This window comes from Hypanus sabinus, chromosome 20, assembly GCF_030144855.1.
Source record: "Hypanus sabinus isolate sHypSab1 chromosome 20, sHypSab1.hap1, whole genome shotgun sequence".
Classification (NCBI taxonomy): Eukaryota; Metazoa; Chordata; class Chondrichthyes; order Myliobatiformes; family Dasyatidae; genus Hypanus; species Hypanus sabinus.
Window position 1 is genome coordinate 31,745,471 of NC_082725.1, and position 72,089 is coordinate 31,817,559.

The window sequence follows — 72,089 nt, forward strand, 5'->3', positions numbered from 1 at the left end:
AATTACAGGGGAGCTACTAGCGTGGGTGAAGCATTGGTTGATCGGCAGAAAACAGAGAGTGGGAATAAAGGGATCCTGTTCTGGCTGGCTGCCGGTTACCAGTGAAGTTCCACGGGTGTCAGTGTTGGGACTGCTGCTTTTTACAATGTATGTTGATGATTTAGAATATGGGATCAATGGATTTGTGGTTAAATTTGCAAATGATACAAAGATAGGTGGAGGAGCAGGTAGTGTTGAGGAAACAGAGAGCCTGCAGAGAGACTTAGATAGTTTAAAGGAATGGGCAAGGAAGTGGCAAATGAACTACAATGTTGGAAAGTGTATGGTCATGCACTTTGGTGGAAGAAATAAATGGGCAGACTATTATTTAGATGGAGAGAGAATTCAAAATGCAGAGATGCAAAGGAAATTGGGAGTCCTTGTACAGGATACCCTAAAGTTTAATCTCCAGGTTGAGTCAGTTGTAAAAAAGGTGAATGCAATGTTGGCATTTCTTTCTAGAGGTATAGAATATAAGAGCAGGGATGTTGAGGCTCTATTATGCACTTGTGAGACCACACTTGGAGTATTCTGTGCAGTTTTGGCTCCTTATTTTAGGAAGGATATACTGATATTGGAGTGGGTTCAGAGAAGATTCAGGAGAATGATTCCAGGAATGAAAGAGTTACTGTATGAGGAACATCTGGCAGCTCTTGGGCTGTATTCCCTGGGGTTCAGGAGAATGAGGAGGGATCACATAGAAACATTCTGAATGTTTAAAGGCCTGAGCAGATTAGATATGGCAAGGTTATCTCCTGTGGTAGTGGAGTCTAGGACAAGAGGACATGACTTCAGGACATCCATTTAGAACGGAGATGAGGAGAAATTACTTTAGTCACAGGGTGGTAAATCTGTGGAATTTGTTGCCACGAGCAGCTGTCATTGGGTGCATTTAGGGCAGAGCTAGATAGGTTCTTGATTAGTCAAGGCATCAAAGGGTATGGGGAGAAGGCAGGGGAGTGGGGATGACTGCAAAAATTGGATCAACCATCAATTGAATGGTGCAGCAGACTCAGTGGGCTGAATGGCCTACTTCTGCTCCTATATCTTATGTTTTATGGTCTTATATTTAATGCTCTTTTACATTTATCAATTATTTTACTAATATGGTGCTTGCATGTCAGCTTATTCTCCAGCCACATGCCAAGAAATCTTATCATTGACACTTCAAGAGTTTAACCATATAATTTCAAATCAAGTGCAGGGTCTATTGATTCTCATTGTAAAGTAGATAACTTGTGTTTTAGCTACTGAAAGCTTAAAACCCTATCTGTTTACACACTCTTCAGCCTTATTAATTGCATCCTATTTCTACCTCTAATCCGTAAAGCTCCATCATCTGCAAAAAGTGATTTACCCACCCCAGTATCTATCTCAGAGAAAATATCATTAATCATATTAACCAATAAAGGGCTACAAATACTTCCTTGTGGGGTCTCATTCTCTATCTCATAGAAGCCCAAATATACCTTCCCCACCCTTACCTGTCTAGATTGTCTAAATAAAAAACTCACAAAAATTATATTGCCTTTCTCTCATTCCTAATGTCCATAATTTAATCAAAAGACCTTCTTCGATAATATATCATGTGTTTTTTCAATATCAAAAGTTACTGCCATTACTTCTTTATTTACCTGTGCTTTCCTAGTAATCACCTTTCAAATATAAAATTGAATCCTATGTTGTTCTACTCTTCTGCAATCTGCTGATAAACACATCTCTTTTACAAAACATAATTCAATTGCTCTACTACCATACATTCTCTAAGTTTAAGCCGGCTGGTGGCGTAGTGGCATCAGCGCTGGACTTCGGGGCGAGAGGTCCCGAGTTTGAATCCGGCCAGCTCCCCTTGCATGCTCTTTATCCGAGTGTCGAGCTAGCAACTCGACCTCATAAAAAAAGATCATGGAGAGGGATGGGCTCTGCCAGGTTTCAGATGCTCAAGACACGCCGCTCGATGAGCAATCACCAAGAAGATCGGTGCAAAAAGCTTGTCATGATGGCACACTGACGACTCCACCAGGAGTTAAGGGCATACACACACACACCATAACTTTACACAAATAACATGCTCTAACTTGAAGCATCCTACCTGACTTGCTAAGTAATGCAATTACTTTGAACAATAACTACTCTACTTGAACATAACTTCTTTCATTGTCTGCTGTAACAGACAATGAAAGAAGTTATGCTGTAAACAGAGTAACTTCTGCTTAAAATTTCACTGTAAACTTTGGTTTTAACATAACACAACATGTAGATAAGCCTACAAAAGGAGAGGCTGTACTTGATCTGGTATTGGGAAATGAAACTGGTCAGGTGTCAGATCTCTCAGTGGGAGAGCATTTTGGAGATAGTAATCACAATTCTATCTGCTTTACTATAGCATTGGAGAGGGATAGGAACAGAGAAGTTCGTGAAATGTTTAATTGGAGTAAGGGGAAATATGAGGCCATCAGGCAGGAACTTGGAAGCATAAATTGGAAACAGAAGTTCTCAAGGAAACACACGGAAGAAATGTGGCAAATGTTCAGGGGATATTTGCGTGGGGTTTGAGTAGGTATGTTCCAATGAGACATGGAAAGGATGGTAGGGTACAAAATCCATGGTGTACAAAGGCTGTTGTAAATCTAGTCAAGAAGAAAAGAAGAGCTTATGAGAGGTTCAAAAATCTATGTAATGATAGAGATCTAGAAGATTATAAGGCTAGCAGGAAGGAGCTCAAGAATGAAATTAGGAGAGCCAGAAGGGGCCATGAGAAGGCCTTGATGGACAGGATTAAGAAAAAACCCCAAGGCATTCTACAGGTATGTGAAGAGCAAGAGGATAAGACATGAGAGAATAGGACCAATTAAGTGTGACAGTTGAAAAGTGTGTATGGAACTAAAGGAGATAGCAGAAGTGCTTCAGTATTCACTTCGGAAAAGGATCTTGGCAATTGTAGGGATGACTTGCAATGGACTGAAAAGCTTGAGAATGTAGATATTAAGGAAGAAGATGTGCTGGAGCTTTTGGAAATCATCAAGTTGGATAAGTCAAAAGGACTGGATGGGATGTACCCCAGGCTACTGTGGGAAGTGAGGGAGGAGATTGCTGAGCCTCTGGCAATGACCTTTGCATCACCCATGAGGATGGGAGAGGTTCTGGAGGTTTGGAGGGTTGCGGATATCATTCCTTTGTTCAAGGAAGGGAGTAGGGATAGCCAGGAACTTACAGGCCAGAGAGTCTTACTTCAGTGGTTGGTAAATTGATGAACATTTATGAATTTATGAACATTTGGAGTGGCACAATATGATTAGGAATAGTCAGCATGGCTTTGTCAAAGGCAGGTCATGCCTTACGAACCTGATTTAATTTTTTGAGGATGTGACTAAACACATTGGTGAAGATAGAGTCGTAGGTGTAGTAAATATAGATTTTAGCCAGGCATTTGATGAGGTACCCTATGTAAAGCTTATTGAGGAAGTAAGGAGGCATGGGATCCAAGGGGATATTGCTTTGTGGATCCAGAATTGGTTTGCACACAGAAGGCAGAGTGGTTGTGGACTAATGAGAAGGGGTAGGAGGGGAACCAGAATGGGGAAATGAAAAAGAGAGAAGGAGTGGGGGAAGAAATTACTGGAAGCAGAGAAAGCAATGTTCATGCCATCAGGCTGGAGGCTATCCAGACATATTGCCAGTCTGTGGAGGTAGTTCTAATATCAACAAGTTCCTCTTAAAATTTTAATTTTCTTATACTTGTGGCATTATCTCCACTTTCTCCAATGAAAGAGGAATGTCTGATTGACAAACCAACCAACACATTAATCTGGTTTAAAAGAAGCTTAGAACTTCCAGCAAAAACTATTTTTTTGCAGTACAAGGTGCTTGATGGCTTTTATTGACAATGGTTAGAAATTCAAATACAGCTCATTTTGAGAGATATAAACAATTATTTCAGTAGCAAGCTAAAGTAGATAATTGTGGTTAATAAAAATTACAGCTAATCAAAAAGCAATGCCCACAGCAGAAAGGCTTTGACATTAAAATCATCACCATAGCTGGATCCTCTACCATCCATCAACCCTTCCACAATGTATTTAGTTGATGTTATGTTAGAATGATTAACATACTCTGGATAATGATTTTAGCAAATTTAAACCTAGAAACACAGTGTCAAAAAAAATCACCATTTAGATAACAGAATAGAAATTATTATTGTAAATTTTAAGCTTTAAGCAGAAAGGATGAGAGGAAAGGATATAAACTGGTAGACAAAAATCAAATTTTAATCTGAGATTTATCAGCAAACTGCTCAAAATCTGGGATAAACCTTTGGATACACAAGTGAAAATTTCAACAAGAATGCAAAGGGCTATATTGGAGGAGGAGGAAGGTCTGTCTCCAAATGGCCAAATTAAAATTTGTAAAGAGTCCTGATGAACGAGATGCAAAGGTCATTAAAAGTTTGAAGTTCCATTATCCAACATCTTATTACAGTTGTCACCTTCTATCATTCTTTAGGAATATCAAAAAATAACTTATGGCCTAAAGTAATGGTGGTAAATTTTTTACATGAGACAAACTCCCCTCTCTTACATGTGCCTCTTGTTTTACTAAAGGACTTGAAGCACATAATTTCCATTCTCTCCACTCCTGTTAAAAATGTATTTCATCATTCAATTTATTTTACTTGACAGATCATCAATATAGGATCACTATGATTTATATATAGTGCATTTTGTGCTATCTTATTTTGATTTATAATAAGTATCCTTATGAACTCTGTATTTGTGTATATGAAATTCAACAAAAATATCAGAAAAAGAAAGAAAACGACAATGCAAAAATATAACGTAAAAGTATAATGAATATTTATAATAATCAGGGCATAATTATACTAAGTTCCACACCATTTTTTCAACCACCAATAAATTCTATTCTAGTAAATCCCCTGGGAAACCCTTAGGTTATTTTGAAAAAAGGTTTCATGATTACACTGTCAAACTTGCTATTGTAGACATTAGCCAATTGATTTGAAGATATGTGGGTTACAAGGCACTTTATTTAGGGATCATTGAGCCTCCCATAAAACAAGATGCTCTGTGTCTTTTTGTGACGTATAAAGAACAGGAATGGATGGTCAGCCATAAATTCTTCTAAGGTTGCCATTGAACATCCCACCATGCAAATTGCTGTGGCAGCAGCTGCTTCTGTGCCTTCCTCATTAACTTCTACAAAGGATTGATGAAAGACTTTTGACAAAGAGAGATCATTACTGTTACTCATTCCAGAGAAATTAGCTTTCCCTATATCAAAAGCATCTTCCATCCCCATTTGGGAGAGGATTGATGTAAGATCATACTTTTCCTCCAGCCTGAATTTGGGTAGAGTGACCCAGACGTTTGTGTTGTACATGATTTTTGGGTTGGTCCAATTTCTCAGGCAATCCAGAGTGAAACTACGTTGAAGCTAAAAATAAACAGAAAATGAAGTTAGCATTAAGTTGTTGAAGTTATTAAGTTATCTAAATTGTCAAAGAATTTTAAATCAATTACAGTAATTCTGAGTGATGCAAAGTCAGTACCACAGTAGCGTAACATTTAGCACAACGCTATTTGATGCACCATCAATAACTCACACTGAGACGTAAGGCGAGATATCGGCTTTTATTGACTGGAAGAAGGAACCAGGAGTGAGTGTCTATCATACAATGTCTTGGAGACTGAGGCCGAGTGTCAGGCCGCAGATCTCCTTTATACAGGGGCCTGTGGGAGGAGCCACAGGAGCAGTCAGCAGGGGCGTGTCCCGACAGGCACATAGTTCACCACACTATTACAGCATTGGGTTTCAGAGTTTCGAGTTCAGTCTTGACGTCTTCTGTAAGAAGTCTCTGTATGTCAACCCCATGGAGTGCGTGGATTTTCTCCAGGTCCTCTAGATTCCTTCCACGGCCCAAAGATGTAACGGGTAGGTTAACTGGTCATTGTAAGTCATCTCGTGATTAGATCAGGGTTAGATAGGTAATGCCGGGGGCTCCTGGGCCAAAAGGGCCTATTGTGCGCTGTATCTCAAGATAAATAAATAACATCAGGATATTATGTCTGTAATTCTGTGACTTTAAAAGATATAGTCAGCCTATGAAGTACATTCATAAAGCAAGTGGTAAAGCAGGAAAAATATGAAAATCTATGGACTCAGTAGGTCATATATCGACAGCAGATTACGTATCCAGTCAGCTTGCTGAAACTTTAGAGATAATTTGCTTAAGTGCGCACATGACCACCAGATAGTGTGGCAGTTGAATCAGCATTAGCAACAGCATAGCTAAGACTTTACCTTTCCCCAGGGAGTAGATTTCAAACAAGATTGTAGAAATACATAAACAGAAGGAAATTATTAATTAAATATATTACAAAATTCTTGTACCTAATAAAGTGACCACTGAGTTTATGTTTGTGGTTTTCTGCTGATGTAGCCCATCCATGCCAAGGTTTGACATGTTGTGTGTTCAGAGATGTTCTTCTACACACCACTGTTGTAACCTGTAGCTATTTGAATTAGTGTTGCCTTCCTGTCAGCTTGAACCAGTCTGGCCATTCTCCTCTGAATCTCTCGCTACCAAGGTATTTTTGACCAGTTGCTTGCTGGATTCTTATTTTTTGGGGTTTTTTTTTGCATCATTCTCTTTAAACTCTAGAGACTATCATACATGAAAATCCCAGGAGATCAGCAGCTTTTGAAATAATCAAACAACCTCAACCGGTCGCGAACAATCAGTCTATGGTCAAAGTCACTTAGATCTCATTTCTTTCCTATTCTGATATTTGGTCTGAGCACAACTGGCCCTCTTGACCATGTCTGCATTCTTTGATACATTGAGTTGCTGCTATATGATTGGCTGAGTAGATATATACATTAATGTGCAGCTGTAAAGTGTACCTAATAAAGTGGCCACTGAGTGTATAATTTATATGCATTTTCAATGATATTATTTATCCATCTGTATTTACAATCTATAGTATCCTATTGTTCCATTTGTGTTTTATTTCGATTTATTTGGCAAGAAGGCTGAAGTACAGGTGTTAATGCATTAATTCAGATTAGGTAGCCCCAAAAGATAACAGTTTGAAAATTTAGCTCGGAAGGAGTGAACTCCATTGAATCAAGACACTTTCACATTGGCAACATTCATCCTGAAAATAGAAAGAAGCTTCATTTGTGCTTCAGGAGTATAAGTGGATCAGCAACTGTAAAAATAGATCAGCCATCATGAAGTGGCAGAGCACACGCGATGGGCCAAATATCCTAATTCTGCTCCTATATCTTATGGTATATAGAAACAGGTGTGACTAGTTGAGGCTGTTGCAGCAGTCCATAGGACTATATCTAACCTAGCAGACCCATGCCCTGGAACTTGAATGAGTGTAAATTGAGGACAAATTGTATTTTATGTGCATTTTGTTGTGTTGAAATTCTTGCCACTGGAAAAACTGAATGGACACAATTCACCCTAACAATAAAGTCCTTTCCCTGTCACATCTCCTGCAATACGATGATGTTGTTAGCATCAGCAGATCTTATTAATTAGTTAAAAAACTACAAACTGGACTGAAATGTCACAGTCCAGATAAATAATTTATAATATATTAAGGAGTGCATCACACTGAAGATTTGTGAATAATACATGAATTAAAGTATTCATCAGGAATACTGTTTTTTTTAAAAGTAATGAAGCTCCCACTCTCATCCGTATTACAAATAATTCATTGCAGTAGTCCTTTGTAAAGATCAGCTACTCATCAAATGAGCCTGGGATCAATCACAGCAACAGGGCATGGACAGCCTGCTCCATTCACACAGTTCCAAGCAACAACACAATTCCTATGCATAAGGAAATGAATGGCACAGCAGCTGCTTATCTGACTGTAAGACCATGTATTTGAAATGCACAAGCTAAGCTTCTACCCTCCTAAAGGGAATTAAACTGTCAAAATTGAGCTCTTAAGATATCCAAATTTTGAGGTTGTATTTTGGTGTTAGAACAGCACAGTACAACCTCTTCAGCTCACAATGTCGAGTTGATCTTTCAACCTACTCTAAGATCAATCTAACCTTTCCCTAATACATAGTCCTCCATTTTCTATCATACATGCACCTATCTAAGAGTTTCTTAAATGACCCTAGTGTATCTACTTCTACCACTGCTCCTGGCAAAGTGTTTAATGCACATATCACTCTCTGTCAGAAGAACATCCCCCCTATACTTTCCTCCAATCACCTTAAAATTATGCCCCATTATGTTAGTCATTCCACTCTGAAAAAAAATGTCTCTGGCTACTTATCCAAACCTCGTACATTGTACACCTCTATCAAGTACCTCTCATCCTCCTTCACTCCAAAGAAGGAAAACCTTAGCTTGTTCAAACTATTTTCATAAAATATGTCCTTTAATCCAGGCAGCATCCTGGTAAATCACCTCTGCACCTTCTCTGAAGCTTCCTATAATGAGATGACTAAAACTGAATACAATATCCAAAGAGTGAATTAATCAAAGGATTTATAGAAATGCAACATTACTTTGCAGCTCTTGAACTGAATACCCAACTAATAAATACCAAAATACCATATGCCTTCGTAACAACCATATCAACTTGCGTGGCAATGCTGAGGGATCTATGGACATGGATCCCAAGATATTTCTGCTTCTCCACGCTGCTAAGAATTCTGCCATTAATGCTTTATTTTGCCTTCAAATTCAACCTTCTAAAATGAATCACTTTACACTTTTCTAGGTTGAACTTCATATGCTACTTCTCAGCCCAGCTCTGCATCCTGTCAATGTCCCGCTATGTCAATCTACAACAAACCTGCATACTACCCACAATTCCATCAACCTTCTTGTTGCCTACAGTCCTACTAATCAATGCTTCCTCTTTCTCAACCATTTATAAAAATTACAAGGTGCAGGTGTCCCAGAAGAGATCTGGTCACTAATCACTGACTCCAGAAAGAATACGCTCCATCTATTACCACCCTTTGTCTTCTTTGGGCAAGCCAGTTCTAAATCCACACAGCAAAGTTTCCCTGGATCTCATGCCTTCTGACTTTTTGAATGAACCTTCCATGGGGAACTTTATCAAATGCCTTATTAAAATCCCTATAAACTACATCCACTTCATCAGCATGTTTCATCATATCCTCAAAGAATTCAATCAGGGTTGTGAGGCATGATCAGCCTCTTAAAGCTATACTGAATATCCCTAATCAGAAAATGCTTCTCCAAGTGCTTATGAATGCTGTCTCTAAGAAGCTTCTCCAATAATTTGCTCATCACCGAATTAAGATACACTGGCCAATAATTCCAAGGGTTAATTCCCTTTCTTGAACAAAGGAATAAGATTTGCCATTCTCCAATCATCTGGGACAATTTCTGCAGTGAGGACATAAAAATTATTTCCAAAGGCACAACAATCTCTTCCCTCGCTTCCTGTAGTAACCTGGGGTATATTCCATTTGGCCCCAGAGACTTATCTAACCTAATATCATTTTAAAGTTTCAGCACATCCTCTTTCTGAATGTCGACACATTCAAGCATATCAGCCTGCTTTACATTGTCTTCACAAACATCAAGGTCCACCTCACTGATGAATACTAAAGCAAATTAGCCATTAAGGACTTGTCATACCTCCTCTGATTCCAGGTTCGTATTTCCTCTACTATCCCTGATTGGCCTGCCTCAATAAGGCCATCCTCCTGTTCATCATAAATATGTAGAACATCTTGGGGTTTTCCTTAATTCTATTTGCCATGGTCTTCTCATGCCACCTTCTCGCTTTCCTAAGTCTATTCTTCAGCTCCTATCTTGTAACCCTTTAGAGCTCTGTATGATCTTTGCTTCCTAAACCTGCAGTAAGTATATACTAGCACAACATGCAGCAGATATTCAGCCCTACAAATGTGCCCATAGTCCAACCTCCAGTCACAACTTCCCTCACATGCCTCTGCTTATCCATTATTGTAGAGAGAAATTTATGTAATAATTTTAAGCTTGAAATATTCTAATAATTCTGCTGGCACACATCTTCACCATCCTCCGTATGAAAAAAATCTTCCTATTTCATTTCTAAGGAATAAGCATCCTTATTCTATACAAATGATTATACAAACTTTGTAGCTTCAGTTTCATCAGCATTTCTAGTATAACTGCAATTTCAGACATCAATTTTAGAGCTGTTAATCCCAATACACGTGGGCAACCAACTATCGTTGTTTCTAGTTGTACCCGGTCTCTCCCATTGAGGAAATAAGCTACACACACAAAATACTGGAGGAAGTCAGCAGACCAGGCAGCATCTATGGAAAAGAGTAAACAGTCGCTATTTCGAGTTGAGACCCTTCATAAGGATGAAATGTCATGAGTCCATTGACATCATCAGGATGAAGGGTCCTGATAATGTCATTTTGTGTGTGTTGCAAGGATTTCCAGCATGTTTGTGGAAGGAAGTAAAATGTGGAAGGAAATAAGATGATTAGTTTGCTCTGATCTTGAATGGAGGTCCTTACTGCACACATATAGTTTCCACTTGCTTAAATATTGTCTATTTGGCATTTGCTAGAACATAACTGATTAAAGCTGCAAAGCAAACTTCTCCATCCCAAGTGCATGTTGTTGGCTCGTGCTGAATGTATTCATAAAAACGGCTCAAGCTAGCAACTTTGCTTCATTTTTCCATGTGGAGAACTTAGCCAAACCGAACTTTAGCTTGATCATACAATACAAAATAAGGCTTCTTACATTAATTGTGTGAATCTATTTTTGTAAGAGTGCTGAATTCATTTTTGAACTGCTAATTTGACATAATATTTTACATTATAACATCCAACTTACATTTTCCAGTCCATTGACATCATCTGGCAATAGAATGACCATACTAAGCTCATCCTGAAGATAGGGGAGTTCAATTATCTTGACTCCAGATTTATAGATGTAACGGTAATTAAAATACGTGGTCTGAGACATCATTTCCACATCTTTGACTTGATTCTACATGTAAAATTAGATATTATTAGCAAAGTCAGGGACACCTGTGGTCAGGTAAACAAGAAATACTGTCCGAATTTTCCACGCACACATTTCAGGATGTTACTACCTTTCACACAATTATGTGCACACGAATAAGTTCCAAAATCTGACAAGTATTGGTTCATGATTGTTATTCTTGCATATTTTATATAGATCAAATCAATACACAATACATTGAGAAAGAATAAGGTAAAGCAACGACAACATAGAATAAAGTGCAAAAGCGCAGTACAGGTAAACATAGAAACATAGAAAACCTACAGCACAATACAGGCCCTTCGGCCCACAGCGCTGTGCAGAATATGTCCTTACCTTAGAAATTACCTAGGGTTACCCATAGCCCTCTACTTCTCTAAGCTCTGTGTATCTATCCAGGAGTCTCTTAAAATACCCTATCGTATTCTCCTCCACCACCACCGCCGGCAGCCCATTCCATGCACTCACCACTCTTTGTGTACAAACATTTGTAAAAAACTTACCCCGATATCTTCTCTGTACCTATTTCCAAGCACCTTAAAATTGTGCCCTCTCGTGCTAGCCATTTCAGCCCTGGGAAGAAACCTGACTATCCACACGATCAATGCCTTTCATCATCTTATATACACCAATCAGGTCACCTCTCATCCTCCGTCACTCCAAGGAGTAAAGACCAAGTTCACTCAGCCTATCCTCATAAAGCATGTTTCCCAAGCCAGGCAACATCCTTGTAAATCTCCTCTACACCCTTTCTATGATTTCCACATCCTTCCTGTAGTGAAGTGACCAGAACTGAGCACAGTACTCCAAGTGGGGTCTGACCAGGGTCCTATATAGCTGCAACATTAACTCTTGGCTCCTAAGCTCAATCCCACGATTGATCAAGGCCAATGCACTGTATACCTTCTTAACTACACAGTCAACCTGCACAACAGATTTGAGTGTCCTATGGACTTGGACCCCAAGATCCCTCTGATTCACCACACTGCCAAGAGTCTTACCATTAATACTATATTCAACCATAATATTTGACCTACCAAAATGAACAACCTCACACTTAGCTAGGTTGAACTCCACCTGCCTCTTCTCAGCCCAGTTTTGCATCCTATCAATGTCCCATTGTAACCACTGACAGCCCTTCACACCATCCACAACACCCCCAATGTTTGTGTCATCAGCAAATTTACTAACCCATCCCTCCACTTCCTCATCCAGGTCATTTATAAAAACCACAAAGGGTAGGGGGTCCCAGAACAGATCCCTGAGGCACACCACTGGTGACCGACCTCCTTGCAGAATATGATCCGTCTACAACTACTCTTTGCCTTCTGTGGGCAAGCCAGTTCTGGATCCACAAAGCAATGTCTCTTTGGATCCCATGCCTCCTTACTTTCTCAATAAGCCTTGCATGGGGTATCTTATCAAATGCCTTGCTGAAATCCATATACACTACATCTATGGCTCTACCTTCACCAATGTGCTTAGTCACATCCTCAAGAAATTCAATCAGGCTCGTAAGGCACGACCTGCCTTTGACAAAGCCATGCTGACTATTCCTAATCAAATTATGCCTCTCCAAATATACATATATCAATAAAGTGTACGTCAATAATGAGGTAGAGTGTGAGGTCAGGAGTCCATCTTATTAAACAAGAGTCTGATAATGGGTTAGAAGATGTCCTTGAGTCTGGAGATAATGAGCTTTCATGCTTTTGTATCTTCTGCACAATGGGAGAAGGAGAAGAGACAATGTCTAGGGTCTTTCATTAAGCTGTATAGGAAGTAGAGTAGGAGGCTGAAGATGCAACCTTGTTGACCACCAGGGTTTAGAATAATCATGGTGGAAGTGTTGATGAAAAAATAAGTAATTCAATCAGAAACCTCAATTTAAACAAGGGAAACTGTAATGGCATGAGGAGCACATTGCCTACAATAGACTGGGGGCTTCATGAAGAGACATCTTGGTGGGTAAGCAATGGCTAAAACATGAAGAGCACATGCAGAGCTTGAAACAGTTATACCCATCTTTCTGGAGACTAAGCAAATGAAAAAGTAACCTATTCATGGGTTATTACAGAAGTTAAGTTTAGCATTAGATACAAAGCGAAGGAATGTAAAATGGCCAATACACTTTTACTGGTCTGAGGAATGAGAACAGTTTAGAATGTAGAAACAAAAAGGGACCAACAATTTGATTAAGGTAAGGAAAATTGAGTATGAGAGTAAACTTGCAAGGAATTTAAAAGTGGTTTACAAAGCATCAACAAGTATATAAAAAGAAACCAATAGGTAAATGTACAAAAATAGTGATTCCTTACCGTCAGAAGCAGGAGAAGCTGTTTGTCATTTAAGTTACATATAAATTATGTTAATCTAAGTTCATGTTAACTTAAGTTTGTCATTCTCGTACTGTGCTGTTGCTGCATGGAGCTGAATTTCATTACATTCACATCCTGTGTATGCTTGCCTATGACAATAAACTTGAACTTGAAATTTGAATTTAAGTAATAGCGGACGAATTAAACAAATATTTTTGTTTGATCTTGATGGAGAACCATGAGCACAATAACAGAGCAAAATTAAAGTACTATTACTGGAGAAGTCAAAGGGACTGGAATCCAATACATTCCTAGGACATCTTTAATCTGACTCTTAGGATACTAAATGAGGGAACAATAGAAATGGTGGATGTGTTGATTGTCATCTTCTAAAATTCTATAAGTTATGCAACAGTTCAAAGTTCTATATACATTTATTATCAAAATACATATATGTCACCATATACTTCTCTGAGATTGATTTTCTTGCAGGCATTCACAGTTGAACAAAGATTTACAATTGAATCAGTGAAAACTACACACGAAGTCTGATAAATCACCAACGTGCAAAAGAAAAAAATTGCAAATATAAAAATTGAAATAAACATAATATTAATTATTAATAATAATATTAAATAACACTAAATTCCTACAAAATGGAAGGGTGACTCATGTAACTCCATTGTATTAAAAGGGAGGGAGCATGAAAACAGGACTACAGACCTAAATGGCCAAATATCAGTTACAGGGGAAATATTTGTGTGTATCTGCAGGATATAACAGCGCACGTCAAAATATCATCAAGATTAAACAAAGTCAATGTGGTGCTTATGAAAGGGAAATCGTTCTTCGTAAGTTTGCCTTAGTTTATTTCAGGGAAAGATTAAGAAAGAACCAGTGGATTGGATACATTTTCAGATAGCCTTTTTTGAAGATACACGCAAAGAAGCTAGTGTGTAAAATTAAGCATGTTGGATCATGTGCAATTTACCAGGAAGAATTGGAAATTGTTAAAACAGAAGAAACAGTACAGATAAAAGGACAGAGAAGCATATGGTAGACGCAGATGTAACCATTTTTCTTAATAAAGCAAGCAGACACTTTATTACAGGTAGAGTGACAACTATTTTTAAATAGAACAATGAGCTCTGTGAAAAATAATACCCAAATTAATACAATGAAAGACATGAAATGATTCTGTATATTTAGCTGGAGACTGACACTCAGCTGAAATTTCATGTCTTTCTTAACAAAATAGTAGATGAAGCAATTGTTATCATTGTTTAATTTTTCCCTCATTACCTTGTTTAATTTGAACTTTCCACTGTATGTATTTTGTTTCCTAAATTGAGCTTTCCAAGTTCCCTTAAAATAAATGGCATTCACAAGGACAAGCTTTGTGGAAGACACCAGGCTTTCTGGGGGAAACATATTCTTGATTTTTCCTGAAGAGAAAACAAAACGCTCACTTACATGAATAGATCAAAGATGAAATTACAGGGAAATAGCTGATGAATTGCAACAGTCACAAAAAGTTATGAATCAGAGGTTTAACAGATACAAAAGAGATCTTCTAAGCTTCCAAAACATTACTTGATGTTAAAGGAAAAGAAAAACATCTTCCAGATGTTGGAAATCTAAACCGATAAATAGACGATAGCCGTGGGAAGAACTCACGTTTCAGGTCTGGAACCATTCATTAGGAAGGTAGGATATGTGTCTGGTTGTGAATTTTGTTGGAGCTGATAACAATTGTTTAGCATGATTTGTGAATGTAGAGTCTGGGTGAGATGGAAGGCAAGAACCTGGGGACTCTGTTCTTCCTCTACCCATGTGATAAAGGGGCAAGAGTGGAGGTGTGAGAAATACATGATATGTGGGCACAATTTAAAGGTCCACACTTCCCAACAATATAACCTTTTAAAATGTAGTCCCCACCAATGGCATTTCACAAGGGACAACTGGCTGATTAGTACCACACTTACTCTGATATGTTTGCCTTTCGGCATTGGGAAACATCTCTCAGTCTGAAGGTTGGATGGCTGCAGGAGAACTTTTTCTGTGTGAGTTCCCTGTTATGGTCCGGTCCGGAGCCTGCATTCTGGGTCTTGATCCAGTCTGTAGACTCCTGACTCTGGGTCTTGTACCCCGCCCTCCTTTCACCCTTGAGCCCAAGTAGTCACACCTGTAGATCATCGTGGCTTGTTGGGGCTCAAGGAGGCACACCTGATGCCCATTGGCTGGCGGTGTATATAGGGGGCTGTGGGACCCAGTGGCAGTGGCTTGGCCTGTATCTCTGGTTGCCCTGGCTTGGAGTTCCCCTTGTTAAAGATGAGTTCTTTGAGTAAGTCTGGCAGTCACCCTCTACCTAGTTCCCTTCCTATCCCTTGCCTCTGTTGGGCAAGCCTGGCAGGACAGCTGTTGCCCCTTTCCATCCCTTGCTGCTGATGGGTTGTGCCCTGCTACCTACCCAAGTGCCCTGCGACCTGCTCAGGCCCCTGTGTTCCTGCCTGGGAGGTCTGGGCCCTGCCTAAGAGTTATATGGCCTGCCTGGCCTGAACTCCAAGACTCTCCTGGAACCCCAGAATCACCTTGAAGTCATGTCCCTCATGCACACCACGGTCACCACATCTTGTCTTTCATTTAGTTTTTCCTATTCTCCCCCCTAGTACTTCAGTGCCTGCGTCCTGCACTTGGGTCCAGCCTCCTGTCCCCTTATGACAGAATGACGCCCCCCCCCCCACATGGACCCAGCAATGCAGGCACTGTAGTCATGTCCTGTCACCCTGGGGTTCCCTATTGTCTGAACATTTCTCCCCCACCAACCTGTATCTTCTCTAGCTTTAGAGACCCTCCTCGGTCACCTGGAGAGTCCCTTTGATGGGGGGTGGGGGGGTACTGTTATGGTCTGGTCTGAAGCCTGCATTCTGGGTCTTGATCTGGTCTGTGGACTCTGGACTCCAGGTCTTGTAGCCATCCCTCCTTTCACCCTTGCCCAAGTAGTCATAACCGTGGATCACCGTGGCTTGTTTGGACTCGAGGAGGTGCACCTGATGCTCATTGGCTGGCAAGTGTATATAGGGGGCTCTGGGACTGAGTGAAGTTGCAGGGCTTGTCCTGTGTATCCTGTTCCTCCAGTTGCCCTGGCTTGGAGTTCCCCTTATTAAAGATGAGTTCTTTGAGTAAGTCTGGCAGTCACCCTGGACCTAGTTCCCTTCCGAGCCCTTGCCTCTGTTGGGCAAGCCTGGCTGGACTGCAGTTGCCCAGCAGGGGACTCTGCCCCTTTCCATCCCTTGCTGCTGATGGGTTGTGCCCTGCAACCTACCCAAGTGTCCTGTGACCTGGCCAGGCCCCTGTGTTCCTGCCTGGGAGGTCTGGGCCCTGGCCAGGAGTTATGCAGCCTGCCCAGTGAACTCCGGGGTCGTGCCTGGCCTGAACAAGACTCTCCCGGAACCCCAGAATCACCTTGAACGTCATGTCCCTCACACACACCACGGTCACCACATCTTTTCTATAGTTTAGTTGTTCCCATCCCGTCCCTCGTACTTCAGTGCCTGCATCCTGCACTTGGGTCCAGTCCCTGTCTCCTTATGACATTCCCGGAAAGAATTATTCAGCATTACTCACCTGCCGTCTGTTCTTCAATCCAAGTGTTGATCTCTTTTCTAACTTCCTCTGCTGCATTGACAAAGTCAACAGCACTCAGCCCTGCCTTATAATATTTCTCAGAAGCCTCAAGAAACTCCTGAAGGGTTATAGAGAGCAGATCAAAACAATTAGTGGGTAGAGTTTAAATAATCTCAGGATGCCAAAAATGTGCTGGCAAGTTAATTAACAACTAAGTTACCCACAAGTGCAGGTAAATGGGAGGTGGGGGGGGGGGGTTAGAACTAAGGGAAATGATGGGCCTAATGCAAGAGACTAAGGTGAAGCGTACAGGAAACTAAGAGAGTGAAATGGGACTGATCAGATTGCTATGTTGGGAGCTGGAATGAACCTGATAGTCTAAATGATGTCCATTTGGATGTGCAGGTGTCTGTCAATATACTCATTTATAAGTAAGGACCAAATCTACAAAATCTTATTGCAAGGAAGATGTTCGTACATGTGATTGGTGAATTTCAACAATTAGTATATATGCTTCAAATAGTATCAAACACTTTTCTTAACATATAACCATGTAGCAAAATCACTTCCAAAGATTGAAAAGGTAAGTTCTTATTAACCACCAATGTTTTTGAACATAACTGTAAGGAAGTTGTAGGTCTTCTCCCCATAGAGGCGATTGGCTGTCTTCAAGGCATATTTTGCTGTAGGGTTGATGAGCTCAACTTGCAGCTTCTGAAATTCAGGACATCTTTGACTTCATCAAAACCAAGCACCTAAAAGACAAGATAAACATTCATTAATGGAATCAATGTGCATCTTGTAATCCAGTTATAATTGAAGGAAACCATACCAATGATTTTTGAGAACTGTAAATATGAACTGACTTGAAAGAGAACACTACCTGAGCAATGACTTGTGTTAATATTATGTAAAAGTTCATTGCTGATTATCAGTATAGTGTTTGACCAGCCCTGGTAATTTAAACAATACTTAATGATATTAATATTCTTGCATATTTTAAAACTTCATTTGCACATGTTGAGTATAATTTTTGGATATTTTACATGCAAGTCTGACTTCATATATTATTATATATTATTATGAATGTGTGACTTAATCATCATAAATTTTCTGTATTAAATATGTTTGGTAATTGTCTAGTATTTTCTCATTCAATTGTAAATGTGAGTGCTGCCCAAATAATGCACCTGCAGCTTGGACGCTATCTCCTGACCCCTGTTTTCAATTAAGTGCAGTTTGGCTTACTGCTGAATTGTGTACTTCCTACTTCACACACAAGGAGAACAGTACAGAGCTGATTATTATCAACAAGTGATTTTTCAACCAACCATCAAATTCTCATTATTTTACTTTTCCACTTTTCCTTATTTTTATGAGAATACTATCAGTCAAAACCAGTATGGATGAGGGTGTGCCTGCAAAGACTTATTGTACATTCCCAAACTAAAAGGTGTGGATGACCCAGGAGGTACATTGTCTGATGAAGGCTAGATCTGTGGCATTCAAGTCTGGCAACCCAGGCCTGTACCAAAAAACCAGGTATGATTTGTGAAGGGCTATTTTGAGGGCAAAGAGAACAACTTTGACACGGTTGGAGGTGACATCAGATGGCAGGATTTGCAAGATATTACTTCTTACAAAGTGAAACCCAATAGCATGAATGGCAGCAATGCTTCACTACCAGATGAACTCAACGCTTTCTATGCCCTCTCTGAAAGGGAGAATTCATTTTCCTACTTAGTAAATCAAAGAAACATAATAGAATCAATGAAAGACTGAACCCAACAGGAGGGACAAACAACCAATGTACAAAAAAAACAGCAAACTGTACAAATACAAAGAAAGATAATATTAATAAATAAGTAAGCAATAAATATCAAGGAAATGAGATAAAGAGTTATTGAGTCCATAGCTTGTGGGAACAGTTCAGTGAAGTTTCCCAAGGGACAGTACTTTTACAAAAAACGGACACCAACACTCGCAAAATAAAATGCAAATGCCTTTTATCTGCAACTTAGTCACACACACCCTCAACCTGTTCCTGGACTTCAAAGCTTCAGCAGTTGCTAGACCAAGACTCAACGATAGTAGTGACAGGTTTGCTGAAGGAAACAAATAATGTCCTTACAAGTAGTAGAAACATGTTATAAATGAATAAATAGAAATGATAACTCTAAAAAGCCAAATAATTTGTCTTTAGCTATTCTTTAAGGAATGTTTAAATATTTGGTTCTCCATCTCTCACTCATAGAATTTTAAGACCATAAGATATAGGACCAGAATTAGGCCCATTGAGTCTGCTGTATCATTTTATCATGACTGATCCATTTCCCTTTCAGCCCCCAATCTCCTGCCTCCTCCCCATATCCCTTCATGCCCTGATTAACTCTGAATCTATAATCTCCCTATCCTCGCCTTACACTGATAGTCAAAATGAAGCCAATTTTCATCTTCTGCAACACATTGAAACCTTCTGCAGCATTTGAATGTTTTGTTCAATGTAACTTAAATGATGAATTGGTGGCTTGATATCATGACCCAGGACTAAACAAAAAGGGAAAGGGGTTAAACAGCCAGTGCAGAGTAACCCTGTGGCCATCCCCCCCAACAAAAGGTACACAACTTTGGATGCTGTTGGAGGGGATGACCTAACAGAGGAAAGTCACAGCGGTCAAGTCTCTGACACTGAGTCTGACTCTGTGACTCAGAAGTGAAAGGGTGGGGGGGGGGGGGGGGGGGAAGAGAGGATGTGAACTGTGCTGGAAGGATTTGTTAGTAAAGGGGACACAAAGGAGGTCCTGTGGACAAAAATGAGATTCCCGGATGGAAGGTTGCCAGGGTCCAGGACATTTCGTATCAAGTCTTCAGTATTCATAAGTGGGAGGGGGAACAGCCAAAGGTTGTGGTCCGTGTAGATATCAATGACACTGGCAGGAAGAGTGACGTACTTCTGCAAAGGGAGTACAGGAAGTTAGGTGCTAAGTTAAAGGGCAGGACCTCTAGGGTGGGATCTCAGGATTGCTACCAGTGCCATGTGCTAGTGAGGCCAGAAAATCAAAGATTATATGGTTTAACTCTTGGCTAAGAAGTTGGTGAAGGAGGGAGGGCATAAGATTTTTGGATCATTTGGGCTCTCTTCCAGGGAAGGTGGAACCAATACAGAAGAGATGATTTGCACTAAGCTAGAAGGGAGTAAGATGAATGTAGCCATTCTAATAGAAGGGGAACATAAGAATATAAGAAATAGGAGCAAGAGTAGGCCATCCGGCCCATCGAGCCTGCACTGCCAATCAATAAGATCATGGCTGATCTGTCCGTAAACTCAGCTCCATCTACCTGCCTTTTCCCCATAACCCTTAATTCCCCTACTATGTAAAAATCTATCTAACTGTATCTTAAATATATTTAGTGAAGAAGCCTCAACTGCTTCCCTGGGAGAATTCCACAGATTCACCACACTCTGGAAAAACAGTTTCTCCTCATCTCCATCCTAAATCTTCTCCCCGAATCTTGAGGCAATGTCCCCTAGTTCTAGTCTCACCTACCAATGGAAACAACTTTCCTACTTCTATCTTATCTATCCCTTTCAAAATTGTGTACGTTTCTATATGATCCCCTCTCATTCTCCTGAATTCCTGAGAGTATAGTCCCAGATGACTCAATCTCTCTTCATAGGTTAAACCCTTCATCCCTGGAATCAACCTGGTGAACCTCCTCTGCACTGCCTCCAAAGCCAGCATATCCTTCCTCAAGTACGGAGACCAGAACTCCACACAGTACTCCAGGTGCAGCTTCACCAGTACCCTGTATAGTTGCAGCATGACCTCCCTGCACTTGAATTCAATCGCTCTAATAATGAAAGCCAACATTCTGTTTGCCTTCTTAATAACATGTTGTACCTGCGAGCCAACTTTTTGTGATTCATGAACAAGCACTCCCAAGTCCCTCTGCACAACAGCATGCTGCAATCTTTCACCATTTAAATAATAATCTGTTCTTCTATTATTCCTTCCAAAGTGGATGATCTCACATTTACCAATGTTGTATTCCATCTGCCAGACCTTGGCCCACTCACTTAACCTATCTATATCCCTCTGCAGACTCTCCACATCCTCTGTACAATTTGCTTTTCCACTCAGTTTAGTGTCACTAGCAAATTTTGCTACGCTACACTCAGTCCCTTCTTCCAAATCATCACTGTAAATGGTAAACAGCTGCGGGCCCAGTACCGACCCCTGCGGCACCCCACTCACAACTGACTGCCAACTGGAGAAACACACATTTATACCAACTCTCTGCCTTCTATTGGTAACCATTTCAATATCCATGCCAATGCACTTCCTCTGACTCCATGCATCCGTATCTTATTTATGAGTCACTTGTATGGCACACTGTCGAACGCCTTCTGGAAACCCAAGTATACGACATTCACCTGTTCCCCTCTATCCACTGCACTCATTATGTCCTCAAAGAACTCCGGAAGTTTGTCAAACAGGACCTGCCTTTTCTGAATCCATGCTGTGTCTGTCTAATGGAACCCCTCTTTTCTAAATGTTTTTCTATTTCTTCATTAATGACAGCTTCAAGCATTTTCTCAACTACCTGGCTAACTGGCCTATAATTGCCCATCTTTTGCCTACATCCTTTTTTAAAAAGTGGCATGACAATTGATGTCTTCCAATCTGCTGGACCTGCTCAGAGTTCAGAGAGTTTTTATAAATGCTTACCAACACATCTACTATAACCTCCACCAATTCCTTCTACACCCTGGGATGCATCCCATCTGGACCAAGGGACTGAACTACCTTCAGGCCCTCGAGTTTGCTCATCACTATCTCTTCAGTGACAGTGATTTTATCGAGGTTCTCACCTCTTGTCCATAATATCCTTCTTTGGCATATTAGACGTGTCCTCCACCGTGAAGACCGACACAAAATAGTCATTCAATGTCTCAGCCATTTCCTTATCACCCAATATCAATTTCCCCTTCTCGTCTTCCAAGGGACCTACATTGACTTTAGCCACCCTCTTTCACTTTATATATTTAAAAAAACTTTTCTTATGTCTTTATATTTTGTGTTAATTTTGTTACGAACCCCGTAACTGGGTTACTTACCAGCAAAGATAGAGAAGTCCGTTGAAGTCTGATGATACTATATTTTTACAGTATTTATTAGTAAAAATACACAAAATTAATATCAATGCAAATATACAGATAATATACATCATCAATACTAAACCTAAAAGTGTGGGTATAATAATAATCAATAAGGAATAAGCTCTATTGTTGTCTAGGGGATAATGTGTTGTCCGATGGAAATATAAAGTTCACTGCAGTTCACACAAGCTGCCGTCTTTTGGTTGTCACTGGGTTGCAATTGTTGGAGAGAGAGAGAGAGAGAGAGAGAGAAAGAGAATGGGAACATTTACCGCTACGGGTTTTGCCTACCTTCCTTTATGATTTCGATCCGTCAGGTGTCTCGATGTCGTGGCCGTTCACTTGCGGCCTCTCCTTTAGCTAAACCGTTCTTCCGTGGTGAGCCCGCCACCCAGGCAAGGGAGGACACACATGAGCCCCCACCGGCTTTCGCTATAAAACGCTGTCACGGGATTTCTAGCGTTTCTCCTGGTGCGTCTAAAGGGGTGTTCCCCAGACCCCTCTTTTATCATTACTCACGGGGTCTCAGATGTCAATCAGGTTGGGATGATGCAATCCCTCAACGAGGTCACTCTGGTTGTTCCCTGAGGGGTTTCAATGAATAGTACAGTACTCAATACACAATTTCTTCTCCAAGAGACAATGGCAGTAATCAGTGATTCTGTTCTGCTTATGTCAGGAGACATTCCACCTGGTTGTGTATTCTGTGTGTCTCTCTCTCATTTCCTGGGTCTCAGACCCAAAATAATAGCGATCTTGCGATTCTCAAAAAGGAGGGGGCGACTTTGTACCCTTCGGCCCCTCAGAGTTGCTCCACCTTTGTAACAATTTACTTTCATACTCTATCTTCCCTTTCCTTATTTCTTGTTTAGTTGTTCTCTGTTGCTTTTTAAAGATTTCCAATCCTCCAGTCTCCCACTATTTGCAACTTTGTACACATGAGCTTTTAATTTGATACTATCTTTTATTTCCTTAGTTATCCAAGGCTGGCTCTCCCCACACTTACTGTCCTTACTTCTGACTGGAATATATTTTTGTTGAGCACTGTGAACAATCTCTTTGAAAGTATTCCACTGTTCCTCAACTGTCCGACCAAATAGCCTGTGCTCCCAATCCACATTAACCACCTCCTCCCTCATCCCGTTGCAGTCTCCCTTGTTCAAGCATAATACACTAGTTTTAGATCTAACTATTTCATCCTCCATTTGAATGTGAAATTCAATCATACTATGATCACTCTTTCCAAGAGGATCCCTGACTACAAGATCGTTAATCTTACCTGTCTCATTGCACAAGACTAGATCTAAGATAACAGTTTCCCTTGTAGATTCACTAACATGCTGCTCAAGAAAGCCATCACGGATGCATTCTGTGAAGTCCTCCTCAAGACTTCCTTGACCAACCCGATTCACCCAATCTATGTGGAAGTTAAAATCCCCCATGAGAACTGCCATTCTGTTCTTACAAGCCTCAGTTAATTCTTGGTTAATCGCCTCTGCCACTGCAATATTTTGATTAGGTGGCCTATAGACAACACAAACCAGCGATTTTTTCACTTTACTATTCTTAATCTCTACCCAGATGGACTCAACATTCTGCTCCGTAGATCTTATACCGTCTCTCACAATCACCCTGATCTCATCCTTAATTAAGAGCACCACCCCACTTCCTCTGCCTTCCTGCCTATCTTTCTGTATGACCTTGGAGATTTAATCCCCAGTCATCTCCCCCTTGCAACCAGGTTTCTGTAATGGCCATGAAATCATACGCCTTGGTACTGATCTGTGGCGCAAGTTCACTAACCTTGTTTCTAATACTATGGGCATTTAGATAAAGTGCCTTTATACTCATTGTCTTTTTAGAATCTTGTGACCTATGCGATTTTTGCTTTCTACCTTTATGCACTCTACTCTTACTTTTTTTCTTCACTAGCTCCAGCTTCGGTCTCTGTACCACTCCCCTCTTCTTTTCTGTGTGGGTTCCCATTCCCCTGCCATATTAGTTTAAAGCCTTCCCAACAGCACTAGGAAACAATCTCCCGAGGACATTGATCCCGGAACTGCCCAGATGTAGACCGTCTGGATGGTACTGGTCCCACCTCCCCCAGAAGCAGTTCCAATGCCCCCAGAATCTGAAACCCTCCCTCCTGCACTACCGCTCAAGCCACATATTCACTCTAGCTATCCTGCTATTCCAAATCTGGCTAGCATGTGGCACTGGTAATAATCCTGAAATTATTACCTTTGAGGTCCCACTCTTTAATTTATCTCCTAGCTCCCTAAACTCAGCTTGTAGGACCTCATCCAACTTTCTTCCTATATCGTTATGCACCATGACAGCTGGCTGCTCACCCTCCTCTTTCAGAATGCCCTGCAGCCTCTCCGAGACATCTCTGACCCTTGCACCCGACGAAGAGCATAGGAGTCAGGCTTGGTTATAGATCTGACCTTGCAAAACTCTGTGAAAAACATACCAAACTGTCTGTTCAAAGTGGGGAGTTAAATATGATCACTGCTAAAAACCGGTGACCTCTCCCTCTCTTAAACACGGCCAAGGAGCTACATTATTTACTAACTTGAACCTCATCAGCGCCTATAACCTAATCTGCATTTGTGAAGGAGACAAATGGTAAACGGCATTCTATGAATACCGAGCGGGTCATGCCTTTAGAATTGGCAAACACTCCAGTGGCATTTCAAGCCTTCATCAATGCAGATGCTTTGTCTACTTAGAATATACACATTTTCTCCAGGTCCGCTCAGGAACACGTCCAGCAGGTTCTACAATGGCAACTTGAGAATTGATTATTCGTTAAGCTCAAGAAGAGTGGATTCCATGTACCCACAGTTTACTTCCTTGGGTTTGTTATATCTAAAGGCAGCCTTCAAATAGACCCAAGCAACCCGGATTCGGCCGCAGCCCACCTTCCGTGAAACAACTCCTGCAGTTTTCTTTAGGGGCTGTTCATCCGCAATTCCAGTTCAGTGGTAATGCTGCTCACCAACTCACCAAGACATGTACTGGGACCTTCGCTGGCCCAAGGCGGCTTTTCAGGAGTTAAAACAAAGGTTCACATCGGCACCTCTCCTAGTTCCACCGGACCCGTACTTACCTTTTGTGGAGGAGGTCGTTGTGTTGGACATGGCAGTAGGGGCCATTTTGTCCCAATGACCTGCCCCGGACCCTGGCAGACTATGACACTGGAAATCAGGAATTGTTGGCCGTTAGACTGGCGCTGGAGGAGCAGGGGTTGAGGGAGCCCAAACATCTGTTTGTGGTATGGACCGACCACAAACACCTAACTTAAATCCAGGATGCGAGAAGGCTGAATCGAAGGCAGGCCGATTGGTTCCCATTTTAATAGTTTCAAATTCCTTATTTCTTGCCGCGCAGTGCCCTCTTTCGACGATTCAAAGCACCTAAAGGGGAAGAGAATGTGTTGTTGACACATATTATTGTTTGGGTCTTTTGGGACGGATCAAACCGTGCCATTACAGACAACCCTTCCTTCAACTATAATTACCAGCTCTAAAGCTGTGGCACCCATCCGCTGGAAGTAGACTTGATGGTGCGCCGAGGCTCACGCCTGAGAGTTCGTCAAGAGACGTTGCTGGTGGCCAGGCATGACTAAATGTGTCCAGGAATATGCCTTAGCGTGTGATGTCTGCCCACAAGATAAAGAACCAAGAGCACAGCCCCAAGGTCTGCTTCAACCTCTCCCCCATTCCGACTTGCCCTTGAAGGATGACTGCTCTGATCCCTGTACCCAGCAGCCGACCATTTCTGCACATTTATATAGGTTAGTTGCCGGCAACGCTCTGTCAATCCATGTTCCAGGTTCACCCTGCATCATCTTCCAGGACACCATACTTTCAGGTCAGACCCAGGTGACAGATGTCCACCCTGCCGACTTTCGGACAGGTACACTCGTATTCCCTCCTGCAGCCTCGCACATTCCGTGTACGTATGGTATCCGGTCCCTTCCAGTCTGCACACTGGGCGGCCCGTGTCCAAACTAACGGATTTGTTACAGAGCGCAGCTTCCTGTGGCAGCCCTCACTCCAGATCCCCCGGCGTGCATTGGAAGCCCCTCATAAAGGGACTTCCCACTTGCGACGCCTCTCACTCACAAGTGAGGGCTTGGAAGTGGAGGGCGTGGAGCGGTAGTGCGTACACGTACAACCTACCTGCATCTCCGAATGGGGCGATGCGAGATGGCTCAGATTGTGCGGAACCGGCTCTCGGATAAGATTACTTGGGGGGGGGGGGGCGGCGTGACTAACGAGCAGCTCCAGCTGAACGGCTGCGCCGACACCCGATCAGGCAGAGCGGGGGGTGGGCCATCATTGGTTAGTCGCCCCTTTGCCCTGTCTATCCCTGCTCCGGATTCACCCCTCTCTGTCCGCTAGACTAACTACCCTCTCTGGTCCGCTTGCTATTCTTCCTTTCGGGTCCGCCAGACGCTACGCTGCCAGGTGCACATCAGGTCAGCCTGATCTGTTACATTTCATCCTGCTGCCTCTGCATTTCTCTCTCTGGCCCGCTCCCTCTGTGCCCTACACAGCGTTCGCTCTGCTTCTCCCGACCTGTAGTGCTGGTTCATAACTCATCACATTCTGCCTTGCAGCGCCCTGCAGCCAATTGCATTTGTACACTTATGGGTTATTTGCCATTTCACTATGTCCATCACCGCTCTTGGATCACCCTCCACATCTGCTAGCTCCCTGACAGACTTGCCTGATCTCTATACTGCCAGGCCCGCATCCAGTCTGCGCTCTTTCATCTTGAAGCATCTTGAAGCTCTCACTGAATGCCAATTGAGAAACCCTGCTCTGGAGACAATTGTGTGTGAAAATCCCAAGAGGTCAGCAGTTTTTGAGATACTCAGTCCACCCCATCTGGCACCAATAGTTATTCCACATCAAGATCATTTAAATCACATTTTCTGCATTCTAATATCTACTCTGAATAAGAATCTCTTGGCAATATTTTATTACGGCATTTGTAATTTTTTTGGGTAAACTGAAATTTATCTGAAGATTAAGGGGACCTCTAGAGTGTCTGAAAGCAATAATTTTCAATAATTTCTACATTTGCTTTGAGAAGCTTGAGAAAGAACATCAAATACTTCTCAAAACAAATCACAAGCACATTTAATATTTAAATCTTCAGAATGCACACTGAAATAAAACTTGGTCATGTGAGTCAAGCCATTAAGGCTTCTTTCCAACTCAAGTTATCAGTCAAATCTCATGATACAGATTTTAACATTTGGAGTTTATCACTAAGAAACATTGACATGGGTGCTGCTCTTCTCCAAAACTGGACTGCTAAAAATAGGTTGGTGGTGATTTGGCAAAGAATCTGCCCCCGGCATATTTGTCTCCCAAAGGCAGAAAGGGAGAGGAATTAATGTGTTTCTTCCAGCAGCTCCTTCAAGAATTGTTTGATGCACGCTGCAGTTTAGGCTGAAGCCGGCATAGAGAGAAAGTGTCAGACAAAAGTTGTGGGCTGCTGTGCTTCCTGAACTCGGTCGTGGTTCAGTTTCCCAGCTGTTTGGCACTTCTGTCGTGAGAAAGACTAAAGTCTAATGGGAGGAAATTTGTTCTTGATCGCTTGCACAGTAGTAGCTGCACATGGCTTTCAAATTTCATTTAAAATTTGGTTGAAGCTGCTAATATAGTACAGAGTTAACAAAATCAATGATGAAATTCAATCTCTAAATCCCTTTACTCATACCATTGCTGCTGCAACTAAAGGGTTTTTGATGGAGTGGAATGCATAGGATGACACTTTTGTGTATTAGTGTTGTGGTGCAGTTTGCATTCCAGACTCTTAATGGAATGTGTTTTCATTACTCAACATCATGGGATCCGCCTCCACAATGAAGCTTTCCAAAATATCAATCTCATGTTTCACACTCACAAGATGTCTATTGTACTTGCAAAGTGCCAGAAGAAAAATAATCAATTATATTGCTCTGGCTTTTAAATTGCAGAAGGGAAACATTACCTAGAATAGGTTGTCTATCACTTGTGTGATACTGAATCATAACTTATTTTCCTTCATGTTATCATTTATTCTAGTGCCCCCTCCCCCTTCTAAATCCTTCCCAGATTGTCTAAAAGTAAGAATAAGCAATTTGAAGACCTTTCGATTTGTATTATTCCCCTTTTTAAATCCCTTCAGCCAAGTAAAGATTACTTTGTAGTTTATCATACTTTAGATGAATTTCCTGATCAAAGTGGAATGTGGCATTCTGAACTTTCAACTTTGTATTTGCTACATTCATTTAGGTTGTAGCTTCTTCTAATCTAAATTAATGCAACATAAATGAAGTTAAAACTTCATTAATGTAGCTTCGTAACTTCTTCCATGCTCTGAATGTATAAATAGAGTAACTGTGCCACAGTGTGTTGTGTGGTGGAGCTTTTGAATTTCTGCTATGACTTTTACAGCTTCTGCTTTATTTAAAATTGTTACTTAATCCCCTGCAGCAACCTAAAACATTTTGCTGATAATGGAGGAAAATGGAATTCACTAAGGGCTTCGAAATTTTTTTGTGTAACTTTGTAATACTATCTGATTAAGATGACACCTAATCTATTACACAGTCTGGGGGCAGCACGTTCTCACAGTGGTCCATGCAATCGCTTTCCCAATCAGGTTTCAATTCCCACCGTTGCCTGTAAGAAGTTTGCAAGGGCACCATGGCAACTAAGCAGTTAGAATGACCTTATTACAGCTCGGGGCATCAAGAAGTTCGGAGGTTGGAGTTCAATTCTGGCAGTATCTGCAAGTAGTTTGTACGTTCTGTCCATGAGCACGTGAGTTTCCTCCGGGTGCTCTGTTTTCTGTCCACATTCCAAAAGTACCAGTTAATAGGTCATAGTAAATTGTCTTGTGGTTAGGCTGGTGTTAAGTGGGTGAGTTACTGGCTAGTGTGGCTCATTGGGCCAGAAGGGCCTGTTCTGTGTTGTCTCTCAAAATAAATAAATAACACATAATGATGACCTTCTCTGATTCAGTTCACTTTGCTTGTAAATTTGACTGATCACTTACAAGCACACTCACTAAAATGCAGATTGAGATTTGCATGATCTCCGCAATATTTTAGTATTGTGTGAAGCAGCAGAGAATTCTCCAAGCACTAAGTATCCTTTGAAAGCTCTGGTACATTCAAGATATGCTAGATGCCACAAGATATGCTGGATGCTGCATAAATGAAGCCAAGCTAAATATGAATTAGGATACAATAGACCTACATACAAATACTGTACTAACAAGATCAGTTTATTTTTTTGTCATCCCACATTGAACCAGCACCCCTTTTTAACTGTGATTATAGATACATTTTTGAAGCTCAGTTTCCCACAAGGTAAAAAGTATAATTTCAAATTTAATTACATATTGGAACACTTTATATCTAATATTCCTTTCAGAAGTCTGATATTTCTTTTTATGCCCTGAGCATTTGCTCTGATACTTCTGAACTTTAAACAGGAAAGTTTAAAACTGGTGTTGTAGATTTATTTTTAACATGAAATATGTATAATGGAATTAAAGCTCCTGTATCAATTGAAAAAATTGGAAGAAAAAAGTCCATAGTAAATGTAGATTTAGTAGTGAATTACAGGGAAGCAACTCGTGCGTGTTTCTGCTTAGGTTGGCACAAGAATAAAATGGGATTAGTTTACCAGACTTCTGTGATGGATTACCAACTCAAAGTTGATGCTTAACGTTTTGTTTACAATCTTTAATTTTCTTGAAAACAAATTATGACAATTATACTGAAATACTTTGGGTTCTTTTCTCTCTTTTTAAAGATATTTTATGAAGATTTCATGGTATAGTTTTGTAAAGGAAATATTTTGGAAATTGATGACTTTTCCGGTGGAAACTTTTAACCTATTTGTTTAAAGTTTAGTTACATGAGCCATATGTACATTGCCTTGTTCATAAATGTTAGCAGAATTCTGCAAGTCAGGCATTTATGGAGGGGAATAAAATGTTTATGTCTTGGATTGAGTGCCTTTATCTCTACAGCAGTGAATATTTTATAAAGTCTTATGGTTGTCCACCAAAATATTTTTTTCTAGATTTAGTCAACTTGACCAAGCCACATGGCTTCTCCCTACCCAAACCCTGAAATAATCCAACATGCTGCAGTTGGTCAGAAACAAGGCATGCTGTATCTTCTGATGCAAACACCAGGCTACACCCACCTTAGCCATTTGAGTTGCTGTATTTTCTTTTGCACCAAGATGCACCATGGCCAGTGCAGATGATATACTAAACGGAGACATAAAGATGTTGCCAATTTTGTTAGTTTCATCCAAGTGCTTGAACAGATCAAGTGCAAACTGGATATTTGCAGCAACCAGAGGATCTAATTCCATTGGTTCTGGAACGAAAACAGGACAGTTTCATTAGGCACAAACTTTGTTTGATGTCTCCTCAACCAAGACCATTTCAAGAAGCTACTTTCTTGATATGTAATGGGTTAGGAGCTGGCTCTTGACTAAAGCAAGGGGAAAAATGTTACTGAGTAACTATCTTTCAGGCAATTTGGCAAAAGACTATATTTCAGGATTGATGGAATTAGAGAGGGTGATCATCTATCCATACCTTTATATATTCAGAGCAACCCAACTTACAAAGATCCAGTACTGGCCCTAAATGGAATAAATGCAGGACAATGTTTGTCCCTAATACGCGCTTCACTTATTTAGTGACACAGCATGGTAACAGGATCTTCTCGCCCAATGAACATGCACCGCCCAAACACACCCACATGATAAATTAATACAGCAGTGGAATCTAATCTGGGTTGCTGGTGCTGTAATGGCATTACACTAACATGTAAGCCACCATTAACAGCAGTTCCTCAGTTCCTCCTTCTCCCGAGTAGCTTACCAGACCAGGTAAGTCCATTTAGTGCTCACTCTGAACACCAACTCCCAATAAGCTTTGCATTTCACTGCACGTGATGGCTCCACTACACAGCTAACTCGGATCTGGCCAACATGAAGCCAAGTAGCTACATGCATTGTCCAGGGAGACTAGTTTCTGGGCATGCTCCTGACCATTTTGTCAGTCATAGAAAACATTGAAAACCTACAACACAATACAAGCCCTTCGGCCCACAAAGTTGTACCGAACATGATCCTACTTTAGAAATTACTAGACTTCCCCATACCCTCTAATTTTTTTAAGCTCCATGTATCTATCCAAAAGTCTCTTAAAAGGCCCTATCATATCCACTTCCACCACCGTTGCTGGCAGCCCATTCCATGCACTCACCACTCTGAGTAGAAAACTTACCTCTGACATCTCCTCTGTACCTACTCCCCAGCACCTTAAACCTGTGTCCTCTTGTGGCAACCATTTCAGCCCTGGGAAAAAGCCTCTTGACTACCCACACAATCAATACCTCTCATCATCTTATACAACTCTATCAGGTCACCTCTCATCCTTCGTCACTCCAAGGAGAAAAGGTTGAGTTCACTCAACCTGTTTTCATAAGGCATGCTCCCCAATCCAGGCAACATCCTTGTAAATCTCCTCTGCACCCTTTCTATGGCTTCCACATCCTTCCTGTAGTGAGGCGACAGAACTGAGCACAGTACTCTAAGTGGGGTCTGACCAGGATCCTATATAGCTGCAACATTACCTCCTGGCTCCTAAATTCAATTCCACGATTGATGAAGGCCAAAACACCATACGTCTTCTTAACCACAGAGTCAACCTGCGCAGCTGCTTTGAGTGTCCTATGGACCCCAAGATCCCCCTGATCCTCCACACTGCCAAGAGTCTTACCATTAATACTGTATTCTGCCATCATATTTGAGCTACTAAAATGAACCACTTCACACTTATCTTGGTTGAACTCCATCTGCCGTTTCTCAGCCCAGTTTTGCATCCTATTAATGTCCCACTGTAACTTCTGACAGCCCTCCACACCATCCACAACACCCCCAATCTTTGTGTCATCAGAAAACTTACTAACCTATCCCTCCACTTCCTCATCCAGGTCATTTATAAATATCACAAAGAGTAGGGGTCCCAGAACAGATCCCCGAGGCACACCACTAGTCACCGACCTCCATGCAGAATATGACCCATCTACAACCACTCTTTGCCTTCTGTGGGCAAGCCAGTTCTGGATCCACAAAGCAATGTCCCCTAGGATCCCATCCCTCCTTACTTTCTCAATAAGCCCTGCATGGGGTAACTTACCAAATTCCTTGCTGAAATCCATATAAACTACATCTACTGCTCTTCTTTCATCAATATGTTTAGTCACTTCCTCAAAAAATTCAATCGGGCTCGTAAGGCATGAACTGTCCTTGACAAAGCCATGCTGACTATTTCCGATCATATTATACCTTTACAAATATTCATAAATCCTGCCTCTTAGGATCTTCTCCATCAATTTACCAACCACTGAAGTAAGACCCACTTGGTTATAATTTTCTGAGCTATCTCTACTCCCTTTCTTGAATAAGGGAACAACATCCGCAAACTTCCAATCATCCAGAACCTCTCCTGTCCCCATTGATGATTCAAAGATCATCTCCAGAGGTTCAGCAATCTCCTCCCTCACCTCCAACAGTAGTCTGGGATACATCTCATCCCGTCCCAGCGACTTATCCAACTTGATGTTTTCCAAAAGCTCCAGCACATCCTCTTTCTTAATATCTACATGCTCAAGCTTTTCAGTCTGCTGGAAGTCTGCACTACAATCACCAAGATCCTTTTCCATAGTGAATACTGAAGCAAAGTATTCATTAAGTACCTCTGCTATTTCCTCCGGTTCCATACACACTTTTGCACTGTTACACTTGATAGGTCCTATTCTTTCATGTTTTATCCTCTTCCTCTTCACATACCTGTAGAATGCCTTAGGGTTTTCCTTAATCCTGCCCACCAAGGCCTTCTCATGGCCCCTTCTGGCTCTCCTAATTTCCTTTTTAAGCTCCTTCCTGTTAGCCTTAAAATCTTCTAGATCCCTAACATTACCTCACTCTCTGAACTTTTTGTAAGCTTTTCTTTTCTTCTTGACTGGATTTATTACAGCCTTTGTACACCACAGCTCTTGTACCCTACTATAACCTCCGTCTTATTGAACCATACCTATGCAGAACTTCACACAAATATCCCTTGAACATTTGCCACATTTCTTCTGTAACTTTCCCCGACAGCATCTGTTCCCAATTTAAGTTTCCAATTTCCTGCCTGATAGCCTCATAATTCCCCTTACTTCAATTAAACGCTTTTCTAACTTGTCTGTTCCTATCTCTGTCCAATGCTATTGTAAAGGAGATAGAATTATGATAACTATCTTCAAAATGCTCTCCCCCTGTGAGATCTGCCACCTGACCAGGTTCATTTCCCAATACCAAATCAAGTACAGTTTCTCCTCTTGTAGACTTATCTACATACTGTGTCAAGAAACTTCCCTGAACATACCTAACAGACTCTACCCCATTTAAACCCCTTGCTCTAGGGAGATGCTTATCGATACTTGGGAAATTAAAATCTCCCATCACAACAATTCTGTTTCCCTATCTGCTCCTCAATATCCCTGTTATTATTGGACAGACTATAAAAAACACCCAGTAAAGTTATTGACCCCTTCCTGTTCCTAACCTCCACCCACAGAGACTCCGTAGACAAGCCCTCCATGACGTCCACATTTTCTGCAGCCGTGACACTATCTCTGATCAGCAGTGCCACACCCCCACCTCATTTGCCTCCCTCCCTGTCCTTTCTGGAACATCTAGAACCCGGCACTTGAAGTAACTTGTCCCTGAGCCATCCAAGTCTCTGTAATGGCCACTACATCATATCTCCAAGTACTGATTCATGCTCAAAGCTCATCTGCTTTGTTCACAATACTCCTTGCGTTAAAAAAGACAAATCTCAAACCGTCGGTCTGAGCGTGTCCCTTCTCTATCACCTGCCTATCCTCCCTCGCACACTGTCTCCAAGCTTTCTCTATTTGTGAGGCAACCGCCTCTTCCCCAGTCTCTTCAGTTCGGTTCCCACCTCCCATCAATTCTAGTTTAAACTCTCCCCAGTAGCCTTAGCAAACCTCCCTGCCAGGATATTGGTCCCCTTGGGATTCAAGTGCAATCTGTCCTTATTGTATAGGTCACACCTGCCCCAAAAGAGGTCCCAGTGATTCAGAAATCTGAATTCCTGCCCCCTGCTCCAATCCCTCAGCCACGCATTTATCCTCTACCTCATTCCATTCCTATACTCACTGTCACGTGGCATAGGCAGTAATCCTGAGTAATCCTACCTTTGCAGTCCTGCTTCCTTCCTAACTCCCAATAGTCTTTTCTCAGGACCTCCTCCCTTTTCCTACCTACGTCATTGGTACCAATATGTATCTCTGGCTGTTCTCCCTCCCACTGCAGGATATCTTGGACGCGATCAGAAACATCCTGGACCCTGGCACCTGGGAAGCAAACTACCATCTGAGTTTCTTTCCCGCGTCCACAGAATTGCCTATCTGTCACCCTAACTATAGAGTCCCCTATCACTACTGCCTTCCTCTTCCTTTCCCTACCCTTCTGAGCCACAGGGCTGGACTCTGTGCCAGAGGCACGGCCACTGTTGCTTCCCCCAGGTAGGCTGGCCCCCCCAAAAGTATTCAAACAGGAGTACTTAATGTCAAGGGGTACAGTCACAGGAGTACTCTCTAGTACCTGACTCTTCCCCTTCCCTCTCCTGACTGTTACCCACTTGTCTGCCTCCCGTGACCACTTGCCTATAACTCCTATCACCTCCCCCCTCTTCCTGACTAGACAAAGGTCATTGAACTGCATCTCCAGTTCCCTAATGCAGTTCCTTAGGAGCTGCAGCTCAACACACCTGGTGCAGATATGGCCATCCGGGAGGCTGGGAGACTCCGGGACCTCCTACATCTGACACCGAGTGCCGGAAACCAACCTCACAAACATACTACTTCCTTTCCGCAATTAACACAGGCAGATCTACCTCGCCTCATTACCACCTAAGCCCGTTGAGCCAAAGCCCTACCACTCTGCTGCCCGCTGGATATGGTGGACTTCTTTTTAAACTTTTCCCTTTCTATTGGCTGATGTCACGTGCCTGCACGGTCCTGCCTCTATTTTACCTTGAGAAGTAAAACTGCCTTTGCTCTGGAAAGCCTGAGCCATTCACCCGCAACCTTCTTGCTCCAACTCAGTCAACAGCGGAGAAGCAGAAACTGGGGGGGACACTGTGATGATGGTAATGGAGAAAGCTAGTAAGTTTGAGAAGCATAAGACCAGAAGGTATAGGAGCAGAATTAGGCCATTCAGCCCTTTGAGGCTAATCCACCATTTTGTCATGGCTGATTTATTTTCTCTCTCAACCCTATTTTCTTGCCTTCTCCCCATGAACCCCATAAACCTTACTAATCAAGAACCTTTCAATCTCCACTTTAAACATACCCAATGACTTGGACTCTACTGTCATCTAAGGCAATGAACTCCAGAGGTTCACTTCCCCCTAGCTAAAGAAATTTCTCCTTATCTCTCTTCTAACGTAATGGCACAATCTTCCATTCTGAGACTATGCCCTCTAGTCCTAGACTTTGCCACTAATGGAAACATCCTCTCTACGTTCTCCACCTAGGCCCTTCAATATTTGGTATGGTTCAAAGTGATCTCTTTTAATTCTTCAAAACTCCAGTGAGTACAGGCCAAAAGCCATCAAATGTTCCTTGTACATAAACCCTTTCATTTTCTGGATCATCCTCATAAACCTCAACTGGGCTATCTTCTAAGCCAACACATTCTTTCTTAGATTAGTGGACTAAAATTGCTCATAATATTCCAATGAGGTCTGATTAATGCCTTACAAAGTCTCAGCATTACATCTTTACTTTTATATTTCAGTCCTCTCAAAATGGATGCTATGAATGCATTTGCTTTCCTTACTACCGACTCGACTTGCAAGTTAAATTTTAGTGAACCCTGCATTCTTTGCTCTCCATTTAGAAAATAGTCTAAGGCTTTATTCCTTCTACCAAAGTGCCTGATCATACACTTCCCTATATTTCAACTGCCATTTCTTAGTACATTCTCCTAATCTGTTCCAAGTCCTTCTGCAGACTCCCTGCTTCATTAACACTGCCTGCCCCTCCACCTATGTTTGTCTCCCTCACAAACTTGGCCACCAGGCAATCAATTCTATCATCTAGATAATTAATATATAGCATCAAAGTAGCAGATCCGACACCACAACAGCTTCCTGTGCAGGCTTTCTGGATATTTAAGCAAGCAACGTTTACTGATTCTCCTTTGTTAATCCTACCTCATAGAAGTCGAACAGATTTTTCAGGCGAGATTTCTCCCTAAGGAAAGAATGCTTACTTCTGCCTACTTTATCGTGTGCCCTGAAACCTCAGCCTTAATAATGGACTCTAACATTTTGCCAACCAGAACCATTCCAGAATCTAGTGATTCTTGAAAGACCATTGGTAATGCATCCACAATCTCCTCTGCTATCTTTTTCAGAACCACGGGGTATAGTCCATCTTGTCTGCATATCTTATCTACTGTCAGATCTTTCAACTTCCTAAGCACCTTCTCCTGATAATAATGACTACATTCTCTTCTGTCCCTGACACACTTGCATTTCTGGTATACTGCTGGTTTCTTCAGAGTGAAAAATGATATAAAGTACTTAATCAGTTCATCCATCTTTTTGTTCCTCATTAATACCTCACCAGCATAATTTTTCAGGGGTTGAAAATCCACTTGCCTCTCTTTATATATCTGAAAAAAATTACTATCCTCTTTTACATTATTGGCCAGCCAACCTTCATATTTCATCTTCTCTTTTTTAGTTGCTTTTTATTTCAGTTGTTCCCTCTGTTGGTTTTTAAAGCTTCTTGATCCTTTTTTTTTGCTATGTAGCATGCCTTCTCTTTGCTTTTATGCTGTCTTATGACCTCTTTTGTCATCCTCCCTTTAGAATGCGATGTCTTTGGGATGATCTAATCCATATCTTCAAAATTACTCCCAGACACTCCAACTATTGCTGCTTTACTATCATCCCCACGAGTCTCCCTTTCTAATCAACTTTGGACACTCCTCTCTCACTCCTCTACAGTTATCTTTACTTAATACTGATATATCCAGTTTTAGCTTTTCTGTCTCAAACTGCAGGGTCATTTCTATCTTATTATGATCACGGCCTCCAAAGGGTTCCTTTACCTTAAACTCACTAATCAAATCTTCTTCATTACATAACACCCAAACCAGGTATGCCTTTTACCTGGTGGGCTTGACCACAAGTTGTACTAAAAAGCCAGGTTGTAGTCATTATACAACTTCCTTCTCTTGAGATCTAACAACAGCCTGATTTACCCAACCTACTTGCATATTGAAATGCCCCATGACCGCTGTAGCATTGCCCTTTTTACAGGTCTCCCCTGGTTTGTTCAGATGCCTGTATATAACTCCCATCACTATCTTTTTACCCTTGCAGTTTCTTAACTCTATCCACAAGGATTCTACATCTGCTGATCCTCTGTCACTTCCTCCTAAGCATTTGCTTTCATTTTTTTACTAACACAGCTACACAGTCCCCTCTGCCCACCTGCCTGGACTTTTGGTATGCAATGTATCCTTACTTATTAAGCTTCCAGTTGTGACCTTCTTTCAACCTTGCCTCAGTGATATTCATCGTACCTGCCAATTTCTAACAATGCTACAACCCATCAATGTTCTTTTGTATACTGCATGCGCTGGAATGTAATGCCTCCCGCAGTCCTGTATTTCCCATCCTCCTTTTCAATCTTGTCTCTATGTTGCATGAACTTAAATTCCTATCCCTTTCTAAGCTTTTTATCTTATTCTGCCCTGAGATCCAACAGCCAGGAAGGCAGTATTACAATGCTCCGTGGAGAGCGAAGGCCATGACAAGATACAGAAGACATTGTAGTCATCCACTGTAACCAAAGAAAACCCCAGTTTACCATGTTTGTTTGCACCACTGGTCCTGGACTTTCAAGGTCGAGAGAGTCGAACTGCCCCACTGCAATGGGTTTTCCACTTTAAAAACCTCTCTGCACTCTCTTTTCCTTTTATTATATTTACTTCTCAAACTATAGAATCCACCCCCTTCCTATTTAATTTTAAACGTTATTCACAACCTTAGTTATATGATTCGCTAGAACCCTGTTCCATTAGAACAGCTCCTTCCTTCCCAAATACTGGTGGCATTGTTCCAGTTAAAGATAGTGCCAGTGGGTGACTTCTCTCAGTCCATCCATGAAACAGTTTAAAATTCTTCTAATGTCCTCTCTTTCCTTTTCAAGGTTGATGTGGTCCTGTCAGAGTCTGTGATCTACAACTGCACTCAAACTGTGGGTCTCCACGGCGGTGGTTCCCGCTCTTGATGCTTGCTGAGTGGCCTAGCATTTCAAAATCTCCAGGAGTGACCAGGAAGACAGGTTTGCAGACAAATCAATTCCACGCCAATGTTGCCGACTGAAGCATGGCGGGAGATCAAATCATTGAGACAGCAGGGTACACTACTGCCGAAATAAGTGACACTACAGACTGTAACATGGAAACAGTGAGCTGTTGGTCTCCCTCTCACTGGGGCAGGAGTGATACCACTCTCTCCCTTGTTAGTGAGAAAGAGTGTGGCATGTCAAATTGTTGGGGTGAAAATGGTTTTTGATGCACTTTAGAATTTGGTCTCTTTGGGGGCCTTGCTCTTGCTTGCATGTTGGGTGGTGAGTGTGCTAATGCATTTTGCTGAGGCAGGTAGGGAAGGGGGAGGGAGGAAGGTTGACATGTTTGCTGCTGCTTGTGAGTGGGAGGAAAGGAGAGGGCGGGCTTTGTGATTCTAATATTTTCCTGTCATTCATTCTTCAGGGCTTTCCTTCTGGTTTGTAGATGTCTGCGGAAAGTAAGAATTTCAGGTTGTACACTGTATACTTCTCTGATATTAAGTGGAACCATTGAAGCATTGAATTCATACCCACTTCTTTCACACTAATCTATGAGCTACTTATTTAGCACTCTGTTATTAATCCTGTGCCAATTTGCATGTGACTCATGTAACAATTATTAGTACCTTTTTGATTCTGTGTTTTAATTTAGTCTCTGGCCACACAAATTCTCTCAGCAAGCCAACTTTCCTCGTTTTCTTATGTTATTAGCACCCATATGGACCATGAATACTAGATCTTTCCCTTCGGGGTTTTTGATCTTTGTGACGGAAAATTGGTTCTATTTCTCTTCAGATCACGCTCTGAATGGCATGTGCCACCGTTCGGCTGCTCATTCTTCCTAAACCCCTGAACCCACCCTCAACAATTCTGAACTATTAGGTAAGCTTTCAGGGCTGAGGCTTCTCCGGCATTACTTCTCGGAGCTGCCTACATGCCGCCTACCCAGTCACACCCTCTTGCTCTTAGCCGCAGGCCAAATTTGATGCAGCACGGTGTTTGAAACTCATAGTCCAGGCCATCAGATTACAGCCTGACTTCCCTGATCAAACAATGCTTGCAGCAGATGTGGCCACCAGGAGCCACACCGTGCAAATACAACACGTCACCTGATCCCTTATTTATTTAATTAGTTTACTTCTGTATCCTTTTAGTTAACATTCGTGCAAAAAAAACTTAACTGTTCTTAGCTGGAACTCACCCGTGCCTCTTTGCCAAAGCCTCTTCAGAGGATGCCTTAAAACTTGGACTCCTAAACCGGCCTACTCACGCAATAGCCGATCCTAAATGACTTCCAGGACCTTGGCCACTACCTCTTCTCAATGATGTCTCAGCTCCCCACTACACACACAAAAGCATCCCCAATAATGGCTGCTTTACTTAAACCTCATTTCCCTTTACTGGGTCAAGTAAAACTCACACATAAAGGGACTTGTTCTTTTCAATAGTTCCTGCTCTCGTACAAATCTCAGTCTTGCTACTTCAAAGAGAATCTCATGCTCAATGAGACATACAGCAAGAACAAAATGCTAAAGGTTCACCCCAATGTGGCTCATGAGTGACTGTCTTGCCTGCCTTGGCTGGGTGCTGAAGTGACACTGTATAACCAATGTGAGTAGAAACATTCTCCCTGCTTCTTACCAGCATCAGGCTGATGGATATTCTCCAATAAATGTGTCTACTCTAGCATTTGCAATAGATGGTTTAAGGAAATAAACTTATCAAAGTAAGTTTCTAAGGTCACTGCTGAAACTTACCGGATGTGAAACATTCTGTTACAGTTCCTCTTTCCGGAGTTAACAATTGAGCCTGCATTATGGAAAGTTGCTCACCCTAGAGAAAGAACAACAAACTTGTCAGTCCAGGTCAGCATCCAAAAAGTATTGCAAGTGTATGCTGTAAAGGAGAAATGCAAAACCTCATGACCAAACATGGAATTGATTTTTTTCTGAATTGAGCCTTTGTGTTCAAGTTGTCAGGACTCTCTTGCTGCCAAAAAAAAAGAAATCAAAGGAAGCATTGGCGTTAGCAAGCAGTACAAAAGCAAGGATTTGCAGATGCTAGAATTTCAAAACAAAAACATGAAATGCTGGAAATTATCAGCAGGCCAGTTAGCATTTTGTGGAGCGGGAAACTGTTAATGCTTCGGGTCCGATGACCGTTCATAAGAACAAGTTAGCAAATCAAGTCATGAGCGTCACGGTCCCACATCAATGTGGATTAACAACGATGGCAACACCCTGAATGTTGACTGTGGAAGCTCTCACACTGTAAATGTTGCAGCAGCAAATCTCTTGGATTTCAGGTACAATTTCTTCTTATCCGCAGCAACTGCTGTTGTATAAAAAGTTTGTATCCAGGAATCTCCCAGAAATAACAATGAAATAATGCCCAGATAATCTAATTTTTATAAAGTTGAGCAAGTGATAAAGATGATACTGAAAATAATCCATAGCTTTGTTTTCATCTTTGATCCACTGCCATGGGAGGATGGTTTCTTTCAGACACAAGAAAGAAGCCCTATATTCCTTCCAAAAAAAAAGTGTACATCCTCCAAAGTTTCTCACTATTACATCAGTCCTTAAATATTATAATTAAATACAAGCTTACCTGTCTCTACTCGCAGCTCCAAAAAAAAGAATCTGCCACTCAGTAATCGAGAAAGATACACAGTGAGCTGCAGCACAGGGATCTGTCAACCAGACTGTCAACCAACATTGCCTGTAAAATATATCGGCATGCGATGACGTCACATCCAGTTTCGCCGCATCTTGTGGGAAAATACCGGTTTGGGATCAACACGAGGGCGGGGGCTCGCACGAGGGAGACCAGCGCAAGAAGTTGTTTGCAAGCGTTAGAAATCACAGTGAGAGCAACGCTGTAAGTTAATAGTGTTATGATCCCAGCCCCCTCCTTTGTGAGAATCGCAAGAACACTAGTTGAGGGGAGGGGTCAGTAGACACAGGAAATGGGAGCGAGAGAGACGTGCTGAATAGACACAGGAAATGGGAGCGAGAGAGAGACGTGCCGAATAGACACAAGAAATGGGAGCGAGAGAGACGTGCTGAATAGACACAGGAAATGGGAGCGAGAGAGACGTGCTGAATAGACATGAAATGGGAGCGAGAGAGACATGCCGAATAGACACAGGAAATGGGAGAGAGAGAGACGTGCTGAATAGACACAGGAAATGGGAGAGAGAGAGACGTGCTGAATAGACACAGGAAATGGGAGCGAGAGAGACGTGCTGAATAGACACAGGAAATGGGAGCGAGAGAGACGTGCTGAATAGACACAGGAAATGGGAGCGAGAGAGACGTGCTGAATAGACACAGGAAGTGGGAGAGAGAGAGAGACGTGCTGAATAGACACAGGAAATGGGAGAGAGAGAGATGTGCTGAATAGACACAGGAAATGGGAGAGAGAGAGAGACGTGCCGAATACCGCGTTCCACCGGGATGCCAAATAAGGCGACATTGACTATTGTCTCATGGAGACCACGTGTAAAGCCCTCGGGCAAAGTGGGCTGGTTGAGAGAGAGATTGCATCATCCCAACCTGATCGACACCTGCGACCCCGTGAGGAGGTATAAAGGAGGGTCTGGGGGGGGGGAAGGCCCCTTCAGACGCACCAAGAAGACATGATAGCGATCCCGTCGTAGCGGGAAGCCATTTTGAAGAAAGCTACGTGCGTTCCGTTTCTCCTTTGCCTGGGGAGCGGGTGGCTGATATCACCGAAATGGACTTCGAACTAACAACGGGGAACCAACGCTCCCCTGATTCAACGGAGTTGCTTCATAAAGTCCCGGGCAAGTTTTTCCTTTTCTTACCAATCTCTCTCTCTCTGTCGCAACACGTGAAACCCAGCAATTCCCAAAAGGCTGAAGCCTGCAGACTTCTGAGTGACTTTTATATTTCCAACGGACAATATATTATCCCCTAGACAACAGTCAAGATTACTTCTTAATGATGATTATTACTATACCCGCGCTTTAGATTGAGTATTGACGACGTGCATTATCTGAATGTTTGTATTAACCTTACTTTTGTGTCCCTTTATAAATAAAAACGTTTGAGAATAGTGCCATCAGACTTCAACGGACCTCTCTATCTTTGCTGGTAAGTGATCCATTTACGGGATACGTAACAACTTGGGTTTCTCGTATCGGGATTTTACACCAAATTGGGAGGCCAGTGAATCGGGCTTGTAAGTCCAAAACTTGAATCTGGTTACGCGGGTAGCCAGACGGGAAACCAGCAAAGATGGACATGAGTGAATTTATGAAAAACCCAACTGTGGGGGCACTAGAGGCGGCCACCAAATCAGACTTGTTAAATTTGGTGAAGAGGTTGAACCTCGCAGAAGTGAGGTCGTCCATGAAAAAGCGGGAGGTGCAAAGGGCCATAACTTAGTATTACATTGGGAAGAATGTGTTTGACGCTGAGGTATTGGAAGATATCCCTGAAAAGGTACCATCAAGTGGGACGGCTCAGTTAGAGGTGGAGAAATTAAGGTTGGAACATGAAATTAAGTTAAAAGAGCTGGAAGCAGCTGAGAGAGAGAAAGAAAGGGAGCAGGCGTTCCACCTAAAGGAGCTAGAGGCGACACGGGACCATGAGCTCCAACTAAAGGGGTTAGAGGTGAAAAAGGAGCAGGACCAAGCTGAGAGGCAAAGACGGCATGAAATTCAGCTAAAGGAGCTAGAAGCAGCCATGAAAGAGAAGGAGAAGCAAAGAGAGTATGAGGAGAAAGAGAAACAGAGGAAACATGACTTGGAGATGGAGAAGATAAGGAACGAGCAAGAGATCAAGGGTTAGACCGAGCAGAGCAGTTTAATGTTAGTAGGGAGTTGAGATTTGTACTTCCGTTCGAGGAGACAGATGTTGATAGTTATTTCTTGCTTTTTGAAAAGGTGGCAGTAAATCAGAAGTGGCCAAAAGAGCAGTGGGTGGTGTTGTTACAAAGTGTGTTAAAGGGGAAGGCCCAACGAGCATATGCCGCGTTGCCCCTGGAGGAGGGAGAAGCGGAGAATTATGCTGAAGTAAAGGAGGCCATTCTCTAGACTTACGAATTGGTACCTGAGGCCTATAGACAAAAGTTTAGAAATTTAAGGAAAGGGTGGAATCAAACCTATACCGAGCTAGCCCATGAAAAGGGGGTGCTCTTGGACCGTTGGTGCACCGCGGAAAGGGTGGACGAGGATTATGGGCGTCTCAGGGAGTTACTTTTGATTGAGGAATTTAAAGGTTGTGTTCCGGAGGAGATCCGGATGTATTTGAACGAGAGGCCGACTAGGTCTGTCTCAGAATTTGCTAGGTTAGCAGATGAATATGCCCTAACCCACAAGACAAAGTTTTCCTCGAATAAAAGTTTCCAGAGAGACTGTGGGAATGATCGAGAAAGTCCGCCGAGTGAGGCAGAGGTCCCGCCGGGAGCTAGTGGTAAGGTTGAGGGGGAAAGGCAAGACAGAGATTTCCGGGCTTGACCTGTTTTAATTGTGGAAGGGGAGGACATATTGCATCTCGGTGCTTTGCTCCGAGAAAGGAGCCAGAAAAAAGGAAAGCAGCGGTCCCTATCGGGTGTGCAGTGGCAGTCAGTGAATCGGCAAGAGGGTGCCGGGTAAGCAGAGTGCGCGAGGGGTCTGAGATTTATCTGTCACATGGCACCGTGTCTTTGAGGGAGGGGGATTTGGAGAGACACGGGGGCGGAGCTATCATTGATTAGCCGAAAGGTGTTAAAATTCGGACCTCGGACGGGAGAGGTAGCCCTGAGAGGAACAGGAAAATGGACCGGAATGGTGCCTTTGCATCGGGTCCTTCTAGATTGTGAGTTGGTGTCGGGATCAGTGGAACTGGGGGTCCTGCCGGAGTTGCCGGGGGAAGGCGTGGACGTCCTTCTGGGGAACGACCTAGAGAGTGGAAAGATGTGGGGTGCAGCCATGAAGCTGACAACCCAGCCTGCGAGGGTTGAGGCCACTCCCTCAGATCCCAAGATCTATACTGCGTGCGCGGTCACTTGCAGCCTGTCGAGAGCGGCAGCTGAGAACGGGCGCAGTTTAAAATTGGCCAGTTTTGATTTGGCCGAGACGTCTTTACCGACCCTGTGCCATGAGGGTTTAGAGGGTGGTAAAACGAAGAGTAGTAAAGTGAAAGGGGGTAAGGGAGAGGAGTTAGATCTGCCCTTAGCGAAGAAAAAGGTCCTAGAGGTAGGAAATAAAGATGAGAAACAGATAAAGCTTTTAAAAGGTCCAGAGTTGGACATGGATGATCTGTCTGGTTTGGCAGAATTGTTTGAAGAAGTTGAGAGTTCTAAAGGTGTTCCCGATAATGAGGTGAGGGCAGTCCTAGATGGAAAGGATACACTTGCATTGAGGAAGTCTGCTGAAAAGGCCGAGGAGGTTGTTTCAGCTCACAGGGTTGCGCCTTCCCCGGGTGGGAGCTGCCCAGAGAGTAACTGGGAGGATCGGGGGAAGTTAGAATTTGAAAAAGGTACGGGTGTTGAAAGCCTGGAAGAGGCAAATGTCCCGTTTGAGTGTGTCCGAGATGGGGATGCACGAGGTGCTGAACCTGGTAACGGAGCTCAGAAGTCTGAGGTATTTGATTCAGTGGAACGGGGCGGCCGTCCTTGTGGGTCAGATAGACTTGGTTCAGTGGAAAAAGGGTTAACCTTGGTAACCGGGGGAAGTGTGAGTTCCCCGGTGTTTGTGCTCGAAGGTGGGTTCAAAGTTAACTCAGAATTTAAGAATGGGGGGATGAGGATTATTATTGAAGGAATCGGAAAGTCTGTAGTTCCCAAATCGAAGGAAGAAACCTTAAACCTGGCAGATCGCTCACAGAGTGAGCCGGGAGATAGCGGAGCCCTCCACTCTATTGTTATGCCAGGATGGAGTGTGAAGAGGCCGCATTCGAAATGCTACTGGAACGAAGAGTTCGAATTAAAAACCAATAACCTGAAGGGTACTGACAAAAGGGCTAGCCACCTGGGTAAAATTAAAGAATTGGGTGGAAATGGTCAAGTTTGGGGCATGGTGTTGATGAAATAACCCCGATGAACGAGGCGGGCGGGAGTTCACCACGCCAAATTACTCAAGTTCCCCACGGGGGGGACTCGCCGGAAAAGGGTCGACGGTTAATGGGGATGCCATTTTTAAACAGCAAAGCAGGTTGAACGGGTTTGCGCCAAAGCCTGTGAATAATAAAGACAGCCCCTTTGGAGACCTGCCGGTGAAGTAAAACGACCGAAACGATTGGAGCAGGTTAAGACATACAAGTATCTGGGAGTGCAGTTAGACGAGAAGCTAGACTGGACTGCCAACACAGATGCTCTGTGCAGGAAAGCACAGAGTCGACTGTACTTCCTCAGAAAGCTGGCGTCATTCAATGTTTGTTGTGAGATGCTGAAGATGTTCTATCGGTCAGTTGTGGAGCGCACTCTCTTCTTTGTGGTGGCGTGCTGGGGAGGCAGCATTAAGAAGAGGGGCGCCTCACGTCTTAATAAGCTGGTAAGGAAGGCGGGCTCTGTCGTGGGCACAGAACTGGAGAGTATGACATCGGTGGCAGAGCGGAGGGCGCTGAGTAGGCTACGGTCAATCATGGAAAACCCTGAACATCCTCTGCACAGCACCATCCAGAGACAGAGAAGCAGCTTCAGCGGCAGGTTGCTGTCAATGCAATGCTCCTCAGACAGGATGAAGAGATCATTACTCCCCAACGCCATTCGGCTCTACAATTCAACCACCAGGGGCAAGACATATTAAAGTGCCGGGGTTAGGACTGAGCTTAAGTTACTACTCAATGCACTTTAGTAAACTATTTAAGAACATTATAAAAGCTATTTATTAATGCTTTTTGGGAGGGTGATTTTAGATGCATATCATATTTATACTGAGTTAAATACTGTATGTAATTAGTTTTGCTACAATAAGTGTATGGGACACTGGAAAAATGTTGAATTTCCCCTTGGGGATGAATAAAGTATCTATCTATCTATTTGCATAAACTTTTATAGATGCACCTAAGCTAGGATCACACCTCCTTAGTTTTGTTGCTGAAGAAAGAAAAAAAATAGGTGGTTATTGAATTGAAGTCCGATGCTACAAGACTTTAGTACGGTACGCGATGTTAAGATATTAAAGAAAGGGACCCTGTAATTGTTAACTGTTTAGATATTGACTTGAATGTATAGTGGTAGTACTCTGTGAAAAGAAAAGCTTGTGTATTGTGTTAGATTCAAAAATCCTGTAAGACTGTGTACCACTCCGTTTTAACCGCCGGTAAAAACGTTTTTTTTAGAGGGGAGGTGTTATGATCCTAGCCCCCTCCTTTGTGAGAATCACAAGAGCACTAGTTGAGGGGGGGTCTGTAGACCCAGGAAGTGGGAGAGAGAAAGACGTGCTGAATAGACACAGGAAGTGGGAGAGAGAGAGAGGGAGACGTGCCGAATACCGCGTTCCACCGGGATGCAAAATAAGGCAACATTGACTATTGTCTCATGGAGACAATAGTGTAAAGCCCTCGGGCAAAATGGGCTGGTTGAGAGAGAGATTGCATCATCCCAACCTGATCGACACCTGCGACCCCGTGAGGAGGTATAAAGGAGGGTCTGGGGGGGGGGGGGGAAGGCCCCTTCAGACGCACCAAGAAGACATAATAGCGATCCTGTCGTAGCGGGAAGCCATTTTGAAGAAAGCCACGTGCGTTCCGTTTCTCCTTTGCCTGGGAAGCGGGTGGCTGATAACACCGAAAGGGACTTCGAACTAACAACAGGGAACCAACGCTCCCCTGATTCAACGGAGTTGCTTCATAAAGACCCAGGCAAGTTTTTCCTTTTCTCACCAATCTCTCTCTCTCTGTCGCAACACATGAAACCCAGCAATTCCCAAAAGGCTGAAGCCTGCAGACTTCTGAGTGACTTTTATATTTCCAACGGACAATATATTATCCCCTAGACAACAGTAGAGCTTATTTCTTAATGATGATTATTACTATACCCGCGCTTTAGATTGAGTATTGATGACGTGCATTATCTGAATGTTTGTATTCACCTTACTTTTGTGCCCCTTTATAAATAAAAACGTTTGAAAATAGTGCCATCAGACTTCAACAGACCTCTCTATCTTTGCTGGTAAGTGATCCAGTTACGGGATGTGTAACAATAGATAATCGATATGTTGAATTAAAATGTTAACACCGATCCCGTTAAAAGTAATGATGGCCGATAAGATTTATGTTTTCATTAGTTAAAGAGTTGTGGATAGTTTGTGTTGAAGTGTATTTAAAGCGGTCCATGGCGTAGGTAGATTCTATGCTGCACTTTAATGCAATGTAATTGTAGTTTATTTTTACAAGTATTTACAATGTAAATGTGATATCAAGAAGGGAACAAATGCTGTACAAATCTTGTATTGTTTTGTCAACAGTTTTCACCATACGTTAATGTGAAGAGTGAACAGTAAATGGTTAATCTTACTGCGACCTTGTTTTCATTGACTACGGTTTATCTCGGCGTTTAATTCGGTGTTCCATTGCACCCAAGCGAGAACACTACAACGACTGAGAGCTTGTGGCAATGTGCTCTCTTTCTTATAGAAAAGTCGCCTGAAAATTTTTAGTCATGATAACCTCAGGCCATGTGCTGTTAATATGAAGAGCACTTTTTTTTCAGGGTGTGTTGCATGGAATCAAAATTTGAATTCTGTACTTAGGTTTAAAATAGATTGTGGGCATAAATTCAAGTAAATAGATAATGGAGACAAAAGAGACTATAGATACGGGAATACTGCACAATAAACAATCTGCTGGAGGGACTGAGTGGGTTGAGCAGCATCTATGGAAATAAATTGACATTTCAGGTCGAGACCCTTCATCTGAACTATGAAATAAGAAAATAGATTAATTTGCTTTGCCACTTCTTACAATACGTCAGCTGGGCTCCAGAGTCATTCCAAAGCATCCCATCAATTTTTTTGATAGTGAACACTTTATTTGGAAAAAAATAATGTTAAATGTTTCTCAACAAGGCACACTCAGTTAAAGTCAGTTTCTCTGGATTCAAGTAGCTGAGTCACCTCTGGGACCAGAGGGCACAGCTTCAGAATAAAGCTTAGAATGGAGATGAGGAGGACCTTCTTTAGCCAGAGAGCATTGAATCTGTAGAACTCATTGCACAGGTGGCTTTGGGTATGTCTAAGGCAGAGGATGATAGGTTCTTGATTTGTCAGGGCATGAAGGGTTACGAGGAGAAGGCAAGAGATTGCTGCTGAGAGGGAAATGGATCAGCCATGATGAAGTGGCGAAGCAAGTAAGATAAGACATTCTGCTCTTATATTTTCTGGTCTAAGTGCAGTTGAAGGAAGAATCACAACTGTATTATAGAACCCTTCTTCTCCAAATTCCCCATTCTAGACTGAACACTGCAAAGATGTTGTCCCTGATATGACAAATCAAGTCAAGTTTATTGTCATATAACTATATACATGTGTGTATATATATATATATCAGAAGATTCTTTGAACCAGGGTGTAAAGCACAGATGCACGATGTCCAACAAAATTCTTGTTCAGGCAGTTTTGTTCAATTAGTTGATGAAGAAGCTCACATTACATATCATATGTTTCACATGGTAAAGAAGTAAACTTCATGATTTCTTTTTTACTCTAAGAAAATAATACACCGAAAAGGGGACTAGATTGTGACTTTTTAAAAAATTTGTTGATGCATCCAAGCTGGATGTTAGTACTCTGTAGGAATAGCATTGCCTAGAACTGAGCTCTGTGCTTGGTATATCAGATATGATCTAGAAAGGGCCATAAAAAGAGCAGAATCAGAGTAGAGCAGGAAAGAGCAGAATCAGAGTAGAGCTAATGCAAGCTGACAAAGAGAAGAAAATCACATAACATACTGAACAATAATTAACACAGGAGACTTGGCAGATGCTGTAAATCCAGAGCAATGCACACAAAATGCTGGAGGAATACAGCAGGTCAGGCAGCATTTATGGAGAGGAATAAAGAGCAGACATTTTGGGCCAAGACCCTTCATCAGGACTGGGAAGGAAGGGGAAGAAACCAGAATAAGAAGGTGGGGAGATGGAATAGAGTACAAGCTAGAAGGTGAAGCCAGGTGAGGGGGGAAGGTATCATTAGTTCTATGTTTGGTTCACTAGATCTTTGGTTTACTTCTACAGCTACTCTGTCTGTGTCACCAATGAAAGAAAGGAAAACCCTATGCTCCTCCCTCAGCACCAATCAGGGTCCCAAACAGTCATCACTTCACATGCGTATTCAGTGCTCCCAGTGTGCAGAAGAGAGATCCTGATGAGGGAGACAATACTTGGGCATCCAGATCCACTGGCCTACCCATTGAGGATTATTTCTTGAGATGAAGGCTTGTATTCTGGAAAGCACTCATTTTGTTCTGGCAGTCCTTCCACTCGGCTCACGGCATCTGACACAAATATCACCAGTGAAACCTCTCAAAGATCGAATGTAGCATTGGTGGACAGTCCTGATTTTGGAGACTGCATAGTATGGCAACCCTTTAATCCAGAACAGTCAACTTCAAAAGACTTCTGTTTTCAAAGATCCATTATCATAATTCAAAGCAAGCAGCGGTGCTGGATTTCCCCATCAATGGTAGGTTCGTTAGACGGGGCACTGTCTGGATGCCAAAGTGTTCCTCAGACCACAAACCACGTGGATGGAACAGAGGAAAGTTGGTTGAGAACCTTTGTGCTGACAATGTTCAGGGACAGGCTAGGGCTCTTATGTGAAATGTTAAGGTGACAGAGACTCAAGTCATCCTGTGCAGTGGGCTGATATCACCAAACTTTAGTCTGCAAATTGAAGGTGATGGATGCCTTTGAAGATGAGATTTCTTTTAATCCTAAAGCAGCCAAAATTGAAAATTGTCTCTAAGTCAGTGGCAGTAAGGTCAAAGGAAACATTCTAGTCCAAGAGTGATCCAAAATGTTCTTAAAGGCGGAGCAAACAATGGAAAACAGAGTAACTACGATGGGGAAATAGACCCACTGAGTTTGGCTCCATGCCACTGGAACTCAACCAACAATTACTAAGATTCTGTGGAATGAATATGCACCAGATTTTATCTGTGAGATGTGACCTGAGCAGGCTTTTGCCATTTCAAAGCATAGTGGGAATGACAGAATAATAACAGGGACCAAACAAAAATATACAGATCAGCAGCAGATGATTGATAGCCTTCGGATATACATGCTCAAACAATATTCTGAATCAAGTAGCTGGCTCATTTCCATTTAATGTAAACTCAGAAATTGTTTCTTTAATAAGATTTTAAGATTTCTAAGCATATCAGGAGTAATCAGTTATTTTAATTCAAATTCATTAATTAAGGATTTTTACAAATTAGTGCTGTAATTGAAGTGTACACTGCTATATCACATGGTCGTCAGGAATAGCATGGAATGAGAATACTAATGGAATCAGTGCTGAATTGGATTATTATCAAATTATATGCAGGGAGTTGTGCCATTGGCAGACTCTGGTTCTATGATTCTGGCTGCCCCCCTCATCCTGTTGTACTATGTGCTTGGCTCAAGCCATTACCCTTCCCATTGCAGTGCTCAATCTGGCTCAACTTCTTGCCCTTACTGTTGGCAAAGAGTGCTGCACCAAGAAAGTAGGCACTGGGCACTTAATATGAATCCCTTCCCTCCCACAGCATAGATTGGTCATGGGTCGATGCGCAGAGATTGCCGTAAGAGCATGTGTCAAGCTGGGTATGAGTCAAAGAGTAATGCAGCATGGAATCAGAATCAGGTTTATTATTATTGACATACTTTGTGAAAATTGTTGTTTTGAGGCAACAGTAAAGTATGAAAGATGACTAATGGGGGAGTTTTCATGGATCATTCAGAAATCTTACAGTGGAAGAGAAAAAGATATTCCTAAAACATCAAGTGTGGGCATTCTGGCACAGTGCCCAACTAAGCTAGTCCCATTTGCCTTGTTTGGTCTATTTCTCTATAAACTATCCCTATCCAAATTCTTACCTAAATGCCTTTTGAATAGTCATTGTTGCCTACCTCAGCTATAGACCTGATGGAGCTGTTTCCAAATATGTACCACTCTCTCTGTGGTAAATTGCCCCACAGTTCCCTTTCAGGCTGAAGGTTGAGCACTGGACCACTGTTTGCTGTGATCAGACACTCAGGGGTATATGCTGGTGAATGAAGTCCATTGTTCAGATCAGGAAGCACTTGTTAGGGGTGTTGACAGACTGATGGGATTCTGAAGTCTCCGTAGCCAGAGAGAAATGTCTGGTGTCGGGAGAGCAGCTTCAAGTGCATCAAGCAGGAGTTGAGGAGAGAAACCATAGAATTCCAGCACTGGAACATTCTCAATGGAGACCAGTGTCAAACATTGCCCAAAGCATTTCTCAGTCTTTTTTATCTCATGGAGATCTCATCTTTGATAAGCCTCTCATTGCTGTGAACTGAATCATCAGGACAACTGGGAAGCTGTTCAGCTCATAAGACCCCACCCCAGAAGGAAAATCACCCAACTCTCAATAGTGTTGTTGCAGTAAGCAGTCAATATTTTCAATTACACATGCTTGGAGGCCAAGTACCTAAATGGATTTGACTTATTCTTTGAAAAAAATTAAGAGGTCCTTACACTCAACATTCACAGGGTGGAAGTTCTCTAGCAGCCTACCCTTGCTACACCAGACTGTCCTCAGGCATTTTCTGTATGAGCACAGGACAACGTGTACCACTTCCCATTTCCCTGGAACCAGCTCTCAGTGAAGGTAGATGATGATGGTTAAATTAACTATCATCTTCTAAGGGAAAGGTGATTTGAAATTGAGACCCTACAAGTTGATGGAAAGTACATGGGCAGCCATAGTCCCTACAATGCTATATCCTTCAGTGAAATGCCCTACTGAAAGCACGGCCTCAAGGAAACTAACATCACAAATTCTTCTCAGTTCATTGGAAAGTGAAGCATCCTCTCACAAACCAAAAATCCTAGCACTGAAGTCTGAGTTACATTCAATCTATCACCAGGTTCATGAAGCAGAAACTCTAATTTGAGCTCTATCGTCGAACGAAATTAACAGAAGACAAAGATTTGAAAAAAGGGAAATTCCTCACTACCCACCCAGCTTGCATTATTGTGCTCGTCAAGAGCATTCAACAAATAAGAAAATATATCTCTCTGAAGATGGCAACACCAGCACGCAGATCATTCCACCTTGCTTTAACCTCTCCAAGTTATCACATTTGTTTAAAGTTCAAATTTCAAAGTTCAAAGTAAATTTATTATCAAAGTACTCATATGTCACCATATACTGTCACAACCACAGACTCTGCTACAGGGTCTATGCATCCCCATAGGCAGACCGCGCAGCAGGTTCGGCTATTACACTCGTGAAAATGCACATTCTGACTACACCACACTGCAATGAGAAGAGCGCAGCAAGAAACGGTTGAGTAAAAAAATAACAGTGCAGCGCATACTTCCTCAGGGCAGTGGAGTTTTAAAAAAAAGCAGGAACTGGACAAATTCACAGGTTCATAAGCCCTGAGTACTGGGTGATCATAAAGCTTAAACAGAAATGTCTGGTTACCTTATGTGCGTTCTATGCCTTGTGCCGTATGTGACTGTTAGTACTGTGTTTCGCGTCTTGGCCCTGGAGTTTTGTTTGGCTATATTCCTGAATAACAATTAAATATCAACTTTGAACTTGAACCTGCAATAGTTTTGCAACAACAGTAATAGTGCAAAGACATAAAATTGGCCAAAATACAAAACAACAAACAGTGCAAGAATCGATTAATGTGGTAGCATTCATGCTTCCGTGGACCAATCAGCAAGATGATGGTGGAAGGAAGTAGTGCCTGAATTGTTAGGTGTGGTTTGACTATCATAATCATATGCAGAGATGGATGAGTATTGAAAAGTCACAAATAATTTTCAAATGTTTTCAGTTTTTTTGGAATTGTAACTCACATATGAAATTAAAATAACAACCAGTGTTCAATACTGATTTGTGTAACCTAACCTACACTGTGACAGGTGAGACAGTGTTATGTTGGTATTTAACTCTATGGATAAGGCAATTTTAAGAATCTGTAATAAGTTCTGAAGTCTATATTCTGAATAACATTGAATCCTCCAATTTCAAGTAACCTGTTCTGCTTTGGTCCACTTTCCTTTCTTGCTAGTCCAACAAGTTCCACCTGCACACATCCAACAACAACACCCAGTGTTTCTTCTCCATTTTCCAACCACTCCATCTACCCATCACACACACTCCCCACACTGGCTTCCCTCCTCTAATTGTTCCTTTCTAAACACCCCGGCCCCGACCTACCTTATTGGTCCCATGCCCTTCTGCTGGCAAATTCCCTCACATGCAGCCCTGTGCTTCCTCCACCACTTAGTTTCGACTTCCACTTTCTCCTGCTCCATCTGTCAATCACCCTTCTTGACCTGGATCCTCCTACAGCCTGCTAGTCTTTGCCCTCTGCCTTCTCACCATCTCCCTTTATTCTTTTAGTTCTGATGAAGTGTCTTGATTTGAAACAGTGACTATTCATTTCCATCTACCAATGCTGCCATACCCACTGAGTTCCTCCAGCAGTTTGATTTTGCTCACAATTTACAGAATTTAGGACAAAATTTCAAGAGAGAAGAATTCTTTGATTTTTAATTTCTTGTAAGTGATTGCTGAGTGACCTTAGTTCAATTGTACTACTGTCTTTAAGATTCCACTACAAGTCCCCATCTGGACTTCGGTTCAAATCCAAGAAACCACTATTCAGTGGCACTCTAGGAATAACTACACCAAATGGACAGAGATATTTCAAGTGGATGGCTCACTGGCATTGCTCAAGGGAATTTAGGGATTGGTAATAAATGCTGGCATTGCCAGCGACACTCAGATCGCCCCCTAATTAATCTTAAAGCTGGTGCAAATTCGTAGTTGTCACATTAGCATCAGCACCACAGGTTAAATTGTTCTCTGTAAGTTTAGTGTTCTCGTGCAGGGTGTAGAAACTCTGAACTAACACCAAGTTAAGCCAAAGTCAATGAGGACAGGATCACAGTAAGATGAACTGTTTACTGTTCACTCTTCCACATTAATGTATAGTGAAGACTGTTCATAAAACAATACAAAATATATACAGTATCTGTTTCCTTCTTGGTATCACATTTGCATCATAAATACTTGTAAAAGTAAAACTACAACAAACTATATTATATTATATGACACGAAGCTGGGCGGCGGTGTTAGCTGTGAGGAGGATGCTAAGAGGATGCAGGGTGAATTGGATAGGTTAGGTGAGTGGGCAAATTCATGGCAGATGCAATTTAATGTGGATAAATGAGAGGTTATCCACTTTGGTTGCAAGAACAGGAAAACAGATTATTATCTGAATGGTGGCCGATTAGGAAAAGGGGAAGTGCAACGAGACCTGGGTGTCATTGTACACCAGTCATTGAAGGTGGGCATGCAGGTACAGCAGGCAGTGAAAAAGGCAAATGGTATGTTGGCATTCATAGCAAAAGGATTTGAGTACACGAGCAGGGAGGTTCTACTACAGTTGTACAAGGCCTTGGTGAGACCGCACCTAGAGTATAGTGTGCAGTTTTGGTCCCCTAATTTGAGGAAAGACATTCTTGCCATAGAGGGAGTACAAAGAAGGTTCACCAGATTGATTCCTGGGATGGCAGGACTTTCATATGAAGAAAGACTGGATCGACTAGGTTTATACTCACTGGAATTTAGAAGATTGAGGGGGGATCTTATTAAAATGTATAAAATTCTAGAGGGATTGGACAGGCTAGATGCAGGAAGATTTTTTCTGATATTGGGGAAGTCCAAAATGAGGGGTCACAGTTTAAGGATAAAGGGGAAGCCTTTTAGGACCGAGTTGAGGAAAAACTTCTTCACACAGAGAGTGGTGAATCTGTGGAATTCTCTGCCACAGGAAACAGTTGAGGCTAGTTTATTGGCTATATTTAAGAGGAAGTTAGATATGGCCCTTGTGGCTGAAGGGATCAGGGAGTATAGAGAGAAAGCAGGTACAGGGTTCTGAGTTGGATGATCAGCCATGATCATACTGAATGGCGGTGCAGGCTTGAAGGGCCGAATGGCCTACTCATGCACCTATTTTCTATGTTTCTATGTTAAAGTCTCATTAAAGTACAACATACAGTCAGAATCTACCTATGCCATCAACAACTTTAAATACACTTCAACACAAACTTTCCAGCAACGCTTTCAATAGCACAAGAAAATAAACTTTAAAACAGTCATTCCTTTTAACAGTATCAACGTTAACATTTTTACTTCAATATATTGACTTGCAGCGCTAAAATAACGACACGGAGTTGGTGAACTGCAATTAAAGATGACTTTATTCGAAGTTCACAGCCTTGTTTTAAAGCCTCCCTCATCCCACCCTCCCCGGGAGTGGATGCTGTAAGGGACACATACTCACAAACCTCCGCAGGCTTTTCCCTTTGTTGGTGAAGCAGACCTGGCGCCCTTTTGGGACTGGCTCTTGTGCCGGCGCGCTGGCTATTTGTGAGCCGGTTCGAGTGTGCTAGGAAATGGGTTGCCACATAACCCCCCCCTCAGAACTGGCGATACACCTCCCAATGTCCACAGTCTGGGCCGGACCCGGTTTGGGAGGTTGGCCTCTGCGCCGAGGTGCCGGAAACTCGACCGGTTGCGCCAGGTCCACATGGGCTGGTTTGAGTCTGTCCACCGTGAAAACCTCCTCTCTCCCCCCAACGTCCAGTACGAACGTGGACCCGTTGTTCCTGAGCACCGTAAACGGCCCTTTGTAGGGCCGTTGCAGCGGTGGCCAATGCCCGCCCCTTCGTACAAACACAAACTTACAGTTCTGCAGGTCTTTGGGTACGCAGGTCGGGTTCTGCCCATGCTGTGAAGTGGCTACGGGGGCCAGGTGACCAAGCCTCTCGCGTAGTCTGCCCAGGACTGCTGCGGGTTCTTCGTCGTGTCCCCTTGGGGCTGGTATGAACTCCCCGGGGACGACCAGGGGTGCGCCGTACACCAACTCGGCCGACGAGGCATGCAGATCATCTTTGGGTGCAGTGCGGATGCCGAGTAGGACCCAGGGAAGCTCGTCCGCCCAGTTAGCTCCTCGCAGGTGGGCCATGAGAGCCGACTTTAGGTGATGGTGGAAACGCTCCACTAGTTAATTCGACTGTGGGTGGTAGGCAGTTGTGTGGTGCAGCTGTGTCCCCAAAAGGCTGGCCATAGCTGACCACAGGCTGGAGGTAAACTGGGTGCCTCTGTCGGAGGTAATGTGGGCCGGTACACCAAAGCGGGACACCCAGGTGGCGATCAGTGCCCAGGCGCAAGATTCGGAGGTGGTGTCGGTGAGCGGGATCACCTCTGGCCATCTTGTGAACCGGTCTACGATAGTCAAGAGGTGCCGCGCTCCACGCGACACTGGCAGGGGGCCCACGATATCCACATGAATGTGGTTGAAACGCTGGTGGGTGGGGTGGAACTGCTGCGGCAGAGCTTTGGTGTGCCACTGCACCTTGGCCGTCTGGCAGTGCATGCATGTTCTGGCCCAGTCACTGACCTGCTTGTGGAGTCCGTGCCAAACAAACCTGCTGGAGACCATCCGGACGGTTGTCCTGATGGAGAGGTGCGCCAAGTTATGAATGGAGTCGAAAACACGTCGCCGCCAGGGATGATGGGGCGGGGTTGGCTGGTGGTGACGTCACAGAGTAGGGTCCTCTCACCTGGGCCTACGGGGAGGTCCTGTAGCTGCAAACCAGAGACTGCAGTTCTGTAACTAGGGATCTCCTCGACTGCCTGCTGCGCCTCTGCCAGCGCCTCAAAGTCTACCCCTTGGGAAAGGGCATGAATGTTAGGGCGAGAGAGCGCGTCCGCTACGGCAATGTCCTTACCTGAGACGTGCCGGACATCCGTCGTGTATTCAGAGATGTAGGACAGATGGCGCTGCTGGTGGGACGACCAGGGGTCGGACACCTTCGTGAACGTAAAGGTAAGTGGTTTGTGGTCCGTGAACGCGGTGAAGGGCCGACCTTCTAAGAAGTACCTGAAATGCCGGATTGTCAGGTATAGCGCCAACAGTTCCCGGTCGAAAGCACTGTACTTGAGCTCGGGTGGCCGCAGGTGTTTGCTGAAAAACACCAGGGGTTGCCAGCGACACGCGATGAGCTGCTCCAGCACCCCACCGACTGCTGTGTTAGATGCGTCCACTGTGAGGGCGGTAGGGATGTCCATTCTGGGGTGCACTAGCATCGCGGCGTTCGCCAAGGCGTCCTTCGTTTGAATGAATGCGGTGGCAGACTCCTCGTCCCAGGTAATGTCCTTGCTCGGACCCGACATCAGGGCGAACAGGGGGCGCATGATTCGGGCAGCTGAAGGGAGGAAGCGGTGGTAGAAATTGACCATACCTACGAATTCCTGAAGGCCTTTGATCGTGGTGGGTCGGGGGAAATGGCAGACCCCGTCTACCTTGGCGGGCAGAGGGGTTGCCCCATCTTTAGTAATCCTGTGGCCCAGGAAGTCAATGGTGTCGAGCCCGAACTGGCATTTGGCCGGGTTGATTGTTAGAGCGTACTAACTCAGCCGGGCATAGAGTTGACGGAGGTGGGACAGATGCTCCTGACGACTGCCGCTGGCTATGACGATGTCATCCAAATAGATGAATGCGAAGTCCAGGTCGCGTCCCACCGCGTCCATTAACCGCTGGAACGTCTGTGCGGCATTCTTCAGGCCGAACAGCATGCGGAGGAACTCAAAAAGGCTGAACTGGGTGATGAGAGCTGTTTTGGGGACGTCGTTCGGATGCATCGGGATTTGATGGTGTCCTCGGACGAGGTCTACCTTGGAGAAGATCCGTGCGCCGTGCAGGTTTGCTGCAAAGTCCTGAATGTGCGGCACAGGGTAGCGGTCCGGTGTGGTAGCCTCATTCAGCCCGTGGTAGTCGCCGCACGGTCTCCAGCCCCCTGTCGCTTTGGGCACCATGTGCAGGGGGGAGGCCCATGGGCTGTCGGACCGCCGGATGATCCCCAATTCCTCCATCCTCTTGAACTCCTCCTTCGCCAGTCAGAGCTTGTCCAGGGGAAGCCGCCGAGCACTGGCGTGGAGGGGTGGTCCCTGGGTCGGGATGTGGTGCTGTACGCCGTGTCAGGGCATGGCTGCCGTGAACTGCAGTGCCAGAACTGACGGGAAATCCGCCAGGACTCTGGTGAAGTCGTTGTCGGACAGCATGATGGAGTCGAGGTGAGGGGCTGGCAACTGGGCTGCACCCAGGGGGAATGTCTGGAAGGTCTCGGCGTGGACCAGTCTCTTCCTGGGCAGGTTGACCAGCAGGCTGTGAGTCTGCAAAAAATCCGCACCCAGAAGCAGTTGGGCTACAGCGGCCAGTGTGAAGTCCCACGTGAACTGGCTGGAGCCGAACTGTAGCTGCACCTGATGGGTGCCATAGGTCCTTACTGTGCTGCCGTTCACGGCCCTCAGGGGGGGACCCGGTGCCCTGTTGCGGGTGTCGTAACTCGTCGGAGGTAAGACACTGATCTTGGCACCGGTGTCAACCAAAAAACGGCGTCCCGACCGCTGGTCCCACACATACAGGAGGCTATCCCAAAGGCCAGCCGCCATAGCCATCAGCAGCGGCTGGCCCTGGTGTTTCCTGGGAACTGGCAGGGCAGGTGACAATGGCGGGCTTCTGCGCCCCACCGCTGGTGGTAGAAGCACCATTGTTCATTGGTCTCCTCACCCCCGTCTCTGGGGTTAGCGGGCGTTCCACAGCAAGTCCGCCCGGGCTGCCACCTTCCGGGGGTCGCTGAAACCTGCGTCGGACAGCAGCAGGCGTATGTCCTCGGGCAGCTGCTCCAGGAATGCCTGCTCAAACATGAGGCAGGGTGTGTGTCCGTTGGCCAGAGACAACATCTCACTCATTAAAGCCGATGGAGGTCTGTCTCCCAAGCCATCCAGGTACAGTAAATGGGCAGCCCGCTCGCGCTGTGAGAGTCCAAAAGTCCTTATGAGCAGGGCTTTGAATTCTGTGTACTTGCCATCCGCTGGGGGAGACTGTACGAACTCCGCAACCTGGGCCGTTGTGTCCTGGTCGAGGGAGCTCACCACGTAGTAGTAACGTGTGTCCTCTGAGGTTATCTGCCGAACATCGAATTGGGCTTCTGCTTGCTGGAACCATAGTTGAGGTCGCAGCGTCCAGAAGCTTGGCAGTTTCAACGAAACCACATGAACAGATGCGGCGTCGGTCATCTCCAGTCCAAAAATCGTTTGGACCGTCGGGGTCACCAATTGTAGCGGTGTGCTACATGCAGCGCTAAAATAACGACACGGAGTCGATAAACTGCAATTAAAGATGATCTTATTCGAACTTCACAGTCTTGCTTTAAAGCCTCCCTCATCCCGCCCTCCCCAGGCGCGGATGCTGTAAGGGACACGTACTCACAAACCCCCTCAGGCTTTTTCCCTTTGTTGGTGAAGCAGACCTGGCGCCCTTTTGGGACTGGCCTTTGTGCCGGCGCGCTGGCTATTTGTGAGCCGGTTCGAGTGCGCTAGGAAGTGGGTCGCCACAGACTGTCATATGAACTTACGGCATCGATTCTATGATGTTTCTTAGTGCGTCAAAATGGAACTTTTCTCACGTTGATCCTACACACACAAGCCCCCGCCTTCCCGTTTCTCCAAGCCGGTATTTACCCACAAGATGTGGCGAAACCGAGTGTGACATCATCACATGCCGCGACACATCACAGACAATGAATTTACCTTCAACAACTGCAACGTAGTTATCAACCTTAACTTTAACCAGAAAATAGTTACAAACAAATTGCTAAAGCAGAAATGTAATAAAACTAAATAAATGCCTTAAGGGCAACACAGTAAGGTTTATGTTCTCCTCAAAGCTGCGTGGGTTTCCGCCAAATGCCCAGGTTCCCTCCCGTATTCCTGCACCGCCCTAACTCAGCCTGCCCACACGTGACTCTAGTCCACCTCCAATGTTCAGTTCTTAATTGTTCCACATACTGATCAAAGGATTAATAGGAACAAAAGAGAACTTAACAGCTAGCTTTGTGATGAATAAGCTGACATAGTCCAGAGTCAGGAGAATTGAGCTGCAAATCAAATCAAACATAAATCCCGTTTCATTCATACTCGGGGAATCAACAACACTGGGTATGTTCTGTCCTGTTGACAAGGTGGGCAGAAGTGCAGTGACACTGTGAGGTGACAGATGTAATGTAAATCCTCAGCATTAACTTCAGATCCCAAGAATTCTCATGTTCATCCGTTGATTATTACCTATCAATCCTGTCAGCTTCTGCCACCAACATTGAGAACGGCAAGAACACAGCAGAAACATTGGATGGGTTTTATAGCAAATTAAAGCAAATTTACTATTCTGAATGTTTTTTAGTCATTATTTCAAAGTACATGTGAAACACCTTAGTATTATGTTTTGTAATTTCAAAACATTAAACTAATTCAAAGGAAGATAAGGGAGTCTGGGAATGTGGGTCTAACTTCAAGCAAGGCATGCATGTATCAGATGGTAGTGTAACCACATATTTATACATATAAATGTTATGTTCGATATTGAGGGAGAGTGAAGAGCACACCAAGGTGTCAACAACATGCAGATTATTCAACTGAACCACTCCCATATGGGAGTCGATAACTTATAAACGACCTACCACAATAAAGCTACCACAATATCTACCCTTCTTGAAGAAAAAAAATAAGAACTAGGTATTGTACGTACTTCTTGTCCATAGAAATGCATTGAAATTATAGTCATTGAATTCGAGCGATTTCATTCTCTTTACCCAAAGCATGTAACTTATGCTCCTTACATAACATAAAAAAGAATTCCAACATTATAACTGTCTTTTTTTTTTAAATGGTCCCAAATTCTCTTCCTTTTCCTCCGTTTTTTCTACCAATTCTTTTTTTTTGAAAAAGAACAGACTCATTTTGTGAAACATCTACAAAATGAGAACTTTTTTCTAAAAAACTGCTAAATCTAATATTGGTCTGGGTAGACTGCCTGAACACTCTGGCAAAGTGAAAGGGTTAACTGTCTCTTTAGTGATTTGCCCTAAGATATCAGACTATGGAGTATATCTTTGTCATGAAACAGATAAACGACCATAGGTTCCTGGAAGTGCTGGAATGGTTGGAAATTCTTGAACAGGTGCATTCACCTGTAAGTAGTCCTCATCATAAGGATCAGGCCATTGTATTTCTTTCAGTACTTTTTTGTGGACTTTGAAGCATAAAAGTGTACACCTGTTTCACCTGGTTTCACCTCGTGACGTTTTGATTAGAAATGATCATGGTGCATGCTGCCAAACTATTGTTCCTTTGGTGAATTGGTCCGAAATCCAACAGCTTCACCACTCCTGAGCAGTGACAAAGATTTTACTCTGTGTCTGAGATCATGCATGCTCTTCATCTTCTTACTCTGCGTTGTCTCAAAATTTCTCACTTTATTCAGTGAGGGAAGTTGGAGAAGGGAAGGAAAAACAGGGAGGTTTGTTTTGCAGTCTCTGGCATACTGAAGGCTCTGATGGGCTGTAGCCATTTGCAAAAGGGTGGAGTGATAGCAGTGCTTTGTAGGGGTCTTCTGCCTTCAGTAGGAGATGCTTAACAGTTTGCACTGCTCATTCCCTTTATCCCATTTGCCTGTGGGTACTGTGGACTGCCTGTCTGATGTTTGAACTCATAGACCTTAGCAAAGGCTTTGAATTGGGTCATTGGCATTCCATGGTGAGCGAGCACAGCTTTTAGGCTGCTGGGGATATAGAGGACAGTTCGGACACTTCAACATTCCATGACTGGTAATCTACAGTGAGAAGGGTTTTCTCTCTTCTCAGCTTGAAAATGTATGTGCCTGCAATTTGCCATGGGAAGTCTGGGAGTTCTGTGGGACAGGGAGGTTCAGCGTGATTTTTGTACAGTTTTCTGCATGCCTCGTATGCCTAATCTCCCAGTTGTGTGCTCGGACCAGGTCACCACACGGATTGCCTCGCTCTTCAGTGAAATTCTTTGATGCCTTGGTGTCCTTGGTAGATTTGGCTGATGATTTTGGCATGTGTAGAAGCAGGAATGGAATCTGGAGCCCTTTAGCTGCAATCCATCAAGAGTGATGACTGTCTCCTTCAATCCAGTAAGGTCTGAGTTCGTGAGCTCCTTTTGGAACAACTGGCCATCCATGCTCATAATATTGTATGGCCTTGCTGCAGATTTGGTCCTTTTTCAACTCAGTGCGAATTTCATCTGGTTTACTCAGTGATACAGGAAGGCTTTCACATACCTGAGCTAAGTAGATGTTGGCATTATCCATGAGGGCGGAGTTGGCTTCTGTCCATTCACTTTTCCATGACATCCTTGACAGTGTCTGGTGTGAAAAATTTGCCAGGAGGATTTTCAACGTCATAACAGTATCGAATAAACTTCACTCTGAATCCTTGCAGATCTGGAGGTAAGTCATCCAAGTGTTTCGAGCTGAGGAAGCTGACAAGTGGCTTGTGGTCTGTGTCAAGAAGGAACTTAGCTCCAATCCAGTAGCAGCTGAAGCGTTCACAAGCCCACATGAGAACCAGCATCTCCTTTTTGATTTGGGGATAATGCTGCTCAGTAGGAGTCAATGGCATATGTCACCACTTTCTATGCAACACTGTCACATGAGCACTACCCCTAGGCCAAAAGAACACCAATGTTGGTGGAGAGATAAGCTGTGCTTGTGAGGAGAATAACTTTTCCTGTGGCGCATCCCAGGTCAAAGCATTTTTGAGAGGTCTCCTAGTGGCTTTGTTTACTACACCAGATCTGGAATGAACTTTCCCAGGTGATAGACCATGCCAAGGAAACTGTAGATACCTGATACATTTCGTACCTGTTCCATGTTCCAAACTTCTGCCAGTTTATCTGAATCTGGATGCAGGACAGTTGGTGGCTTCACTTCCAACTTTGCAAATTTGCATTCCTTTTTGCTCAGGGTGATCCCAGCCTGTTTCAGTTTCTCCAAAGCAACATCTGTATTATCATGAATCTTCACTTGAGCCTCTAAGGATGCGTATATCATCCATGTGGTAGACTACTGTGTCCGGTCCTCCTGTATATTGGTGAGACTCAACATAGATTGGGAAACCACTTTGCCAAGCACCTATGCTCAGTCCGCCAGAAAAAGCGGGATCTCCCAGTGGCCACCTATTTTTAATTCCTCTTCCCACTCCCATTCCGATACGTCTATCCATGAACTCCTCTACTGTCGTGACGAGGCCACACTCAGGTTGGAGGAACAACACCTCATATTCTGTCTGGGTAGCTTCCAACCTGATGGCATGAACATCAATTTCTTGTACCTCTGGTAATACCCCCAAGCCCTGTCATCATTCCCCATCCCCTTTTCCCTATCTCACCTTATCTCCTTGCCTGCCCATTAACTCCCTCTGGTGCTCCTCTACACTTTTCTTTCTTCCATGGTCTTCCGTACTCTTCTGTTAGATTCCCCCTTCTCCAGCCCCATATCTCTTTCACCAATAAACTTCCCAGCTCGTTACTTCACCCCTCTCCCCCCAGTTTCACCTATCACTTTATGTCTCTCCCTCCCCTCCCCTCGCCTTTGACCCTATTCCTCATCTTTTTTTCTCCAGTCTTGCTGAAGGGTCTCAGCCTGAAACGTTGACTGTACTCTTTTCCATACATGCTGCCCTGAGAACCCTGAGTTGGCATCTATTTTGGAGAAGAATTTTGCTCCACCCAGCATACCTAATGTGTGCTCAACAGAGAGCAGAGTAAACTTCTCCTGCCTCACTACGTTATTCAATTTTGTTAAATCAACACAGATCCTCACTGTGCCATCTGGCTTGGCAACAGCAAGAATGCCCACACAACGGTCAGTAGGTCCATTCACTCTAGTTATGATGTCAAGTGCGTCCATTCTCTCAAGTTCAGCTTTGACTTTGTTCATCAATGGAACTGGTATATTCTCACTGTGGCCAGAATAGGATGTCACTTCTGGCCTCAGTTGGATAAGATACTCTTCTTTCGGTACTCCCAGGCTTGTGAACAAGGTTGGGTACTCCTCCTAAAGTACTCCATTGTTTAGTAAATCTAGCCTTGCAATGAGGTTCAGTTTCCCGATGGCATGTCGCCCCAATAGTGGTGAGAAGAGACTCTGAACAACACAGACAGTCTCTTCTATCTGTTTCTCATTTGAAAGGGTGGAAGTAGTAAACAATCCTTTCACACTGAGCTTATGTTTCCCTGGCCCCATGAGCACTCTCTTTGATAGGTTCAGCATAGTGCCTGTTTTCTTCACCAGTCTTGTGAACAGGCATATGGGGACAACTGCGATATCTGCCTAGAGTAGATTTGGGAAGTCACTGCCTCATCTTGCAACTGAGCAGAAAACCAGCCTTAACTGTTTGAATCTAGAGCACCAAGGACAGCTCTCTTCATCTGAATCATGGTCTCCTTTGACCTGCTGAAGAACTGTCTTTGACGTGTAATGGAGACCTGCCACATCTCCTGCAGTTGGGCATTTTACCTGCTCTATGTTTCCCGTGTCTGCTTTGTTTGAGCTGAGATCTACTGTCACCTCTTTCTGTAGTCTTTCTGACCGCACCTTGTTTGTAACCTTTTGTACGGATCCTCGCTTCACCTCAGCATCATTTTCATGCTGAGTTCTGCCAGTGGCGGATGAACATTTTCACTCTGCCTGGCCATAGTAATAGCCTTCTCTAGTGTGAGGTTTGCCTGCAACAAAAGTCTCTCTGACTATTTGGTATCTAATAGTCCGATAACGATACCATCTCTAATGAGCTCATCTCTCAGATTTCCATATCCACAGTTGTCTGACAGGCCATACAATGCTATGATGAGGTCACTTTCTTTCATTTGGCTCCTGTTTTCTGGAGTTGACCTTTGCCCTCGCATGTATTACATTTCACTTTTCTGTGAAATACTCTTTGAATTTGTCCTGCACTGTTTTGTACTCCTTTTTCTGAGCACCTGGCAGTCCTCATCCACCCATGATGTCATCTGCTTTGTCCCCCATGCAGTATATCAGTGAGCTTACTTCGTGCTCTTCTGAAGCCTGAGTGAGATTGCTTGCAACCCTAAATCTCTCAAAGCCTCTGAGCCATCTCTCAAAGTCCCCTGCATTAGAAAAATTAAAATTCTCAGGGAGCTTAAGTAAGTAGATGTAAGTACTGCAGGTATTTTCTCCATTTTCCTGTTTGTTTAGTTTTTTATTTAGTTGGACTATGAAAGTTGTCTTTTCTCTCCTTGACAGTTTGATGAACTTCTCTGCTGTGTTTGCATTTCCCCAGGCTGGCAGCCCACAGATTGGTACAACGTATCCACTTGGGTGTAGCTTAAAGACTTTGCCTAGCAAGTCTGGCCAGTTCCCAGCTCATGCAGTGCATGAATTTAGCAAAATAGCATAAGCAGTTTAGGTTGACAAGTCTCTGGATATTTAGCAAAAATATATGTGAACAAGAACAAACTTAGTGTAAATTTGTTCTTGATGGGGATCTCTGTAGCACCAATTCATCAAGGATCACCACTTATGACACCATGTTGTGTTTGATATTGAGGGATAGTGTGGCAAAAGGCACCAGGCCACTAGCCTTGCAGGATAGTCAACTGAACTTTATTGATATCGTCGTGGATGATTTCTTACTCTTGTATAACTTCCCTGACAGGGGCAGTTAGTCCGCTTGGCAGGTGAGACTTGTGGCTGCGAAACAACCTCAGGCTGTCCAGCTGTCCAACCTCAGGTTGTGTGAATTGACTGAGACTGCGAGACTGCAGGATGAGGTTCTGATAGTGGTAGCCACCTCTCTTCTTTCTTATTCTTCTTCCAGTTTGTGTATCTTGATCTTGATGCATTTAGTTCACCTGAGTAATCCTTCTACTGTTCCCTTTACAATTTGATGTATCCTCTTGGTTTTGTTACCCACAACGACTCTTCACTTGGCCTATGGATCCAGGGTCAGTGGTATGTTCTTCATGTGAGATGTAGGAAATCTGGGAGACCTCCAGTCTCCCTTATTACAAAATAGACACAAGGTGCATCCAACTGCAGCTCCTTTGGACGCTGTTGGGGAGGGAGCAACCTACCAAAGGTAACCTTAGGTCTCTGGCTCTGAGTCTCCCTCAGTGGCTCATGAGGGCAGTGATGGCTTGGGAATGAGAGAAGTGGAATAGTTTCAGTGCATTCCATATTAAGAGGAGCTGACAGGAGATTCTGTGGATACAAAAGAATGAAAGAAGTACCCAGTTTGTATGCTTCCTCCCAGGTGCCGTACGTTCACCACTCTCTGACTAAAGGAATTCCTCCTCATCTCCGTTCTAAATGGACATTCTTCCATTCTGAGGCTGTGCCCTCTGGTCCTAGACTCTCCCACTACAGGAAACATCCCCACCACATACATTCTATCAAGGCATTTCAACATTCGATAAGGTTCAATGAGATCCCCCATCATCCTTCAGTATTCCAGGGAGTACAGGCCCAGAGCCCTCAAGCAATTCTAATATGTTAACTCTTCTATTCCCAAAATCATTCTCGTTGAACCTCCTCTGAACCCTCTACACTGTCAGTACATCCTTTCTTCAACAAGGGGCCCAAAACTGCTCACAATACTCTAAGTGAAGCCTCACCAGTGCTTTATAATGCCTCATTATCATGCTTTTATATTCAAATCCTCTCAAAAGGAATGCTAACTTCACATTTGCCTTTCTCACCACCAACTCAACCTGCAATTAACCATTAGGAAATCCTGCACAAGGACGCGTAAGTCCCTTTGCACTTCAGATTTTTGAATTTTCTCTACATTTAGAAAATAGTCCATGCTGTTATTTCTTCTAAGTGCATGACCGTACACATCCAGGCACTGTATTCCATAGGCCACTTCTTCGTCCATTCTCCTAATCTGATTAAATCCTGTAGTCTCTCTACTTCTTCGAAACTATCTGCCCCTCCACCTGTCTTCACATCGTCACGCAAATTTGGCTATGAAGCCATCAATTCCTCAATTATTCACATTCACCTCTGGTGAAAACCATACTGCTTCCTTATTGTTAGTTTACAGATTGTAAATCTCAGGGTTGCATAGTCTTCTGTCAACGCTCTTAGCAAATTTTTCATCAACAGCATGCTCTTTTTGAAACAGCAACTTCATATTTTAGCTTTTCCTCTGTGCAGTCCATTTATTTTTGTCTGCCCAACGTACTCATATCTGTCCTATGTTGTTGCATTTTCTACAAGTTTCACCTTTTACACCTGCATTGGTCTGGTGTAAATGAGACACTATCACAATGGCAACACAATTTGTTTGACCAAGTTGGTTTCTATCCAGACATTGCAATTTTGTTCACACTCACTTTCATTCCTGACTGCAACTCAATTGTGTCTCTGTCTGTGGTTTGCACTGTTACAGCGATTTCAACTGGTCTTTTAAATGTGAGTTGTATTTCAATTAGGAGCCATTTTTTGAATGCCTTCTTGTAAGGTCCCACAAACTAAATGATCTCTCAGTGTATCGTTAAACCAATTACTGAACTGACAATGTTGGGAAAATCTTTTCAATTCAGCCATATATGCTGAAATGGATTCCCATTTGTTTTTATTCCACTTACGAAACCTAAAGCATTCTGCAATGTGGTTCTAAATGTTCCTGCATTACTTTGACAATATCAGCAAAACTAATTTCTGCTGGTATGGTTGGACCAGTTGAACTACAAAGCACACTATATGCATTTAAACCCAATGCAATCAGCAAAACAGGTACTTGTTTCTCATTAGCTACTTCACTTGCTTCAAAGTATTTTTGAATTAGCTCAGCATACATTTTTCAGTTATTTTTTGTGCAATCAAACACATCAATTTTTCCAATGTTGCTATTCATTTCTGCTTTTTATAAAAATGATTATCACCTGATACTCACTGTTTATGAACTCGTGAATTCTTCCGTTTTCTATCTTGTCTGAAGTGCTGCTCTGTTTCACCATTCTCATGTGACTTCATCTAAGTCACAATAATAGACAAACAAAATATACCTAAACTAACAACACACAAACAATTGTGTTTCTGTTGCTCATATTGAGTATGCCATTTAAACAATCACTTTTTGGTGATCTTGGGCATCTGAAACATCCCTCTCCAAATTTTTTTTTCATTCAAGGGAGTCAGCTGGATTCAAACTCAGGACCTCTTGCCCCAAAGTCCAGCGCTGATGCCACTCCGCCACCAGCTGGCTGATGATATTTAGAGGCAAATGTTCCAATCAATGAAATGAGAGTGGAGGTGTGGGTTGTAGAGGTGCCCTGCCCTACAAACAAAGACACACTAAGCCAGGTTACTGACAGTGCCTGATCTTCTCGGGAAATATCACCTTATCATGTGTTCATCAGTCCACTATAAGATAAATTGTCTACAAATGGACGAAACTCAGTACTGCTACTACCCTCCCTAGAATGGGCATCCTGCTACGATCACACCAAAAGTACAAAGTGCAATGCTGAAGGAAGTGAAAAAGAACCTTCCTGGGGCAACAGCAAAAGACTTGCAGAAAGCTCTAAAACTTGCTAAAGTCTCTGTTCATGTGACCGCTACCTGAAAAACACTGAACAAGGATGGTGTTCATAAAAGGACACCACAGAGGAAACGACCGCTCTCCACAAAAATAACATAGCTACACAATTCAAATTTGCAAAAGACCACCTGGATGTTGGTCAACGTTTCTGGGACAATGTTCTGTGGACAGATGAGACAAAAGTTGAACTTCTTGGCAGAAATGTACACCACTAGCTTTAGAGGGCAAGGGGCACTGCACACCAACACCAAACTTTCATCACAACTCTGAAGTTGGGTGGAAGAAGCATCATGGTTTGGGGCTGCTATGCTGCCTCAGGGCCTGGACAGCTTGTAATTGTTGATGGAACAATGTTTTCAGTGTACTGTATCATTTTACAGGAAAATGTCAGGGTAGCAGTCCGTCACCTGAAGTTTAATAAAAGTTGGATGATGCAACAAGACAATGATCTGAAATACAAGAGTAAATCAACAAAAGAAAATTCGTGCTTTGGAATGGTCAAGTCAGAGTCCAGACCTTAACCCAATTGAGCTGTTATGGCATGACCTGAAGAGGGCTGTTCATGCAAGGTATCCCAGAAATAATGAAGAAGTTTTATATGGAGGAATGGTCTAAAATTCCTCCTCGCTGTTGTGCAAGTTTGATCGGCAGCTGCAGGAAACATTTGGTGGAGGTTATTGCTGTTAAAGGAGGTTCTACCAATTATTAAATACAAAGGGTTCACATATATCTTCCAGCATGGACTGCAACTGATTAAACAATGATCAATCTTGGGATTGAGTTTAGGAGCTGAGAGGTAATGTTGTAGCTATATCAGACCCTGGTGAGACCCCACTTATGAGTACTGTGCTCAGTTGTGGTCACCTCTCTACAGGAAGGATGTGGAGACCATAGAAAGGGTGTAGAGGAGACTTACAAGGATGTTGTCTGGATTGGGGAGCATGCCTTATGAGCATAGGGTGAGTGAACTCGACCTTTTCTCTTTGGAATGACAGAGAATGAGAAGTGACCTGATAGAGGTGTATAAGATGATGAGAGGCATTGATCATGTGGATAGTCAGAGGCTTTTTTCCAGGGCTGAAATAGCTAGCACTAGAGGGCACAGTTTTAAGGTGCTTGGAAGTAGGTACAGAGGAGATGTCAGGGATTGGTTTCTAATGCAGAGAGTGTTGAGTGCGTGGAATGGTCTGCTGGCGATGGTGGTGGAGGCGGATACGATAGGTCTTTTAAGAGACTCCTGGATAAGTACATGGAGTTTAGAAAAATAGAGGGCTATGGTAACCCTAGGTAATTTCTAAAGTAAGGACATGTTCAGCACAGCATTGTGGGCAGAAGGGCCTTACTGTGCTGTAAGCTTTCTACTTTCTCTATGTTTCTAATGTGTTCAATAAAGACATGGAAAGTATAATTGTTTGTGTTATTAGTTTAGGCAGATTGTGTTTGTCTATTATTGTGACTTAGATGAAAATCAGGCCCATTTTATGAGTAATTAATACAGAAATCTATGTAATAGCAAAGGATTTACAAACTTATTCTTGCAATTGTATACACACACATACACACATATCTCTACTACATGCAGACATCCCCAGTATAGTAACTTTTAAATTGTCCCTTTCAAACCTAAAGCTTTATTTGCTGTGGAGTATTTCTTATGCTTGTGGGATAACATCTTTCCTGCCAAGAAGGGATCACTCAGCTTGGCAGGTGAGATTTGTGGCTGTGAAACTCAGATTCTGGGTGGTTGTAGGAGTTGACTCTGAGACTGCAGGAAGTGGGTCTGATAGTGGAAGCCAACTTTCTTCTCTAGCAATTGACTCTGCTCTCCTCAACTGATTGATGTTTTCTCTCCAGGTTATATCAGACGTAATCTCCATGATGTAGGAGACTGGTCCAGTTCTGCACTTAACCTTTCCGAGTACCCACATTCGATCACCTCTGTAGTCGCTCACCAGGACGGCTTGTCCAGGAGTGAAACGTCAAACCTCCTTGTTTGAAGAGCCTTCAATTTGTCGCAGGTACTTGTCCTGCATACTCCTTCTGAGACTGGCTCTGAGGAGGTCCAAGCGTTAGCCCAAGGGACGACCCAGGACCAGCCCGGCTGCTGAGTTGTTCATTGTGGAGTGTGTTTGCATTTCAATATGCAAGCAGGAAATTGGTGGGCTTCCAGTTCAGTGTGCGTGTAGTGTGTTCTGTTGACATCGCTCACAGTGCATTCTGTTAAATCTGGGCAAACCCTTCCACCAATTTTTTGTGGCTGGGTGGTTCAGAGAAGGTGTGACGTGTCTTATTCCATTATGATTGAAGCTGTTTCTCCACAAGCTATGGTCCATTGTCATTGAGTAAGTGCTCTGGAACACCAGTCCTTGTGACGAGGCTTCTCAATAGATTGACAGTGTGTGAGGCTGTCATGGAAGCTATTGGGAGCACTTCTGGCCACTTCGTAGTTATATCCACTACTACCAAGAAAATTGTAGCCATGAATGGTCTGGCAAAATCCGCCTGAATTCTCTGTAACGGCAACGCAGGATATTCCCAGAGATGTAGAGGCACTGCCTCTGGGCATCTTCTGGATGTGCTGGCATCCCGAACAGCTGTTCCATCTGCTGATCTATCCCAGGCCACCAGACAAAGCTTTGAGCCAACTCTTTCATTATGACTGGCATGTAGCTCTTCCAACACTTTAGCTCTCAGCTCAGATGGCACAACAGCTCTCAATCCCCACATGAGCCTTCCTCCGTCAAGGGCAAGTTCATCTCAGTGCTGGTAAGAATAGCGAA

General features: G+C 43.2%; 1 pseudogene; it reads right to left on the reverse strand.

The window, feature by feature from the left end:
- Window positions 1-925: 925 nt before the first annotated feature.
- LOC132378406 (leukocyte elastase inhibitor-like) lies at window positions 926-42,702 on the reverse strand (annotated as a pseudogene).
- Window positions 42,703-72,089: the final 29,387 nt, after the last annotated feature.